We start from the raw sequence: 72,089 nt of genomic DNA, 5'->3' as shown, positions 1-72,089 counted from the left end.
GGTGCAGTAATATTGTAGGGTCAGTAGAGGAGCTGTAGGGGTGCAGTAATATTGTAGGGTCAGTAGAGGAGATGTAGGGGTGCAGTAATATTGTAGGGTCAGTAGAGGAGATGTAGGGGTGCAGTAATATTGTAGGATCAGTAGAGGAGCTGTAGGGGTATAGTAATATTGTAGGGTCAGTAGAGTAGCTGTAGGGGTGCAGTAATATTGTAGGGTCAGTAGAGGAGCTGTATGGGTGTAGTAATATTGTAGGGTCAGTAGAGGAGCTGTATGGGTGTAGTAATATTGTATGGTCAGTAGAGGAGATGTAGGGGTGCAGTAATATTGTGGGGTCAGTAGAGGAGCTGTAGGGGTGCAGTAATATTGTAGGGTCAGTAGAGGAGCTGTAGGGGTGCAGTAATATTGTAGGGTCAGTAGAGGAGCTGTAGGGGTGTAGTAATATTGTAGGGTCAGTAAAGGAGCTGTAGGGGTGCAGTAATATTGTAGGGTCAGTAGAGGAGCTGTAGGGGTGCAGTAATATTGTAGGGTCAGTAGAGGAGCTGTAGGGGTGCAGTAATATTGTAGGGTCAGTAGAAGAGCTGTAGGGGTGCAGTAATATTGTAGGGTCAGTAGAGGAGCTGTAGGGGTGCAGTAATATTGTAGGGTCAGTAGAGGAGATGTAGGGGTGCAGTAATATTGTAGGGTCAGTAGAGGAGATGTAGGGGTGCAGTAATATTGTAGGGTCAGTAGAGGAGCTGTAGGGGTGCAGTAATATTGTAGGGTCAGTAGAGGAGATGTAGGGGTGTAGTAATATTGTAGGGTCAGTAGAGGAGATGTAGGGGTGCAGTAATATTGTAGGGTCAGTAGAGGAGATGTAGGGGTGTAGTAATATTGTAGGGTCAGTAGAGGAGATGTAGGGGTGCAGTAATATTGTAGGGTCAGTAGAGGAGATGTAGGGGTGCAGTAATATTGTAGGGTCAGTAGAGGAGCTGTAGGGGTGCAGTAATATTGTAGGGTCAGTAGAGGAGCTGTAGGGGTGCAGTAATATTGTAGGGTCAGTAGAGGAGATGTAGGGGTGCAGTAATATTGTAGGGTCAGTAGAGGAGATGTAGGGGTGCAGTAATATTGTAGGGTCAGTGGAGGAGCTGTAGGGGTGTAGTAATATTGTAGGGTCAGTAGAGGAGCTGTAGGGGTGCAGTAATATTGTAGGGTCAGTAGAGGAGCTGTAGGGGTGCAGTAATATTGTAGGGTCAGTAGAGGAGCTGTAGGGGTGCAGTAATATTGTAGGGTCAGTAGAGGAGATGTAGGGGTGCAGTAATATTGTAGGGTCAGTAGAGGAGATGTAGGGGTGCAGTAATATTGTAGGGTCAGTAGAGGAGCTGTATGGGTGTAGTAATATTGTAGGGTCAGTAGAGGAGCTGTATGGGTGTAGTAATATTGTAGGATCAGTAGAGGAGATGTAGGGGTGCAGTAATATTGTGGGGTCAGTAGAGGAGCTGTAGGGGTGCAGTAATATTGTGGGGTCATTAGAGGAGCTTTAGGGGTGCAGTAATATTGTAGGGTCAGTAGAGGAGATGTAGGGGTGTAGTAATATTGTAGGGTCAGTAGAGGAGATGTAGGGGTGCAGTAATATTGTGGGGTCAGTAGAGGAGATGTAGGGGTGCAGTAATATTGTAGGGTCAGTAGAGGAGATGTAGGGGTGCAGTAATATTGTGGGGTCAGTAGAGGAGATGTAGGGGTGCAGTAATATTGTAGGGTCAGTAGAGGAGATGTAGGGGTGCAGTAATATTGTAGAGTCAGTAGAGGAGATGTAGGGGTGCAGTAATATTGTGGGGTCAGTAGAGGAGATGTAGGGGTGCAGTAATATTGTGGGGTCAGTAGAGGAGATGTAGGGGTGCAGTAATATTGTAGGGTCAGTAGAGGAGATGTAGGGGTGCAGTAATATTGTAGGGTCAGTAGAGGAGATGTAGGGGTGCAGTAATATTGTGGGGTCAGTAGAGGAGATGTAGGGGTGCAGTAATATTGTAGGGTCAGTAGAGGAGATGTAGGGGTGCAGTAATATTGTAGGGTCAGTAGAGGAGATGTAGGGGTGCAGTAATATTGTGGGGTCAGTAGAGGAGATGTAGGGGTGCAGTAATATTGTGAGGTCAGTAGAGGAGTTGTAGGGTGCAGTACTATGGGGGTTGATTGTAGGGTTGCAGTAATATTGAGGTTGAATGTAGCGGTAATCAGATATGTAGTGATGATAGGTATAGGGTCTATAGATGGCTAGTACGGGCGTAGTCTTGGTTATGGGGGTCAAAATAAGACTAGTACTGTTAACTTTATTGTAGAAATACATAAAGGCCCGGGAGGGGTGTAAGGGGTCTGCACTGTATTTGTTCAGAGGGTCTGGTCTGAGGAGTGACTGTGGTTTGCATAGAGGGGGGCTTTAGTGATGGGCTGGATCAGGGTGTACATGTATATATAGGTGTCTGGGACTCTGGTCGGTCTCTGTTCCTTGTACTACTCCTGCATCCAGTGCACAATGTTGCGTGTCGCCCTGATCCTGTGTTTTGTGGGTTGCAGTTTCCAAGGAGGTGAGTCCCCACATTACTGCTGCTTCTACATGTTTAGCCATTGGGTTCAGGCAGATTCTCCAATGCTGACATATTCCTGAGAGGATGCGGATTATTCTATGGGGCAATTAACTGATCGTAGTAAATCCCTAAACTGATTGTGTGGGGTTCTTGATCTGTCTTTTGCAGGGTCCTTGAGTTGACTTGTGCGGGGTTCCTGAGCTGACTTGTGCGGGGTTCCTGACCTGACTTGTGCGGGGTTCCTGAGCTGACTTGTGCGGGGTTCCTGAGCTGACTTGTGCGGGGTCCCTGAGCTGACTTTTGCAGGGTCTCTGAACTGCTTTGTGCAGGGTCTCTTAGCTGCCTTGTGCGGAGTCTCGGAGCTGACTTGTGCAGGGTCCCTGAGCCGACTTGTGTGGGGTCCCTGAACTGACTTGTGTGTGGTCTCTGAGCTGCCTTGTGCGGCGTCTCTGAGCTGCCATGTACGGGGTCTCTGAATCGACTTGTGTGATGTCTTTGAGCTAACTTGTGCAGGGTCTCTGAGCTTACTTGCACGGTGTACAAGCCGACTTGTGTGGGGTCTCTAAGCTGACTTGTGTGGGGTCTCTGAGCTGACTCGTGCGGGGTCTCTGAGCTGCCTTGTGCGGAGTCTCTGAGCTGCCTTGTGCAGGGTCCCTGAGCTGACTTGTGTAGGGTCTCTGAGCTGCCTTGTGTAGGGTCCCTGAGCTGACTTGTGTAGGGTCCCTGAGCTGACTTGTGCGGGGTCTCTGAGCTGACTTGTGTGGGGTCTCTGAGCTGACTCGTGCGGGGTCTCTGAGCTGCCTTGTGCGGGGTCTCTGAGCTGACTTATGTGGGGTCTCTGAGCTGACTTGTGTAGGGTCCCTGAGCCGACTTGTGCGGGGTCCCTGAGCTAACTTGTGCGATGTTTTTGAGCTAACTTGTGCGAGGGTCCTGTGCTGACTGCTAGCAAGTTACTTCACCTCATCACTGTACTCAATGATGAGACTAAGTGGCTTTGGGGGTTATTGGCTGTCACTGCAACACTATACAATGAGGAATAGCTATGTGGGGTGATAATCGTCCCCATTGTGGTACCCTTGCTACGGTGCCTCATCTTGATCAACTGCCCCACATGTCTGAGTACAAATAAAGACACTGAGTCTTGTTCTGATCCAGAGACCACGCAATAGTAAGAATGTATCAGGAAGGTGTCACATTGCACTTTACTGACAGCTCAGAACTGGGATTGAGGTGAGAAAAGGATCAGAAGAGACAGCAGGAGAGTAAGGTATCAAGACTGCTGGGAACTGTGATTCTATCAGACATCAAGTGAAAGAGAAAATGGAATACATGATAATACTATGTACATCTAGATGTATCAATTTATTTTTATTTATTAATTTTACTCATTTATATAGCGCCATTAACTCCACAGCACTTTACAGACATTATCGGCACTGTCCCCAGTGGGGCTCACAATCTAAATTCCCTATCAGTATGTCTTTGGAATGTGGGAGGAAACCCGAGTGCCCGGAGGAAACCCATGCAAACACGGGGAGAACATTGTTTAAGATTCCTGTACTTGTATGTATTATGCATACCCCTCCTCACATGTAAAGCGCCATGGAATAAATGGTGCTATAATAATAAATAATAATAATAAATAACATACAAACTACTTGCACCGGACTCCATCAAACCTATAACATCACTGCTCCTGTACTGATCCCTACACCGTACTGCATGTCTATAGCTAGGGCATACATAGAAATGATGGTGCCATTAGCTGAAGTCCTAATTTGCCTTTAACCCTTTAAAAAATGTTAATACTGTGAGAGGGATATGTATTGTTCCCCACAGCTTCTGACGCAGGATGACACAGTTCACTAATCAGCTTATAGTGCCACCTGCACAGTATGATGTCCCACCAGATCCCCCATACAGTACAAGTTCCTTGTACAACATGATGTCCCACCAGATCCCCACACACATTACGAGTCCCTTATACAACATGATGTCCCACCAGATCCCCCATACAGTACAAGCCCCTTATGCAACATGATGTCCCACCAGATCCCTCATACCACCAGAACCCTCATACAGTACAAGCCCCTTACACAACATGATCTCCCACCAGATCCACCCACACATTACGAGCCCCTTATACAACATGATGTCCCAACAGATCCCCCCATACAGTGTGAGCCCCTTATACAACATGATGTCCCACCAGATCCCCCATACAGTACAAGTTCCTTGTACAACATGATGTCCCACCAGATCCCCACACACATTACGAGTCCCTTATACAACATGATGTCCCACCAGATCCCCCATACAGTACAAGCCCCTTATGCAACATGATCGCCCACCAGATCCACCCACACATTGCGAGCCCCTTATACAACATGATGTCCCACCAGATCCCCCCATACAGTACGAGCCCCTTATACAACATGATGTCCCACCAGATCCCTCATACCACCAGAACCCTCATACAGTACAAGTCCCTTACACAACATGATCTCCCACCAGATCCACCCACACATTACGAGCCCCTTATACAACATGATGTCCCACCAGATCCCCCCATACAGTATGAGTCCCTTATACAACATGATATCCCACCAGATCCCCCCATACAGTATGAGCCCCTTATACAACATGATGTCCCATCAGATCCCCCCATACAGTATGAGTCCCTTATACAACATTATATCCCACCAGATCCCTCCACACAGTATGAGCTCCTTATACAACATAATGTCCCACCAGATCCCTCATACCACCAGAACACTCATACAGTACAAGCCCCTTATACAACATGATGTCCCACCAGATCCGCCCACACATTACGAGCCCCTTATACAACATGATGTCCCACCAGATCCCCCCATACATTACCAGCCTCTTATACAACATGATGTCCCACCAGATCCCCCACACACAGTACGAGCTCCTTATACAACATGATGTCCCACCAGATCCCCCACACACAGTATGAGCTCCTTATACAACATAATGTCCCACCAGATCCCTCATACCATCAGAACCCTCATACAGTACAAGTCCCTTATACAGCATGATGTCCCACCAGATCCGCTCACACATTACGAGCCCCTTATACAACATGATGTCCCACCAGATCCCCCCATACATTACCAGCCTCTAATACAACATGATGTCCCACCAGATCCCCCACACACAGTACGAGCTCCTTATCTCCTTATACAACATGATGTCCCACCAGATCCCTCCACACAGTATGAGCTCCTTATACAACATAATGTCCCACTAGATCCCTCATACCACCAGAACCCTCATACAGTACAAGCCCCTTATACAACATGATGTCCCACCAGATCCGCCCAAACATTACGAGCCCCTTATACAACATGATGTCCCACCAGATCCCCCCATACATTACCAGCCTCTTATACAACATGATGTCCCACCAGATCCCCCACACACAGTACGAGCTCCTTATACAACATGATGTCCCACCAGATCCCCCACACACAGTATGAGCTCCTTATACAACATAATGTCCCACCAGATCCCTCATACCACCAGAACCCTCATACAGTACAAGTCCCTTATACAGCATGATGTCCCACCAGATCCGCTCACACATTACGAGCCCCTTATACAACATGATGTCCCACCAGATCCCCCCATACATTACCAGCCTCTAATACAACATGATGTCCCACCAGATCCCCCACACACAGTACGAGCTCCTTATCTCCTTATACAACATGATGTCCCACCAGATCCCTCCACACAGTATGAGCTCCTTATACAACATAATGTCCCACTAGATCCCTCATACCACCAGAACCCTCATACAGTACAAGCCCCTTATACAACATAATGTCCCACCAGATCCCTCATACCACCAGAACCCTCATACAGTACAAGCCCCTTATACAACATGATCTCCCACCAGATCCGCCCACACATTACGAGCCCCTTATACAACATGATGTCCCACAAGATCCCCCAATACATTACCAGCCTCTTATACAACATGATGTCCCACCAGATCCCTCCACACAGTATGAGCTCCTTATACAACATAATGTCCCACCAGATCCCCTACACACAGTATGAGCTCCTTATACAACGTGATGTCCCACCACATCCCCCCTACACATTACGAGCTCCTTATACAACATGATGTCCCACCAGATCCCCTCATACAGTACGAGCTTCTAATACAACATAATGTCCCACCAGATCCCCCCATACATTACGAGCCCCTTATAAAACATGATGTCCCACCACCAGATTCCCCCATACAGTACAAGCCCCTTATACAACATGACGTCCCACCAGATCCCCCACACAGTATGAGCTCCTTATACAACATGATGTCCCACCAGATCCCCCCATACAGTACGAGCCCCTTATAAAAGATGATGTCCCACCAGATCCCCCCATACAGTACAAGCCCCTTATACAACATGATGTCTCACCAGATCCCCACACACAGAACAAGCTCCTTATACAACATGATGTCCCACCAGATCCCCTCTCCACATTACGAGCTCCTTATTCAACATGATGTCCCACCAGATCCCCCCACACAGTATGAGCTTCTTATACAACATGATGTTCCACTAGATCCCCCCACACAGTATGAGCTCCTTATATAACATGATGTCCCACCAGATCCCCCCCATACAGTACAAGCCCCTTATACAGCATGATGTCCCACCAGATCCCCACACACAGTACAAGCTCCTTATACAACATGATGTCCCACCAGATCCCCCACACACAGTACAAGCTCCTTATACAACATGATGTCCCACCAGATCCCCCCCACACAGTACAAGCTCCTTATACAACATGATGTCCCACCAGATCCCGCGCATGCGTTACGAGCCCCTTATACAACATGATGTCCCACCAGATCCCGCGCATGCGTTACGAGCTCCTTATACAACATGATGTCCCACCAGATCCCCCCCATACAGTACAAGCCCCTTATACAACATGATGTCCCACCAGATCCCTCCACACAGTATTAGCTCCTTATACAACATGATGTCCCACCAGATCCCTCTACACAGTATGAGCTCCTTATACAACATGAAGTCCCACCAGATTTTGCCCATGCGTTACGAGTCCCTCACACAGTTTGAGATCCCAATCATTCCCCGTATATACACTATTAGCCCCCTGCAGAAAATAAGGTTCCCCCACATACAATTCATGGCTCCTAATGCCCTCCCCACCTTACGATCACTCACCCTATGTACAGTATGACACCCCACAACCCCACACAGTGTCCCCACCGTGTACCTCCACTCGCCGGGTGATAGCACCATACTAGTACTCATCGATAAAAACATCAAAAAGAAAACTAGTCGCCTGTCTCCCCCTGCTCTGATCTGACTGCGCACAGAAGGCGCCATGTAGGGAGGTCATTGTGCCGGCTGTGCTGAGGCTGGGACGCACGGGGAGAATGATGGAGGAGAGAGCGGACGGCTCCCTGCTCCATGACTATTCCCCTGTCTGCAGGAGCAGACTCATGAGCCCCACAGCGAGGTCTGCCACTATCAGCGAAGCCACCTACAGTTAGGTCCATATATATTTGGACAGAGACAACATTTTTCTCATTTTGGTTCTAGACATTACAACAATAAATTTTAAACAAAACACTTCAGATGCAGTTGAAGTTCAGACTTTCAGCTTTCATTTGAGGGTGTCCACATTAACATTGGATGAAGGGTTTAGGAGTTTCAGCTCCTTAACATGTGCCACCCTGTTTTTAAAGGGACCAAAAGTAATTGGACAGATTAAATAATTGTAAATAAAATGTTCATTTCTAGTACTTGGTTGAAACCCTTTGTTGGCAATGACTGCCTGAAGTCTTGGACTCATGGCCACCACCAGACGCTGTGCTTCCTCCTTTTTGATGCTCTGCCAGGCCTTCACTGCGGTGGTTTTCAGTTGCTGTTTGTTTGTGGGCCTTTCTGTCTGAAGTTTAGTCTTTAACAAGTGAAATGCATGCTCCATTGGGTTGAGCTCAGGTGACTGACTTGGTCATTCCAGAATATTCCACTTCTTTGCTTTAATAAACTCCTGGGTTGCTTTGGCTTTATGTTTTGGGTCACTGTCCATCCGTAGTATGAAACGAGGACCAATCAGTTTGGCTGCATTTGGCTGGATCTGAGCACACAGTACGGCTCTGAATACCTCAGAATTCATTCGGCTGCTTCTGTCCTGTGTCCCATCATCAATAAACACTAGTGACCCAGTGCCACTGGCAGCCATGCATGCCCAAGCCATCACACTGCCTCCGCCGTGTCTTACAGATGATGTGGTATGCTTTGGATCATGAGCTGTACCACGCCTTCACCATACTTTTCTCTTTCCATCATTCTGGTAGAGGTTGATCTTGGTTTCATCTGTCCAAAGAATGTTCTTCCAGAACTGTGCTGGCTTTTTTAGATTTTTTTTAGCAAAGTCCAGTCTAGCCTTGTGATTCTTGATGCTTATGAGTGGCTTGCACCGTGCAGTGACCCCTCTGTATTTACTTTCATGCAGTCTTCTCTTTATGGTAGATTTGGATATTGATACGCCTGCCTCCTGGAGAGTGGCCACTTGGTTGGCTGTTGTGAAGGGGTTTCTCTTCACCATGGAGACTATTCTGCGATCATCCACCACTGTTGTCTTCCGTGGGCGCCCAGGTCTTTTTGCATTGATGAGTTCACCAGTGCTTTCCTTCTTTCTCAGGATGTACCAAACTGTAGATTTTGCCACTCCTAATGTTGTCGCAATTTCTCGGATGGGTTTTTTCTGTTTTTTTGCAGCTTAAGGATGGCTTGTTTCACCTGCATGGAGAGCTCCTTTGACCGCATGTTTCCTTCACAGCAAAACCTTCCAAATGCAAGCACCGAACCTCCGATCAACTCCAGGCCTTTCATCTGCTTAATTGAGAATGACATAACGAAGGGATTGCCCACACCTGTCCATGAAATAACCTTGGAGTCAACTGTCCAATTACTTTTGGTCCCTTTAAAAACAAGGTGGCACATGTTAAGGAGCTGAAACTCCTAAACCCTTTATCCAATGTTAATGTGGACACCCTCAAATGAAAGCTGAAAGTCTGAACTTCAACGGCATCTGAATTGTTTTGCTAAAATTCATTGTGGTAATGTCTAGAACCAAAATTAGAAAAATGTTGTCTCTGTCCAAATATATATGGACCTAACTGTATAACCTAGCTGCCGTGTATTGATCCCTACCGCCGTCCTGCAGCCGAAGGCACAAGCAGCAGCCTTATGAATGCAGCTCTGGGTGGGACTGGAGGGCCTGTGGGGTCCGGACATTTACCAGATATCCTTAACATTTGTACTTCCAGGGTTAAAACCGCAGGCAAGTGGAGCAGCGAGTCCAGTTTACCAGCCGGAGTATGTCCGAGGTGAGTGATCCCTGCTACATAACTGCCCTTCGGAGGCCCTGCAGTAGATTGGTGATCTAGAGATGGGACACAGCATGTGGGGTCCCCCACATACAGTGGATTGGTGATCCAGTGATGGGACACAGCATGTGGGGTCCCCCACATACAGTAGATTGGTAATCCAGCGATGGGACACAGCATGCGGGGTCCGACTCCCCACATACAGTAGATTGTTGATCCAGTGACGGGATACAGCATGCAGGGTCCCCATATACAGTAGATTGGTGATCCAGTGATGGGACACAACATGCGGGGTACCCACATACAGTAGATTGGTGATCCAGTGATGGGACACAACATGCGGGGTACCCACATACAGTAGATTGGTGATCCAGTGATGGGACACAACATGCGGGGTACCCACATACAGTAGATTGGTGATCCAGTGATGGGACACAGCATGCGGGGTCCCCCACTGTCAGGAAATATGATGCATTTTTATTTGGGGTAGCCACACGTACAGAGCTCTGCTACATCTCCTTGGTTTTGTGAATGACATACCCAGCCATGATCCCCCCTTGCAGCTTCCCCCCCTCACAGCTGCATGTGTGTGATTACAGTCCCCCTCTATCTCCCTCTTGCAGCTGTAATGTGAGACCAGCATGCTAGCAGCCCTCACTGTGTAGTTTTATGGTCCTAAACTGGTTGAAAGCAGCCTAAAGCACATGGCAAACCAAGTACAGTGTTCATTAAAGATCAAATATAATGGCACCAATTATTGATATAGGTGAAAAACTTACATTTCTGGCAGCTACATCGGTAGAACCACCACCCAGTGAGTTTTCTAAGCTCCAGCACCAGCAAAATCTGAAAAATGAATTTCTGTTTAACCGGGTCATACAGTCACCCCGTGTTTAGACTTAATAGAAAACTAATTCCAGAACAAGAGTAATGATAGTCCGGCCGTCTACGAGGTTTCCAGCCAGAGATCTGGAATTAATAAGGTTTTGGTAACTTCTGGACAAGCAGAGTACATTCCATAGCTCCGCCCACTCAGTGAGGTCATGAAAGGCGGGTATAGGGTTATGAAGCGCAGTTAGAAAGGTGTCTTTTGCCGGGGATCCAGCTATGAGAGGCTGTGCATTGTGACCTGAGGAATTGGGATGGTTCCCCTCCCCCACCAACCATCTCCACATGGCGTACCATTGACTGAAACATGTAAGTCCTCATCTTTAATCCTTCTTTATTTTGTAATCGCTTGTACATACTGTAGATTGTCTCATTTGTAATACCTTTTTATATTTTTGTAAACACTGCCTATTTCATTTTGGAGTAAAAGCTATAATATTTACTAGTTTGGTTTTCCTTGCTCTATCAACTTATTGCCACGTCCTCCAAACTAAATAACCACTGCTGATTAGGTTGGCTCCTGACCCGATATTAATCATAAGAAATAGGAGATGCTGGCAGCAAAGTGTTCTGGGCTTTTGTGGAGACTCACTCTGGCAGTGACAGATGGAGTTTTATAAGTGTATTTCCCGCCTGAGACTGGGAATATACATATCGCCCCCACTGCAGCATGTCCAATAGCCAGTACACAGCAAGGCGGCCCTTCTTGCGACTACAAATCCTCGGTGTAGTTCCCTGACTGACCTTAGGGTAAGGGGGTGTCAGAGTGCTGCAAGTTCCCAACTGGATTTGGATAGTGGGATTTAATAAATCCCCTGACAAACTTGGAGCTCCCAAACACCCCCAGTTCACGACACCCACATACAGTAGATTGGTGAACCAGTGATGGGACACAACATGCGGCTTTCCCCTAATACAGTAAATTGGTAAATCCCCTATCTCACACCCATGTATCCCCAGACTGACACCCATAAATCCCCCATCTCACACCCATGTATCCCCCAGAATGACACCCATAAATCCCACATATCACACCCATGTATCCCACAGACTGACACCCATAAATTCCCCATCTCACACCCATGTATCCCCCATCTCACACCCATGTATCCCCCCAGATTGACACCCATAAATACCCCATCTCACACGCAGGTGTGGCGCCCCTGAGGCTCAGTCGCCACAGAGGTACTGCACCTTCTCCTAAGGTGTGGTGCCCCACCATCCAGGTAAGTTGGAGGCTCCTGACCACGCTCCAACACTCACACCTCACACAATAGAGTAGTTCAGCAAAACCACATTGCGGCTCCTTGCTTAGAGAGAAGCAGAGCACCTTTGGTGGTTCCCTGCTTGGAACACTAAACATGCTGGGAGGTGGGTGGAGTTGAGAATACATAAAAGAGTGGGATGGTTTAGGATGACAAGTCAGTCAGGAGGTCAGTGAGACGGAGAGTCTGAGGGAGGAAGCCACTCGGAGAGGAGTGGGGATCCCTGGAAGAGGGATGGAGGAAGGATTGCTGCAGCGGCTCAGTGATCTGAGCCAGATGGCACAGGAAAGGAAAGAACTAGAAAGACATAGAACCGAAGCCTGAGCTTCCATTGGAGAGAAAGACTAGTACAGAACGTAGGAGTAAAAGGGAACACAGAGGACGTGGGTTAGAGGAAGAACCCTGCCTAGAAGTTCTAAGAGCAAGGCCGGGGCCCGGTCTCCAAGGTTGTATGGACACTAATGGTTCTGCAGCAGACATTGGTGGAGTAGTGGGCTGTAAATGCACTACTCCCATCTAAGACTTGGGGCACAACAGCAACACGGATAGAGAGCCGGGACTTAGGAGTAGAGAATCCCAGAAGCAGGCTACAACTGTCTGCCATACGAGTAGAGTTCTTGGGAACATCTGTCAGGAGGAACTCCAGTGTAACTCAGTACTAGGAGATCTTCACACTTAAAGGCGCTATAGAGGAGACGTTCAGAAAAGGCACATAAGTTGGCGGGGTGTTGGAAGGGAGCATTCCATCTTGCCTGGAGGTTGACTGAGTCCCTGACCCGGAGGACACGGCACAGAAGCGGGCACTACAGACTGTGAGTAAAGCTTTGGAACTACATGCCCTGGTGTCCTCCATTCCTTCCTGCGTCCATCCGCCTGGTACTGCTGCATCCCCTGCACCAAACACTACACCATCTAAGTGTCTCTTCACCTATCCTGCCCTGGGACAACAGCCCTGCCTGTGGAGGGCTATAACATAATTGCTGCACCACACCAACAGTCCCAGCGGATCTGCATGCAGCGTCGGCTTAAGGCCGGTTTCACATTAGCGCATTTTCAGCGCGCGCACGGCCGGGGGTAGCTCCGCCCCCGATCCGGCTCTCTGCCCGGCGTGCCCGCCCCTTCCTTGTAGCGCCGCCTCCTAGCGGACAGCGGCGCCTGCGATCGGCGCACCCTATCTTTAGCATAGGGTGCGTCGATCGTGCGCAGGCCGTGCGCTAGTTGCGCTTTGACCTGCGCTGCGCACTTTTGACGGTGCGCCGTGCGCGCCAAAATCCGAAAAGTTTGATTTTGGCGCGCACGGCGCACCGTCAAAAGTGCGCAGCGCAGGTCAAAGCGCAACTAGCGCACGGCCTGCGCACGATCGGCGCACCCTATGCTAAAGATAGGGTGCGCCGATCGCAGGCGCCGCTGTCCGCTAGGAGGCGGCGCTACAAGGAAGGGGCGGGCACGCCGGGCAGAGAGCCGGATCGGGGGCGGAGCTACCCCCGGCCGTGCGCGCGCTGAAAATGCGCTAATGTGAAACCGGCCTTACACGTCCCTTGCCGAGCACCACAGGTGGCGTCACGAACTACTCATCTAACTACATTCCACCATTCACATCTTCCTATTACTTGGGCGCCCAGGGCCACAGTCCGGGTCACCGCTGCTGTGACACATCTCGCTAACACCGGCCCGGTACCAAGTACCCCACAGCCCTGGGAGGGCGACCCACATGTATCCCCCCAAACTGACGCCCATAAATCCCCCATCTCACACCCATGTATCCCCCAGACTGACACCCATAAATCCCACATATCACACCCATGTATCAAACAGACACCCATAAATCCCCCGTCTCACACCCATGTATCCCCCATCTCACACCCATGTATCCCCCCAGACTGACACCAACAAATCCCCCATCTCACACCCATGTATCCCTCAGACTGACACCCATAAATCCCCCATCTCACACCCATGTATCCCCCCAGACTGACACCCATAAATCCCCCATCTCACACTCATGTATCCCCCCCAGACTGACACCCATAAATCCCCATCACACAATCCATGAATCCCCAAGACTGACACTCATAAATCCCCCATCTCACACCCATGTATCCCTCCAGACTGACACCAACAAATCCCCTATCTCACACCCATGTATCCCACCAGACTGACACCTATAAATCCCCCATCACACAATCCATGAATCCCCCAGACTGACACCAAAAAATCCCCCATCTCACACCCATGTATCCCCCAGACTGACACCCATAAATCCCCCATCTCACTCCCATGTATCCCACCAGACTGACACCCATAAATCTCCCATCTCACACCCATGTATCCCCCCAGACTGACACCAACAAATTCCACATCTCACACCCATGTATCCCCCAGACTGACACCCATAAATCCCCCATCTCACACCCATGCATCCCCCCAGACTGACACTCATAAATCCCCCATCTCACACCCATGTATCCCCCCAGACTGACACTCATAAATCCCCCAACTCACACCCATGTATCCCCCCAGACTGACACTCATAAATCCCCCATCTCACACCCATGTATCCCCCTAGACTGACACTCATAAATCCCCCATCTCACACCCATGTATCCCTCCAGACTGACACTCATAAATCCCCATCTCACACCCATAAATTCCCCATCTCAAACCCATGTATTCCCCCAGACTGACATTCATAAATCCCCCATCTCACACCCATGTATCCCCCCAAACTGATACCCATAAATCCCCATCTCACACCCATAAATTCCCCATCTCACACCCATGTATCCCCCCAGACTGACATTCATAAATCCCCCATCTCGCACCCATGTATCCCTCCAGACTGACACCCATAAATCCCCATCTCACACCCATAAATTCCCCATCTCACACCCATGTATCCCCCCAGATTGACATTCATAAATCCCCCATCTCACACCCATGTATCCCCCCAATCTGACACCCATAAATCCCAATCTCACACGCATGTATCCCCCAGACTGACACCCATAAATCTCCCATCTCACACCCATGTATCCCCACAGACTGACACCAACAAATCCCCCATCTCACACCCATGTATCCCCCCAGACTGACACCAACAAATCCCCCATCTCACAACCATGTATCCCCCCAGAATGACACCCATAAATCCCCCATCTCACACCCATGTATCCCCCCCAGACTGATGCCCATAAATCCCCATCTCACACCCATGTATCCCCCCAGACTGACACCAACAAATCCCCCATCTCACAACCATGTATCCCCCAGACTGACACCCATAAATCCCCCCATCTCACACCCATGTATCCCCCCAGACTGACACCAACAAATCCCCCATCTCACACCCATGTATCCCCCCAGACTGACACTCATAAAACTCCATATCACACCCATGTATCCCCCCAGACTGACACTCATAAATCCCCCATCTCACACCCATGTATCCCCCCAGACTGACACTCATAAATCCCCCATCTCGCACCCATGTATCCCTCCAGACTGACATTCATAAATCCCCCATCTCGCACCCATGTATCCCTCCAGACTGACACCCATAAATCCCCATCTCACACCCATAAATTCCCCATCTCACACCCATGTATCCCCCCAGATTGACATTCATAAATCCCCCATCTCACACCCATGTATCCCCCCAATCTGACACCCATAAATCCCAATCTCACACGCATGTATCCCCCAGACTGACACCCATAAATCTCCCATCTCACACCCATGTATCCCCACAGACTGACACCAACAAATCCCCCATCTCACACCCATGTATCCCCCCAGACTGACACCAACAAATCCCCCATCTCACAACCATGTATCCCCCCAGAATGACACCCATAAATCCCCCATCTCACACCCATGTATCCCCCCCAGACTGATGCCCATAAATCCCCATCTCACACCCATGTATCCCCCCAGACTGACACCAACAAATCCCCCATCTCACAACCATGTATCCCCCAGACTGACACCCATAAATCCCCCCATCTCACACCCATGTATCCCCCCAGACTGACACCAACAAATCCCCCATCTCACACCCATGTATCCCCCCAGACTGACACTCATAAAACTCCATATCACACCCATGTATCCCCCCAGACTGACACTCATAAATCCCCCATCTCACACCCATGTATCCCCCCAGACTGACACTCATAAATCCCCCATCTCACACCCATGTATCCCCCCAGACTGACACTCATAAATCCCCCATCTCACACCCATGTATCCCCCCAGACTGACACCCATAAATCCCCATCTCACACCCATGTATCCCACAGACTGACACCCATAAATCCCCCATCTCACACCCATGTATCCCCCCAGACTGACATTCATAAATCCCCCATCTCACACCCATAAATCCCCATCTCACACCCATAAATCCCTCATCTCACACCCATGTATCCCACAGACTGACACCAACAAATCCCCCATCTCACAACCATGTATACCCCAGACTGACACCCATAAATCCCCCATCTCACACCCATGTATCCCCCAGACTGACACTCCTAAATCCCCCATCTCACACCCATGTATCCCCCCAGACTGACACTCATAAATCCCCCATCTCACACCCATGTATCCCCCCAGACTGACACTCATAAATCCCCCATCTCACACCCATGTATCCCCCAGACTGACACCCATAAATCCCCCATGTGTCCCTCCAGACTGACACCCATAAATCCCCCATCTCACACCCATGTATCCCCCCAGACTGACACTCATAAATCCCCCATCTCACACCCATGTATCCCCCAGACTGACACCCATAAATCCCCATCTCACACCCATGTATCCCTCCAGACTGACACCCATAAATCCCCCATGTATCCCTCCAGACTGACACCCATAAATACCCCATCTCACACCCATGTATCCCTCCAGACTGACACCCATAAATCTCCCATCTCACACCCATGTATCCCCCCAGACTGACACCAACAAATTCCCCATCTCACACCCATGTATCCCCCAGACTGTCACCCATAAATCCCACATATCACACCCATGTATCAAACAGACACCCATAAATCCCCCATCTAACACCCATGTATCCCCCATCTCACACTCATGTATCCCCCCAGACTGACACCAACAAATCCCCCATCTCACACCGATGTATCCCCCCAGACTGACACCAACAAATCCCCCATCTCACACCCATGTATCCCCAGACTGACACCCATAAATCCCCCATCTCACACCCTGTATCCCCCCAGACTGACACCCATAAATCCCCCATCTCACACCCATGTATCCCCCAGACTGATGCCCATAAATCCCCCCATCTCACACCCATGTATCCCTCAGACTGACACCCATAAATCCCCCATCTCACACCCATGTATCCCCCCAGACTGACACCCATAAATCCCCCATCTCACACTCATGTATCCCCCCCAGACTGACACCCATAATTCCCCATCACACAATCCATGAATCCCCCAGACTGACACCAAAAAATCCCCCATCTCACACCCCTGTATCCCCCAGACTGACACCCATAAATCCCCCATCTCACACCCATGTATCCCACCAGACTGACACCCATAAATCTCCCATCTCACACCCATGTATCCCCCCAGACTGACACCAACAAATTCCCCATCTCACACCCATGTATCCCCCAGACTGACACCCATAAATCCCCCATCTCACACCCATGTATCCCCCCAGACTGACACTCATAAATCCCCCAACTCACACCCATGTATCCCCCCAGACTGACACTCATAAATCCCCCATCTCACACCCATGTATCCCCCTAGACTGACACTCATAAATCCCCCATCTCACACCCATGTATCCCACCAGACTGACACTCATAAATCCCCATCTCACACCCATAAATTCCCCATCTCAAACCCATGTATCCCCCCAGACTGACATTCATAAATCCCCCATCTCACACCCATGTATCCCCCCAAACTGACACCCATAAATCCCCATCTCACACCCATAAATTCCCCATCTCACACCCATGTATCCCCCCAGACTGACATTCATAAATCCCCCATCTCGCACCCATGTATCCCTCCAGACTGACACCCATAAATCCCCATCTCACACCCATAAATTCCCCATCTCACACCCATGTATCCCCCCAGATTGACATTCATAAATCCCCCATCTCACACCCATGTATCCCCCCAAACTGACACCCATAAATCCCAATCTCACACGCATGTATCCCCCAGACTGACACCCATAAATCTCCCATCTCACACCCATGTATCCCCACAGACTGACACCAACAAATCCCCCATCTCACACCCATGTATCCCCCCAGACTGACACCAACAAATCCCCCATCTCACAACCATGTATCCCCCCAGAATGACACCCATAAATCCCCCATCTCACACCCATGTATCCCCCCCAGACTGACACTCATAAATCCCCCATCTCACACCCATGTATCCCCCTAGACTGACACTCATAAATCCCCCATCTCACACCCATGTATCCCTCCAGACTGACACTCATAAATCCCCATCTCACACCCATAAATTCCCCATCTCAAACCCATGTATCCCCCCAGACTGACATTCATAAATCCCCCATCTCACACCCATGTATCCCCCCAAACTGACACCCATAAATCCCCATCTCACACCCATAAATTCCCCATCTCACACCCATGTATCCCCCCAGACTGACATTCATAAATCCCCCATCTCGCACCCATGTATCCCTCCAGACTGACACCCATAAATCCCCATCTCACACCCATAAATTCCCCATCTCACACCCATGTATCCCCCCAGATTGACATTCATAAATCCCCCATCTCACACCCATGTATCCCCCCAAACTGACACCCATAAATCCCAATCTCACACGCATGTATCCCCCAGACTGACACCCATAAATCTCCCATCTCACACCCATGTATCCCCACAGACTGACACCAACAAATCCCCCATCTCACACCCATGTATCCCCCCAGACTGACACCAACAAATCCCCCATCTCACAACCATGTATCCCCCCAGAATGACACCCATAAATCCCCCATCTCACACCCATGTATCCCCCCCAGACTGATGCCCATAAATCCCCATCTCACACCCATGTATCCCCCCAGACTGACACCAACAAATCCCCCATCTCACAACCATGTATCCCCCAGACTGACACCCATAAATCCCCCCATCTCACACCCATGTATCCCCCCAGACTGACACCAACAAATCCCCCATCTCACACCCATGTATCCCCCCAGACTGACACTCATAAATCCCCATCTCACACCCATGTATCCCCCCAGACTGACACTCATAAATCCCCCATCTCACACCCATGTATCCCCCCAGACTGACACTCATAAATCCCCCATCTCACACCCATGTATCCCCCCAGACTGACACCCATAAATCCCCATCTCACACCCATGTATCCCACAGACTGACACCCATAAATCCCCCATCTCACACCCATGTATCCCCCCAGACTGACACTCATAAATCCCCCCTCCTCACACCCATGTATCCCCCCAGACTGACATTCATAAATCCCCCATCTCACATCCATAAATCCCCCATCTCACACCCATAAATCCCCATCTCACACCCATAAATCCCTCATCTCACACCCATGTATCCCACAGACTGACACCAACAAATCCCCCATCTCACAACCATGTATACCCCAGACTGACACCCATAAATCCCCCATCTCACACCCATGTATCCCCCAGACTGACACTCCTAAATCCCCCATCTCACACCCATGTATCCCCCCAGACTGACACTCATAAATCCCCCATCTCACACCCATGTATCCCCCCAGACTGACACTCATAAATCCCCCATCTCACACCCATGTATCCCCCAGACTGACACCCATAAATCCCCCATGTGTCCCTCCAGACTGACACCCATAAATCCCCCATCTCACACCCATGTATCCCCCCAGACTGACACTCATAAATCCCCCATCTCACACCCATGTATCCCCCAGACTGACACCCATAAATCCCCATCTCACACCCATGTATCCCCCAGACTGACACCCATAAATCCCCCATGTATCCCTCCAGACTGACACCCATAAATACCCCATCTCACACCCATGTATCCCTCCAGACTGACACCCATAAATCTCCCATCTCACACCCATGTATCCCCCCAGACTGACACCAACAAATTCCCCATCTCACATCCATGTATCCCACAGACTGAGACCCAAAAATCCCCCATCTCACACCCATGTATCCCCCCAGACTGACACTCATAAATCCCCCCTCCTCACACCCATGTATCCCCCCAGACTGACATTCATAAATCCCCCATCTCACACCCATAAATCCCCATCTCACACCCATAAATCCCTCATCTCACACCCATGTATCCCACAGACTGACACCAACAAATCCCCCATCTCACAACCATGTATACCCCAGACTGACACCCATAAATCCCCCATCTCACACCCATGTATCCCCCAGACTGACACTCCTAAATCCCCCATCTCACACCCATGTATCCCCCCAGACTGACACTCATAAATCCCCCATCTCACACCCATGTATCCCCCCAGACTGACACCCATAAATCCCCCATCTCACACCCATGTATCCCCAAGACTGACACCCATAAATCCCCCATGTATCCCTCCAGACTGACACCCATAAATCCCCCATCTCACACCCATGTATCCCCCCAGACTGACACTCATAAATCCCCCATCTCACACCCATGTATCCCCCAGACTGACACCCATAAATCCCCATCTCACACCCATGTATCCCCCAGACTGACACCCAGAAATCCCCCATGTATCCCTCCAGACTGACACCCATAAATCTCCCATCTCACACCCATGTATCCCCCCCAGACTGACACCAACAAATTCCCCATCTCACACCCATGTATCCCCCAGACTGACACCCATAAATCCCCCATCTCACACCCATGTATCCCCCCAGACTGACACCAACAAATATCCCATCTCACACCCATGTATCCCCCCAAACTGACACCCATAAATCCCCCATCTCACACCCATGTATCACCCGAGACTGACACTCATAAATCCCCCATCTCACACCCATGTATCCCCCCAGACTGACACCCATAAATCCCCCATCTCACACCCATGTATCCCCCAGACTGACACCCATAAATCCCTCATCTCACAATCATGTATCCCCCAGACTGACACCCATAAATCCCCCATCTCACACACATGTATCCCCCAGACTGACACCCATAAATCCCCCATCTCACACCCATGTATCCCTCCAGACTGACACCCATATATCCCCCCAAACTGACACCCATAAATCCCCCATCTCACACACATGTATCCCCCAGACTGACACCCATAAATCCCCCATCTCACACCCATGTATCCCTCCAGACTGACACCCATATATCCCCCCAAACTGACACCCATAAATCCACCATCTCACAACCATGTATCCCCCAGACTGACACCCATAAATCCCCCATCTCACACCCATGTATCCCCCAGACTGACACCCATAAATCCCTCATCTCACACCCATGTATCCCTCCAGACTGACACCCATAAATCCCCCATCTCACACCCATGTATCCCTCCAGACTGACACCCATAAATCCCCCATCTCACACCCATGTATCCCCCCAGACTGACACCCATAAATCCCCCATCTCACACCCATGTATCCCCCCAGACTGACACTCATAAATCCCCCATCTCACACCCATGTATCCCTCCAGACTGACACCCATAAATCCCCCATCTCACACCCATGTACCCCCCCAGACTGACACCCATAAATCCCTCATCTCACACCCATGTATCCCACCAGACTGACACCCATAAATCCCCCATCTCACACCCATGTACCCCCCCAGACTGACACCCATAAATCCCCCATCTCACACCCATGTATCCCCCCTAGACTGACACCCATAAATCTCTCATCTCACACCCATGTATCCCTCCAGACTGACACCCATAAATCCCCCATCTCACACCCATGTATCCCTCCAGACTGACACCCATAAATCCCCCATCTCACACCCATGTATCCCCCCCAGACTGTCACCCATAAATCCCTCATCTCACACCCATGTATCCCTCCAGACTGACACCCATAAATCCCCCATCTCACACCCATGTATCCCTCCAGACTGACACCCATAAATCCCCCATCTCACACCCATGTATCCCCCCCAGACTGTCACCAATAAATCCCCCATCTCACACCCATGTATCCCCCCTAGACTGACACCCATAAATCTCTCATCTCACACCCATGTATCCCTCCAGACTGACACCCATAAATCCCCCATCTCACACCCATGTATCCCTCCAGACTGACACCCATAAATCCCCCATCTCACACCCATGTATCCCTCCAGACTGACACCCATAAATCCCCCATCTCACACCCATGTATCCCCCCCAGACTGTCACCCATAAATCCCTCATCTCACACCCATGTATCCCTCCAGACTGACACCCATAAATCCCCCATCTCACACCCATGTATCCCTCCAGACTGACACCCATAAATCCCCCATCTCACACCCATGTATCCCCCCCAGACTGTCACCAATAAATCCCCCATCTCACACCCATGTATCCCCCCTAGACTGACACCCATAAATCTCTCATCTCACACCCATGTATCCCTCCAGACTGACACCCATAAATCCCCCATCTCACACCCATGTATCCCTCCAGACTGACACCCATAAATCCCCCATCTCACACCCATGTATCCCCCCCAGACTGACACCCATAAATCCCTCATCTCACACCCATGTATCCCCCCAGACTGACACCCATAAATCCCCCATCTCACACCCATGTATCCCTCCAGACTGACACCCATAAATCCCCCATCTCACACCCATGTATCCCTCCAGACTGACACCCATAAATCCCCCATCTCACACCCATGTATCCCCCCCAGACTGACACCCATAAATCCCTCATCTCACACCCATGTATCCCTCCAGACTGACACCCATAAATCCCCCACATCACACCCATGTATCCCTCCAGACTGACACCCATAAATCCCTCATCTCACACCCATGTTTCCCTCCAGACTGACACCCATAAATCCCCAATCTCACACCCATGTATCCCTCCAGACTGACACCCATAAATCCCCCATCTCACACCCATGTATCCCCCCCAGACTGACACCCATAAATCCCTCATCTCACACCCATGTATCCCTCCAGACTGACACCCATAAATCCCCCACATCACACCCATGTATCCCTCCAGACTGACACCCATAAATCCCCCATCTCACACCCATGTATCCCTCCAGACTGACACCCATAAATCCCCCATCTCACACCCATGTATCCCTCCGGACTGGCACCCGTAAATCCCCCATCTCACACCCACACCCATCTCACACGTATATTCTATAGAGTCATTACACACAGACATGGCCGGACTGGGACTAAAATTCAGCCCTGGCATTTGAAGTTACACAGGCCCACTAGTCTCATTGTGACTATATAATATCTTTGTACACTTGTAGTTTACAAGAAGTGAGAGATTAACATAACATGTAGTCACAGCTGTGCCCAGTATTTCAGCTCAGGCCTATTTATTGCTTTCAGTTCCTCCCAAAGCTCTGTCCCCTTTTGTACGCACGGTGACAGCATTCCTGGTAGAACTGCTATCCATTGGGCAACCAGACCCCCTGGTCACAGCCGCCCCTATCATACCTCCCAACTTTTGAAGTAGGGAAAGAGGGAGAAAGACAGCGGCGCGTGCAAATTTTAGGCCACGCCCCGGCCACATCCATTTCGCAACTAGTCACACCCATGTCCATGCCCAACCCCACCCATTTAGCACTGCTGATCACACTGACTGGTACTGAGGACACAGTGGCTGGCATTATGGGCACACTGACTGGCACTAAGGAGGAGAGAATACAGAGAGAGAGAGAGAAAAAAGAAAACAGAGAGAAAGAAAGGAGAGCGAGAGAGAAAGAAAGAACAGAGAGAGAAAGAAAGAACAGAGAGAGAAAGAAAATGAGGGAAAGACAGAACAGAGAAAGAAAGAAAAGAGAGAAAGAAATAAAGAAATAAAGAAAGATTCTGTAAAGATACTATAGCAGCCCGGCTCTGGGTGCAGGACATATCATGATCTGCTCACATGGCCGACATCCCCTATTCCAAGGCAATCCCGCTGTCCGCGCTGTCGGAGGAGGACATGGTGACGGAACTGAAGCATTCCTGGTTCCGTCACAATCTCCTCATGAAATTATCTCATTTCCGGTCAGCTTCCAGCACATCACTTCCGGTGGAACGTCATGTGTGAGTTTTAAAATGCTCCTCGGGGCTCCGCCGTGTACTCCTGTGTCCGTGGGAAAAGCCCGCTTTGTATGCTTCGTACACACTTGGCTCCGCTCCGTACATCCCGTACACATATGGCTCCGCTCCGTACACCTCATACACACGGCTCCGTTGTGTACATGCGGCTCCGTTCTGTACACCTCAAACACAAGGCTCCGCTCCGTACACCTCGTACACACGCGGCTCCGCCTCCGTACACCTCGTACACACACGGTTCCGCTCCGTACACCTCGTACACGCGGCTCTGCTCAGTACACCTCGTACACACGCGGCTCCGCTCCGTACACCTCGTACACGCGGCTCTGCTCTGTACACCTCGTACACACGTGGCTCCTCTCCGTACACCTCGTACACACACGGCTCCTCTCTGTACACCTCGTACACACACGGCTCCTCTCCGTACACCTCGTACACGTGGCTCTGCTCCGTACACCTCGTACACGCGGCTCTGCTCCGTACACCTCGTACACACACGGCTCCTCTCCGTACACCTCGTACACACACGGCTCCTCTCCGTACACCTCGTACACACGCGGCTCTGCTCCGTACACCTCGTACACACACGGCTCCGCTCCGTACACCTCGTACACACACGGCTCTGCTCTGTACACCCCGTACACACACGGCTCCTCTCCGTACACCTTGTACACGCGTCTCTGCTCCGTACACCTCGTACACACGTGGCTCCGCTCTGTACACCTCGTACACACACGGCTCCTCTCCGTACACCTCATACACACGCGGCTCCGCTCCGTACACCTCGTACACACACGGCTTCTCTCCGTACACCTCGTACACGTGGCTCTGCTCCGTACACCTCGTACACACATGGTTCCGCTCCGTACACCTCGTACACGCGGCTCTGCTCCGTACACCTCGTACACGCGGCTCTGCTCCGTACACCTCGTACACACGGCTCTGCTCCGTACACCTCGTACACACGGCTCTGCTCCGTACACCTCGTACACACGGCTCCTCTCCGTACACCTCGTACACACACGGCTCCTCTCCGTACACCTTGTACACGCGTCTCTGCTCCGTACACCTCGTACACACGTGGCTCCGCTCTGTACACCTCATACACACGCGGCTCCTCTCCGTACACCTCGTACACACACGGCTCTGCTCCGTACACGCGGCTCTGCTCCGTACACCTCGTACACACACGGCTCCTCTCTGTACACCTCGCACACACGCGGCTCCGCTCCGTACACCTCGTACACACACGGCTCCGCTCCGTACACCTCGTACACACACGGCTCCTCTCTGTACACCTCGCACACACACGGCTCCTCTCTGTACACCTCGCACACACACGGCTCCTCTCTGTACACCTCATACACACGGCTCCGCTCCGTACACCTCGCACACACACGGCTCCTCTCTGTACACCTCGTACACACGCGGCTCCGCTCCGTACACCTCGTACACACACGGCTCCTCTCTGTACACCTCGTACACACACGGCTCTGCTCCGTACACGCGGCTCTGCTCCGTACACCTCGTACACACACGGCTCTGCTCCGTACACGCGGCTCTGCTCCGTACACCTCGTACACACACGGCTCTGCTCCGTACACCTCGCACACACGCGACTCCGCTCCGTACACCTCGTACACACACGGCTCCGCTCCGTACACCTCGTACACACACGGCTCCTCTCTGTACACCTCGTACACGCGGCTCTGCTCCGTACACCCCGTACACACACGGCTCCTCTACGTACACCTTGTACACGCGTCTCTGCTCCGTACACCTCTTACACACGTGGCTCCGCTCCGTACACCTCGTACACACACGGCTCTGCTCCGTACACGCGGCTCTGCTCCGTACACCTCGTACACACACGGCTCTGCTCCGTACACCTCGTACACACACGGCTCTGCTCCGTACACGCGGCTCTGCTCCGTACACCTCGTACACACACGGCTCTGCTCCGTACACCTCGCACACACGCGACTCCGCTCCGTACACCTCGTACACACACGGCTCCGCTCCGTACACCTCGTACACACACGGCTCCTCTCTGTACACCTCGTACACGCGTCTCTGCTCCGTACACCTCTTACACACGTGGCTCCGCTCTGTACACCTCGTACACGCGTCTCTGCTCCGTACACCTCTTACACACGCGGCTCTGCTCCGTACACCCCGTACACACACGGCTCCTCTCTGTACACCTCGTACACGCGTCTCTGCTCCGTACACCTCTTACACACGCGGCTCTGCTCCGTACACCCCGTACACACACGGCTCCTCTACGTACACCTTGTACACGCGTCTCTGCTCCGTACACCTCTTACACACGTGGCTCCGCTCTGTACACCTCGTACACACACGGCTCTGCTCCGTACACCTCGTACACACGCGGCTCTGCTCCGTACACCTCGTACACACGCGGCTCTGCTCCGTACACCTCGTACACACACGGCTCCTCTCTGTACACCTCGTACACACACGGCTCTGCTCCGTACACCTCGTACACACGCGGCTCTGCTCCGTACACCTCGTACACACGCGGCTCTGCTCCGTACACCTCGTACACACGCGGCTCCTCTCTGTACACCTCGTACACACACGGCTCTGCTCCGTACACCTCGTACACACACGGCTCCGCTCCGTACACCTCGTACACACACGGCTCCTCTCTGTACACCTCGTACACACAAGGCTCCGCTCCGTACACCTCGTACACACACGGCTCCTCTCTGTACACCTCGTACACACACGGCTCTGCTCCGTACACGCGGCTCTGCTCCGTACACCTCGTACACACACGGCTCCGCTCCGTACACCTCATACACACGCGGCTCCGCTCCGTACACCTCGTACACACGCGGCTCCTCTCTGTACACCTCGTACACACACGGCTCTGCTCCGTACACCTCGTACACACACGGCTCTGCTCCGTACACCTCGCACACACGCGACTCCGCTCCGTACACCTCGTACACACACGGCTCCGCTCCGTACACCTCGTACACACACGGCTCTGCTCCGTACACGCGGCTCTGCTCCGTACACCTCGTACACACACGGCTCCGCTCCGTACACCTCGCACACACACGGCTCCTCTCTGTACACCTCGTACACACACGGCTCTGCTCCGTACACCTCGTACACACGCGGCTCCTCTCTGTACACCTCGTACACACACGGCTCTGCTCCGTACACCTCGTACACACACGGCTCTGCTCCGTACACCTCGCACACACGCGACTCCGCTCCGTACACCTCGTACACACACGGCTCCGCTCCGTACACCTCGTACACACACGGCTCTGCTCCGTACACGCGGCTCTGCTCCGTACACCTCGTACACACACGGCTCCGCTCCGTACACCTCGCACACACACGGCTCCTCTCTGTACACCTCGTACACACACGGCTCCGCTCCGTACACCTCGCACACACGCGACTCCGCTCCGTACACCTCGTACACACACGGCTCCGCTCCGTACACCTCGTACACACACGGCTCCGCTCCGTACACCTCGTACACACACGGCTCTGCTCCGTACACGCGGCTCTGCTCCGTACACCTCGTACACACACGGCTCCGCTCCGTACACCTCGCACACACACGGCTCCTCTCCGTACACCTCGTACACACACGGCTCTGCTCCGTACACCTCGCACACACGCGACTCCGCTCCGTACACCTCGTACACACACGGCTCCGCTCCGTACACCTCGTACACACACGGCTCTGCTCCGTACACGCGGCTCTGCTCCGTACACCTCGTACACACACGGCTCCGCTCCGTACACCTCGCACACACGCGGCTCCTCTCTGTACACCTCGTACACACACGGCTCTGCTCCGTACACCTCGTACACACACGGCTCTGCTCCGTACACCTCGCACACACGCGACTCCGCTCCGTACACCTCGTACACACGGCTCCTCTCCGTACACCTCGTACACACACGGCTCCGCTCCGTACACCTCGTACACACACGGCTCCGCTCCGTACACCTCGTACACACGGCTCCTCTCCGTACACCTCGTACACACACGGCTCCGCTCCGTACACCTCGCACACACGCGACTCCGCTCCGTACACCTCGTACACACACGGCTCCGCTCCGTACACCTCGTACACACACGGCTCTGCTCCGTACACGCGGCTCTGCTCCGTACACCTCGTACACACACGGCTCCGCTCCGTACACCTCGTACACACGGCTCCTCTCTGTACACCTCGTACACGCGGCTCCGCTCCATACACCTCGTACACACACGGCTCCGCTCCGTACACCTCGCACACACGCGACTCCGCTCCGTACACCTCGTACACACACGGCTCCGCTCCGTACACCTCGTACACACACGGCTCTGCTCCGTACACGCGGCTCTGCTCCGTACACCTCGTACACACACGGCTCCGCTCCGTACACCTCGTACACACGGCTCCTCTCTGTACACCTCGTACACGCGGCTCCGCTCCATACACCTCGTACACACACGGCTCTGCTACATCTATCCTGTAAACCCCTCCTCCTGACCCCACACATATCAGGCAGATTGCGGCCCCCCTGCCAGCCTCAGCTCAGGCAGAGATCAGATGCCCCCCCATACCCCCCCCCGGACCTCTTCTTTATATCTAAACTTACTCAACTCACCCCCGCCAACTTATTGGACCTGGTCCTGTCCTGAAGCCTGCTGCCTGAACCAGCACGTGGGGGTAGGAGGAGGAGTCGCACTGTCACAGGCACAGCGCGGCAGCAGCCGGCCCGCTCCTCAGCTCCTGGATTCCAGCCTGCCTGGACCGCCGCCCGCCGATGATAGGACAACGCACGACACAGTGAGCAGCCACTGACGGCACAGCCGCACAGCGCGCTCTCTCCGGCTCCGCCCTCAAAGAACGAGCTGCAACGTGCAGCTTCACGTCGCTGCGCGTTCCTAACCCCTAGGGTGCCAGCCAGACGTGCCCGGGCACCCCAAAATCTGCAGTGTGCGTGCCACGCACCTTCGAAACCGCCGCCGTGACCGCAAATTTAAAGGGCCGGCGGCAGTTAAAAGAGGCCTGTGGCCGGCGCCGCATTAGCCAGCGGCCCACAACGGCCTAATAACTAGCGGCCCAGCGGGAAAATGCCCGGTTGGGCAGATTACCAATCCGGGCCTGCACACAGAGTGATCTATGTCACGGGTTTATTTCTGGCAATGTTGATGATTATGGCTTACAGCCAATGAGAACCCGAAAGTCATTCTCTCAGTAAATTAGAATACTTTATAACATGTGAAATAAACACGTGAAATAGATCACTCTGCAATGACTCTATAGAATATATACTGTATAATTCACTTGATGATATTCTAATTTTGTGAGAAGCACTTGTACATGCCATGACTCACATATAAATGTACTCAAAACAAACATACATGTCCACAAAACACATATAAAATATACATGGACCACAAAATACAATCACTACATGTGCTCCTCAATACACTCAGATAACCAGCCCTGACCACTGACCCACTGTGCTCTCTGGCAGACACTGACTTTCACTTTCTCTCTTAAGGAGCTGGGTCACAACAACTAGGACCACTGGGATCAAAAGCTGGAGGTAGGTATAGACCATTGTTCTCCCGGGCTCCCAATGTGTCTATAGTCAATGCCTCCAGGGTCTACTGACCATCACCTTGTAACGTCTGTTCCACAGTTACCGCCCGACCCTCGCACACACATCATCCTCAGCTCTTTTCTTCGCGGGTTCTTCGCATTGCGAGGTAGTTGCATCCTGCCGACTACGCCGAGTGTAAGGGTCGGCCAGGACTATAGCCGTGGCCAGAGACACTAAAGCATCCATGTCCAGGCCTTCCCTCACAGAAAAATTCAATCCACTGTTCGGCGTACCTGCATCTCCAGGTTCGGGTCCCCCTGGGCACTTCCCAAGCGGCGATGTCCCTCTCCGAGGCGACTCCCAATAATTGAGACACAGTCTATGGTGACTTGAACGGTTTCTTTACTTACAACTTCACACAATATATCCACAGTTGGCGCATCATAGATTACACATCCATCTTTACTTGCTTCCTCAGCTTTCCCTACTTTGATGACTCTTCTATACGGCACACGCCCGGACCGGACCGTCTTAGACTGCTTCCCAGCTTCTTCCTTGCCTAACCTCGCCATGATGACAATTCCTTCTGCCTGTTTCGCCCCAGACTTGAAATCATCCACCACCTGGTTTAGTTGCCTATGGAAAAGCATCTGGCCAGTCTGTACCGCTGTCTGTTAAGTACAGCATCCTTCTGTTCCTTACTCCGTTTGACTCCCGCCCTAAGAGCGTCCGCCCAGGCTATGGGAAGCCACATCTTCTCTCTACTGTTTTGGCCCACTGTATTGATGTCCAGTGGCCGTGGATAACTTGCACTGCCACTGCATAACGTTGCGTGGCTGCCGAGCCGTCCAGGGCCTATAGCCCATGTGGACACTTTGGGCACTAACTTCCTTCTCATCTAACCTTAACTCCCGCCAGCCCATCCTACACTTGACCCTATCCTACCAAGAGCTCTATATACTAGACTGCCCCCCTCTAGTGTCCAAAGGGAGCACTACGCTTTCCCTATTCTGTAAATGGCAAACCTTGCAATACACTAAATACCGTATTATCACAACTATGTTAAAAACAACAATGACAATAGAACATAAATACAAACAATGGTAATACCCAGAAAGGAGTAGCAGTTCCATTCCATATGTATGGTAATACATGTGAACATGTAGCAGTACCATTTAGCAATGAGTAATAAATACAACGTTGAACATCTTGCTTAACCCTTTTCCACCCCCCCTCTGACTCAGCCTCTAATGCACTTTCCTATGGCGAATTCCATCTCTCTCACACCCCTCGCCCCAGCAACAAATGTGGTGGAGGAGTTGGCTTGCTCCTGTCCGATACCTGCTCCTTTACCCCAATTCCGCTACCACCCTCTGCTTCTCTCCCCTCGTTTGAGGTGCACCCCGTCCGCATCTATTCCCCCTCCAACCTCCAGCTGGCTGTCATCTATCACCCCTCAGAACTAACCATCTCCACCTTCCTCGACCACTTCACCACCTGGCTGCTTCATTTCCTTTCTGCTGACATCCCCACTATCATCATGGGTGACTTCAACACTCCCATTGACACTGCCACCTCAGCTGCCTCTAAAGTTTTATCACTGACTGCCTCCTTTGGCCTCACTCAATGGTCCTCCGCGGCCACTCACTAAGATAGCCATACGCTGGACCTTATCTTCACCCGTCTCTGTTCCCTCACTAATCTCACTAATCTCACCCCTCCCCCTGTCTGACCACAACCTACTGACATTCTCTTCCCTCTCCTCTCCAAGTGCGCAACCCACACTTCACAAACTCACTCACCCTCGCAGAAATCTGAAACACCTCAATTTACACTCACTCTCTGAGTCCCTTCTCCCTCCCAGACCAGACATTCAGTGTCTACCTCTCCCACACCACTTCCTCACCTTTCCCCTTGTCTGTCGGTGTTCCTCAAGGCTCAGTTCTAGGACCCCTACTCTTCTCCATCTACACCTTCGGCCTGGGACAGCTCATAAAATCCCAGTATCATCTCTACGCCGATGACATGCAAATCTACCTATCTGGACCTGACCTCACCTCCTTGCTGAACAAAATTCCACAATGCCTGTCCACTATTTCATCTTTCTTTTCTGCTCGCTTTCTAAAACTGAACATGGACAAGACAGAATTCATCATCTTTCCCCCATCCCACTCTACTCCTCCACCAGACCTGTCCATCAATGTCAATGGCTGCTCACTTTCCCCAGTCCCGCATCCTCGGTGCCTCAGGGTCATCCTCCACTCTGCCCTTTCTTTCAAGCCACATATCTAAAGGTACTGTCACACTTAGCGATGCACCAGCGATCCCGACAACGATATGGATTGCTGGTGCATCTCTAAGTGGTTGCTAGTGAGCTGCCGCATAGGCAGATCTCACCAGCGACATCGCTGGGGTCGGGGGTCGCTACTTACCTGTCAGAAGCGGCGATCCTGACGTCCTCCCGCCCGCGTCCACGCGTCGCTTGTCGGCGCCACAGGAAGCCCAGCAGGAAGCTGACAACGAGAAATGATCCAGGACATTCTCGTGCGACCGGCGATAATCAGCGGGGGAGCCGGTCGGATGTAAGTATCACATGTAGCGATATCGCTAGCAATATCGCTGCTATGTTACAAAATCGGTGACTTTACAGCGATATTGTTAGCGATATCACTATGTGTAACGGGGGCTTTAGCCCTTGCTTCCTCCTGCTGACTCCAACTCAAAAATATTTCCCGGATCTGTACATTTCTTGACCAAGAAACTGCAAAAAATGCTCAAGCATGCCTTCATCATCTCCCGCCTCGACTATTGCAACTTCCTACTCTCTGGCCTCCCCTATAACTCTTGCACCACTCCAATCTATCTTAAACTCTGCTGCCAACAAATCCACCTGTCTCCCCGTTGTTCTCCAGCCTCTCCTCTCTGCCAGGCCCTTCATTGGCTTCCTAATGTCCAGAGGCTCCAGTTCAAAACCCTAACCATGACATACAAAGCCATCAACAACCTGTCTCCTCCATACATCTGTGACATGGTCTCCCGGTACTTACCTACACGCAACCTTCGATCCTCTCAAGACATTCTTCTCTACTCCCCTCTTATCGCTTCTTCCCACAACTGTAAACAAGACTTCTCCCGTGCTTCCCTCATACCCTGGAACTCTACCCCAACACATCAGACTCTCACCTACCATGGAAACCTTCAAAAAGAACCTGAAGACCGACCTCTTCCGACAAGCCTACAGCCTGCAGTGATCCTCAGTCTACTGAACCACCGCATGACCAGCTCTACCCTCTCCTAGTGTATCCTCACCCATCCCCTGTAGACTGTGAGCCCTCGCGGGCAGGGTCCCCTCTCCTTATGTACTTGTGTGCGCCTTGTATTGCTCATGTTTATTGTACTTGTCTATATGTATGGCCCTTTTTCACATGTAAAGCGCCATGGAATAAACGGCGTTATAATAATGAATAATAATAATACTGTGTGAGTTAGTGTAAATCATGGGCCCTTGTCTTAGTTTTTAATCATTTCTCTGTATATGAATGTCCCCAGGGAAATACTCTCAGTACCCCTCTCAGGGCTTCCAACAGAGCTCTGCAGGTAAGTCTACGCTGAATTACAGAGGTTTCGCTGTTACGATGTCACAATCACTGATTTTGGCTTCTATCAGGTCTTCTAAACGGATATGGAGGTTTGGGACAGAAGTCTGGAAGGTTGGGTGAGTGTAGCAGTCTACATGTATTGTGGTCTGGATCGGATCCCTATCTATTTCTCCTCATGTGCCTTCAATTCTACTCTTTTGTCTCCTGTCATTTTCACTCCTGTCTTGTGTCCCTTCCCCTCACATGTCTTGTGTCCATTCCCCTCACATGTCTCGTGTCCATTCCCCTCACACGTCTCGTGTCCATTCCCCTCACACGTCTCGTGTCCATTCCCCTCACACGTCTCGTGTCCATTCCACTCACACGTCTCGTGTCCATTCCCCTCACACGTCTCGTGTCCATTCTCCTCACATGTCTCGTGTCCATTCCCCTCACACGTCTCGTGTCCATTCCCCTCACACGTCTCGTGTCCATTCTCCTCACACGTCTCGTGTCCATTTCCCTCACACGTCTCGTGTCCATTCTCCTCACACGTCTCGTGTCCATTCCCCTCACACGTCTCGTGTCCATTCTCCTCACACGTCTCGTGTCCATTCCCCTCACATGTCTCGTGTCCATTCCACTCACACGTCTCGTGTCCATTCCACTCACACGTCTCGTGTCCATTCCACTCACACGTCTCGTGTCCATTCTCCTCACACGTCTCGTGTCCATTCTCCTCACACGTCTCGTGTCCATTCTCCTCACACGTCTCGTGTCCATTCTCGTACATCTTTTGTCTTTCTCCTCACACGTCTCGTGTCCATTCTCCTCACACGTCTCGTGTCCATTCTCCTCACACGTCTCGTGTCCATTCTCGTCCATCTTTTGTCCTTCTCACACGTCTCGTGTCCATTCTCCTCACACGTCTCGTGTCCATTCCCCTAACATGTCTCGTGTCCATTCTCCTCACACGTCTCGTGTCCATTCTCCTCACACGTCTCGTGTCCATTCTCCTCACACGTCTCGTGTCCATTGTCCTCACACGTCTCGTGTCCATTCTCCTCACACGTCTGGTGTCCATTCCCCTCACACGTCTCGTGTCCATTCTCCTCACACGTCTCGTGTCCATTCTCCTCACACGTCTCGTGTCCATTCCCATCACACGTCTCTTGTCCATTCTACTCACAAGTCTCGTTTCCATTCTCCTCACACGTCTCGTGTCCATTCTCGTACATCTTTTGTCTTTCTCCTCACACATCTCGTGTCCATTCTCCTCACACGTCTCGTGTCCATTCTCCTCACACGTCTCGTGTCCATTCTCGTCTATCTTTTGTCCTTCTCACACGTCTAGTGTCCATTCTCCTCACACGTCTCGTGTCCATTCTCCTCACACGTCTCGTGTCCATTCCCCTAACACGTCTCATGTCCATTCTCCTCACATGTCTTGTGTCCATTCTCCTCACACGTCTCGTGTCCATTCTCCTCACACGTCTCGTGTCCATTCTCCTCACACGTCTTGTGTCCATTCCCCTCACACGTCTCGTGTCCATTCTCCTCACACGTCTCGTGTCCATTCTCCTCACACGTCTCGTGTCCATTCTCGTCCATCTTTTGTCCTTCTCACACGTCTCGTGTCCATTCCCCTCACACGTCTCGTGTCCATTCTCCTCACACGTCTCGTGTCCATTCTCCTCACACGTCTCGTGTCCATTCTCCTCACACGTCTCGTGTCCATTCTCCTCACACGTCTCGTGTCCATTCTCCTCACACGTCTCGTGTCCATTCCCCTCACACGTCTCGTGTCCATTTTCCTCACACGTCTCGTGTCCATTCTCCTCACATGTCTCGTGTCCATTCCCCTCACACGTCTCGTGTCCATTCCCCTCACACGTCTCGTGTCCATTCCCCTCACACGTCTCGTGTCCATTCCCCTCACACGTCTCGTGTCCATTCTCCTCACACGTCTCGTGTCCATTCCCCTCACACGTCTCGTGTCCATTCTCCTCACACGTCTTGTGTCCATTCTCCTCACATGTCTCGTGTCCATTCTCCTCACACGTCTCGTGTCCATTCTCGTACATCTTTTGTCCTTCTCCTCATACTACTTCTGTCCTTTCCTCTCATGTCCATATATATATATTTATATTTATTTTCACATCTTGTTTCCTTTTTCTCTCACATCTGTTCTTTTTCTTTCATTCTTTTATCCTTCTTTTCCTACTTCTTCTGTCCTTATTTTGTGGTATATCTGCCTTCCCTCATGTTCGGGTTTTACATCTCTGATTCTTTGGCTTGCCTCCAGGTTTAGGACAGTTTCCTTCAAAGCAAAAGCCAGGTAGGACTTGCTCTCAGTGCTTGAACATTCATCAGGGACCTTGCTGGTTCTGTCCTCCATGAACGATTACTTCTTCACAATCTTCCATAGGGTTAAATCAATGCAGTCAGGTTCAGGGGGTAGACAGATTAATGGGATTGTAAAGTTATTCTCAAAATGGGACCATTTGTAGAAGCTAGCACCCGCACTCCGTGATAAGAAGACCCAGCACCTTGAAAACCCTTGCCTCCCTATTCTTGTAGGTTTGAAGTCATGTCCTTTCTCTGGATTTCTGCTTTGTCCAGTAAATATTCATACAACCCAGAACTGGACCTCAACGTCAGGAGTGACATTATGATATGTGGCATTCTGGGCGGGTAAAGCCGGGCGGCTGATTATTGTGTATGGCCATGCCAAAAATCCCAAATGTTAAAAAGTCGGGACCTCAGAAGTACCAGCGCAGAGATGCCAAATACTGACATATGTTCCTACTGTGGGTTCCCCCAAGAATCCCAGAGAGGCTGGGCTTGGGGTACTTGGAGCAATATGAGGCTAATGCTCCGTCATTCCTGTAATATCCACACGTTATGACGAATTCAATGTATTAAACTTTAGATATGTTTTATTCTTCGTCCTCCAGCACACAGCATAAGGCCTGTTTCACACTTGCTTTTTTTTGCAGCGCGTTTTTCCTGCAAAAAAACGCATTGAAAAACGCATACAAAAGCATACAACTGCTGCGTTTTTTTCAAGCATTTTTATGAGCATGCATGAAAAAAACGCAGCGTTTTTAAGCGTTTGTATGCGTTTTTAGTGCGTTTTTACCGCGTTTGCGTTTTTTTCCAACATTAGGTGGCCACTCACACTAACCCAAACCATGACTTTACTAACCCTAACCCTGACCCTAACCCTTAACCAAACCATACTTAACCTTAACCCTGACCCTAACCCTGACCCTAACCCTTAACCAAACCATACTTAACCTTAACCCTGACCCTAACCCTTAACCAAACCATACTTAACCCTAACCCTGACCCTAACCCTTAACCAAACCATACTTAACCCTAACCCTGACCCTAAACCAAACCATACTTAACCTTAACCCTAACCCTTAACCAAACCATACTTAACCCTAACCCTGACCCTAACCCTTAACCAAACCATACTTAACCCTAACCCTGACCCTAACCCTAAACCCCCTTAACTAACCCTAACTTTACCCAAACCCCTAAATTCCATTGTCTAAACTAATGGTAAAAAAAAACCGCATGTGCAAAAAAACGCATACATAAGCATGCCAATGCGCACATATGCTCACCATAGACTTATAATGGGTGTCTTGCTGTAAAAAAACGCATTGCGCGCGCATGCGTTTTTTTGAGGCAAATCGGACGCACAAAAAATGCAACAAGTTGCATTTTGTGCGCCCGAGCGCATACCGCAAAAAAACGCATGCGCGGTAAAACGCGTACAAACGCATGTGTATGCGCACATAAGCGCATCCCATGCAAAGTATAGGAAAAAAAACCGCATGCGCTATTTAGCACTAAATTACCGCGAAAAAAAACGCAAATGTGAAACCAGCCTAACACTTGCATTCCCATGCTACCAGAAGTGAAACTGAAACTTCCCTTCTCATCCCTCTTGTCTCCACCCTCCAAGTCCCATAAGTCTGGCTTGCTTAAAGAGACAGATCTAATTATTATACATTACATCATCCCCTTTTTTTTTTTTTTATAAATAATCTATATTACTGATAAATGCAACAACATGAAAACGTCCAAAGAAATCATATGTCCGTTTTGTCTTATTTGTTCAATTCTAAAACCAGAGAAACAAACAACAAAAAAAAACAAACAAAACTGTAGTTACACTTCTTCAATAAGCCTCGATGGAGCTCTTCTCTCTCGTGTAGGATAACGTCTGGGCTCATTGAGAGGGTTCATTATTGATGGACCAGCTACCTCTTGTTGGTCCTCTCCACCATCGGATACCAAATCTTCCACCAAAGAGAGTTCATTGTCATCATTCTGCGGTATGACTTTAAAATATGAAGAATTTCGCGTTATGGAGTGTCCATCTCGTTCAGCTGTGATCATGCTGCCTTTCCTTTTGGTAACATAATATTTTGCAGGACCATATACAGGTGAGGTCTTGTTGGTTGGTCTTTGACGTACCACCACGACATCCCCTCTTTTGATGGCACTTGACTGTGTCCTTCGCCTTCTGTCTGCATAACGTTTCATGGCTTGTTTGTTGGAGAAATCTGTGGATCTCACTGAGGAGTCACTCGGTCGGGGATGGCTGGTCACATCAGGGAGACGTATACGCAGGGTTCTGCTGAACATTAAATGAGCTGGAGCAGCATTAGTAGTGGAGTGTGGCGTATTGCGGTAATTACGCATGAATTTGTATAATGACTGTTTCAGTGGGATGTGCTCTAGACTCGCTGCCTTGATACGTTTCCCCAGAGTGCGCATAAAACGTTCCACAATTCCATTGGCTTGCGGCCAGCAAGGTGTGATTTTCCTGTGATTGAATCCCAAGTATTCAGAAAATTGTGTAAACACATGTCCATTGAATGGAGGTCCATTGTCTGTTTTGACCACTCTTGGAATACCATATGCCGAGAAAATGTCGTCCAGCTCTGGTATGACATTATTAGCAGATGTTGAAGAGATAAATGAAATGACAGGGTATCGAGAATATTCATCAATTGTTACGAGAATGTATTGGCCATTTGGCAATGGTCCATATATATCGACTGCCACTTCCTCCCAGACAGCAGTGGGTAACGGAGACATTTGTAAGGGCTCTAAGGTTGATGATGGAGTGATTAATTGACAAGTAGAACAGCGTCTAATCTTTTCTTCCACCAAGTGATCCATATTTGGGAACCACACTTTTTCTCTGAGTAACTTCTTTGTGCCAACAATTCCTAAATGACCTTCATGTGCTATCTGTATGACTAAGTTACGCAAAGTCTTAGGTACGACTAGTTTGGTACCTCGAAGAATGAGGTGTTCTTCAGTGACTGATAATTCCTCACGTACGTTTGAGAATAGTTTTAACTCTTTCAGATCAATCTCAGAATCATGAAATTTTTCCTTTTGAATTTCATGCCACCTTCGATTTTGGATGATTTGTATTAGGGCACAGAGTGTCTTGTCTTTTGTTGTTTCATTTATAAATTGATCAAGAGAAAGTGCTTTTGGCACGGCATGATCTGTAACAAAACGTAGGTATTCTTCAATGGAGGAATGCACAGGTATATCATCATTAGTAGGATGTCTTGAAAGATAATCAGCCGGATTGCTGTATTTTCCAGGTTTGTGAACAATTTTATAGTTGTAGTCCTGTAGACGTAGGCCCCATCGTTCAATTCGTGCAGGCATTTTAGCTCTGGGATTTCCAAAAATTGTAAGAAGCGCTTGATGATCTGTGACAATGGTGAAGGGAGCTCCATAGAGAAATAAGTGAAAGTGTTCACATCCCCAGACAACTGCCAAGCTTTCTTTTTCAGGTTGAGAATATTTTCTTTCAGTGTTTGTTAAGCTCTTACTTGCATAAGAAATGATGTGAGGATTTTGATTGTTATCCTTGTACTGCGCTAGAATAGCACCCAGTCCCACGGGACTGACGTCCACAATCAGTTCAGTTCGAAGAGCTGGATCAAAATAAGCCATAGTGGTTGTCGAGCAGAGTTCATTTTTAATTGTTTCAAAAGAGGCCTGACAGCCTTGAGACCATTGAAAAATACAACTTTGTTTTGTAAGTTCCCGTAGTGGATTGCTGATTGTTGAAAAATTCGGAATATATCTAGCACAGTAACTTGCCATTCCAAGGAAAGAACGCACTTCACTGGCATCCTGTGGAATTGAGGCTGTTCTGATAGCTTCCACTTTCTTGGGGTCTGGTTGTACTCCTTTTGCCGAGAAGATGTGACCATAGAATTCTAATGAACCCTTGTCAAACTCGCACTTCTCTTTGTTTAAAGTGAGTCCAGCAGAAAGCAGACATTCGAAGATAGCATATAGAGCACGATTATGCTCAGCTTGAGTTTTACCAAAAACCAATATGTCATCACTGTAATTAAAGGCATTTGGGATGTGTTGAATGACACTCCTTATTGCATCCTGAAAAATTTCTGCTGCTGAGCAGACTCCAAAAGTCAATCTTTTGTATCTTCTGAGGCCCACATGGGTGGAAAATGTGGTCAAGTATCGGGACTCTGGACTCAGTTCTAATTGATGATATCCCTTATTGAGGTCGAGCTTTGAGAAGACGGTGGCTCCATTTAATAAATGAATGATGTCATCAATCGTAGGTGAGATATGTCTTTCCCTCTGGATAGCGGTGTTGGGCAGGCGCATGTCAACACACAGTCTCACTTGATCAGGAGTCTTTGGTTTTGGAACTACCACAAGTGGAGAGACCCATGGAGTGGGACCAGTAACAGTTTCAATAACGTCCTCATCCATGAGCAATTGGAGTTCTTTTTCTACCTTCTGTCTCAGGTGAAATGGAATACGCCTGTGAGGCTGGGCTACTGGACGAACATTGTCATCCACATGAAGGTGTACTTGAGAGTCCTTTAGTTTTCCCAAACCACTAAATAGGGAGGGAAAGCTGTTCACCATAGTTTGTACATCCATATCCGCAGGGTCAGTTATGGTATGAATAACCTGGATGAGCCCTAGCTCCAAGGCAGTGTGATAGCTGAGAAGACAGCCTCCCGATCCTTGTAATGTGTGGAAAGTGGTTTTCTGCCTGTTTTCTTTATATCTAATTTCAGCATCAAATTGTCCCATTATAGCTAGAGGTGTTTTAGATCCATAAGGAAAGATTTTAGTCTGCACTTGTTGTAAGACTGGCCTTGTTTTCAATTGTTCATATGTAGTGCCATCTATGATATCCACTGAAGCTCCTGTATCTATTGTAAAGGTAATGTCAGTGTTGCAGATTGAGAGTGTAACACAGGGAGACTGTACTGAACCAGTGACAGAGGTAGTGAACACATAGTTCTCAGTCGCAGACATTTCTTCGGTGTCCTGATTTATCACTTTTACATCTGCAGATTTTGTCATAGGCAGCGGAGGCTTGTAGTGCGCTGATTTGCAAACAGCTGCAAAATGATTCCCTTTTCCACATTTACTGCAGGTTTGTCCCATAGCTGGACATTTGTTCTGGTGGTGAGGGAAATCCTGTCCACATCTATAACATTTCTTCTGTTTCTGGGCTTGTTTGTCTGGTAAATTTTTCTGTTTGAGATTATGCACATGTAATTTATCCCCATTCTCCATTACGGTAGCCTGATGATCTGCTATTTCTATAGCACGGGCCATTTTGAGCAAATCATGTAGAGAGATATCCTGCTGCAGAGCCTTACGCCTTAGGTTATTAGACGAGCAGGTGACAATGATTTGAGTTAGGATTTCATCATCTACATCTGTAAAGGCACATCCATGTGCTAACTCTTTCAGCCGTGTGACATAAGTGTCTATGGACTCTTCTGGAAGCTGCTTGGCAATCCTGAATTTATATCTTTCATATCTGATGTTCTGTTTGGGGTTGAAGTAGCCAGTGAGAGCTTTAGTGCAGTTGCTGTATGTGTCTGTTTCTGCTGCAGGTAACGTACTGTGTATGTCATAGACTCCTGTGCCTGCACAATGCAGGAGCAAAGCTCTCTTTCTTTTCTCCTCCTTTATGTCCATGGCTTCTAGGAAATTCTCAAATCTGTTTAGCCATTTTCTCCAGTTATGGGAGAGATTAATGACATCCGTCATATCAAATTGTGGGAATGTGTGCAAGTAGTCAGCCATGATAGAGTCTCTCAGTGGTGCTGGCGTGTGAAGCGGTAAAATAGAGTCCGTACTCACAGCAGTAGGTGATTATATCCCATCCTCGTCGCCAGTTGTAATATCCACACGTTATGACGAATTCAATGTATTAAACTTTAGATATGTTTTATTCTTCGTCCTCCAGCACACAGCATAACAGTTGCATTCCCATGCTACACAGAAGTGAAACTGAAACTTCCCTTCTCATCCCTCTTGTCTCCACCCTCCAAGTCCCATAAGTCTGGCTTGCTTAAAGAGACAGATCTAATTATTATACATTACATCATCCCCTTTTTTTTTTTTTATAAATAATCTATATTACTGATAAATGCAACAACATGAAAACGTCCAAAGAAATCATATGTCCGTTTTGTCTTATTTGTTCAATTCTAAAACCAGAGAAACAAACAACAAAAAAAAACAAACAAAACTGTAGTTACACTTCTTCAATAAGCCTCGATGGAGCTCTTCTCTCTCGTGTAGGATAACGTCTGGGCTCATTGAGAGGGTTCATTATTGATGGACCAGCTACCTCTTGTTGGTCCTCTCCACCATCGGATACCAAATCTTCCACCAAAGAGAGTTCATTGTCATCATTCTGCGGTATGACTTTAAAATATGAAGAATTTCGCGTTATGGAGTGTCCATCTCGTTCAGCTGTGATCAGGCTGCCTTTCCTTTTGGTAACATAATATTTTGCAGGACCATATACAGGTGAGGTCTTGTTGTTTGGTCTTTGACGTACCACCACGACATCCCCTCTCTCGATGGCACTTGACTGTGTCCTTCGCCTTCTGTCTGCATAACGTTTCATGGCTTGTTTGTTGGAGAAATCTGTGGATCTCACTGAGGAGTCACTCGGTCGGGGATGGCTGGTCACATCAGGGAGACGTATACGCAGGGTTCTGCTGAACATTAAATGAGCTGGAGCAGCATTAGTAGTGGAGTGTGGCGTATTGCGGTAATTACGCATGAATTTGTATAATGACTGTTTCAGTGGGATGTGCTCCAGACTCGCTGCCTTGATACGTTTCCCCAGAGTCCGCATAAAACGTTCCACAATTCCATTGGCTTGCGGCCAGCAAGGTGTGATTTTCCTGTGATTGAATCCCAAGTATTCAGAAAATTGTGTAAACACATGTCCATTGAATGGAGGTCCATTGTCTGTTTTGACCACTTTTGGAATACCATATGCCGAGAAAATGTCGTCCAGCTCTGGTATGACATTATTAGCAGATGTTGAAGAGATAAATGAAATGACAGGGTATCGAGAATATTCATCAATTGTTACGAGAATGTATTGGCCATTTGGCAATGGTCCATATATATCGACTGCCACTTCCTCCCAGACAGCAGTGGGTAACGGAGACATTTGTAATGGCTCTAAGGTTGATGATGGAGTGATTAATTGACAAGTAGAACAGCGTCTAATCTTTTCTTCCACCAAGTGATCCATATTTGGGAACCACACTTTTTCTCTGAGTAACTTCTTTGTGCCAACAATTCCTAAATGACCTTCATGTGCTATCTGTATGACTAAGTTACGCAAAGTCTTAGGTACGACTAGTTTGGTACCTCGAAGAATGAGGTGTTCTTCAGTGACTGATAATTCCTCACGTACGTTTGAGAATAGCTTTAACTCTTTCAGATCAATCTCAGAATCAGGAAATTTTTCCTTTTGAATTTCATGCCACCTTCGATTTTGGATGATTTGTATTAGGGCACAGAGTGTCTTGTCTTTTGTTGTTTCATTTATAAATTGATCAAGAGAAAGTGCTTTTGGCACGGCATGATCTGTAACAAAACGTAGGTATTCTTCAATGGAGGAATGCACAGGTATATCATCATTAGTAGGATGTCTTGAAAGATAATCAGCCGGATTGCTGTATTTTCCAGGTTTGTGAACAATTTTATAGTTGTAGTCCTGTAGACGTAGGCCCCATCGTTCAATTCGTGCAGGCATTTTAGCTCTGGGATTTCCAAAAATTGTAAGAAGTGCTTGATGATCTGTGACAATGGTGAAGGGAGCTCCATAGAGAAATAAGTGAAAGTGTTCACATCCCCAGACAACTGCCAAGCTTTCTTTTTCAGGTTGAGAATATTTTCTTTCAGTGTTTGTTAAGCTCTTACTTGCATAAGAAATGATGTGAGGATTTTGATTGTTATCCTTGTACTGCGCTAGAATAGCACCCAGTCCCACGGGACTGGCGTCCACAATCAGTTCAGTTCGAAGAGCTGGATCAAAATAAGCCATAGTGGTTGTCGAGCAGAGTTCATTTTTAATTGTTTCAAAAGAGGCCTGACAGTCTTGAGACCATTGAAAGACACAACTTTGTTTTGTAAGTTCCCGTAGTGGATTGCTGATTGTTGAAAAATTCGGAATATATCTAGCACAGTAACTTGCCATTCCAAGGAAAGAACGCACTTCACTGGCATCCTGTGGAATTGAGGCTGTTCTGATAGCTTCCACTTTCTTGGGGTCTGGTTGTACTCCTTTTGCCGAGAAGATGTGACCATAGAATTCTAATGAACCCTTGTCAAACTCGCACTTCTCTTTGTTTAAAGTGAGTCCAGCAGAAAGCAGACATTCGAAGATAGCATATAGAGCACGATTATGCTCAGCTTGAGTTTTACCAAAAACCAATATGCCATCACTGTAATTAAAGGCATTTGGGATGTGTTGAATGACACTCCTTATTGCATCCTGAAAAATTTCTGCTGCTGAGCAGACTCCAAAAGTCAATCTTTTGTATCTTCTGAGGCCCACATGGGTGGAAAATGTGGTCAAGTATCGGGACTCTGGACTCAGTTCTAATTGATGATATCCCTTATTGAGGTCGAGCTTTGAGAAGACGGTGGCTCCATTTAATAAATGAATGATGTCATCAATCGTAGGTGAGATATGTCTTTCCCTCTGGATAGCGGTGTTGGGCAGGCGCATGTCAACACACAGTCTCACTTGATCAGGAGTCTTTGGTTTTGGAACTACCACAAGTGGAGAGACCCATGGAGTGGGACCAGTAACAGTTTCAATAACGTCCTCATCCATGAGCAATTGGAGTTCTTTTTCTACCTTCTGTCTCAGGTGAAATGGAATACGCCTGTGAGGCTGGGCTACTGGACGAACATTGTCATCCACATGAAGGTGTACTTGAGAGTCCTTTAGTTTTCCCAAACCACTAAATAGGGAGGGAAAGCTGTTCACCATAGTTTGTACATCCATATCCGCAGGGTCAGTTATGGTATGAATAACCTGGATGAGCCCTAGCTCCAAGGCAGTGTGATAGCTGAGAAGACAGCCTCCCGATCCTTGTAATGTGTGGAAAGTGGTTTTCTGCCTGTTTTCTTTATATCTAATTTCAGCATCAAATTGTCCCATTATAGCTAGAGGTGTTTTAGATCCATAAGGAAAGATTTTAGTCTGCACTTGTTGTAAGACTGGCCTTGTTTTCAATTGTTCATATGTAGTGCCATCTATGATATCCACTGAAGCTCCTGTATCTATTGTAAAGGTAATGTCAGTGTTGCAGATTGAGAGTGTAACACAGGGAGACTGTACTGAACCAGTGACAGAGGTAGTGAACACATAGTTCTCAGTCGCAGACATTTCTTCGGTGTCCTGATTTATCACTTTTACATCTGCAGATTTTGTCATAGGCAGCGGAGGCTTGTAGTGCGCTGATTTGCAAACAGCTGCAAAATGATTCCCTTTTCCACATTTACTGCAGGTTTGTCCCATAGCTGGACATTTGTTCTGGTGGTGAGGGAAATCCTGTCCACATCTATAACATTTCTTCTGTTTCTGGGCTTGTTTGTCTGGTAAATTTTTCTGTTTGAGATTATGCACATGTAATTTATCCCCATTCTCCATTACGGTAGCCTGATGATCTGCTATTTCTATAGCACGGGCCATTTTGAGCAAATCATGTAGAGAGATATCCTGCTGCAGAGCCTTACGCCTTAGGTTATTAGACGAGCAGGTGACAATGATTTGAGTTAGGATTTCATCATCTACATCTGTAAAGGCACATCCATGTGCTAACTCTTTCAGCCGTGTGACATAAGTGTCTATGGACTCTTCTGGAAGCTGCTTGGCAATCCTGAATTTATATCTTTCATATCTGATGTTCTGTTTGGGGTTGAAGTAGCCAGTGAGAGCTTTAGTGCAGTTGCTGTATGTGTCTGTTTCTGCTGCAGGTAACGTACTGTGTATGTCATAGACTCCTGTGCCTGCACAATGCAGGAGCAAAGCTCTCTTTCTTTTCTCCTCCTTTATGTCCATGGCTTCTAGGAAATTCTCAAATCTGTTTAGCCATTTTCTCCAGTTATGGGAGAGATTAATGACATCCGTCATATCAAATTGTGGGAATGTGTGCAAGTAGTCAGCCATGATAGAGTCTCTCAGTGGTGCTGGCGTGTGAAGCGGTAAAATAGAGTCCGTACTCACAGCAGTAGGTGATTATATCCCATCCTCGTCGCCAGTTGTAATATCCACACGTTATGACGAATTCAATGTATTAAACTTTAGATATGTTTTATTCTTCGTCCTCCAGCACACAGCATAACAGTTGCATTCCCATGCTACACAGAAGTGAAACTGAAACTTCCCTTCTCATCCCTCTTGTCTCCACCCTCCAAGTCCCATAAGTCTGGCTTGCTTAAAGAGACAGATCTAATTATTATACATTACATCATCCCCTTTTTTTTTTTTTATAAATAATCTATATTACTGATAAATGCAACAACATGAAAACGTCCAAAGAAATCATATGTCCGTTTTGTCTTATTTGTTCAATTCTAAAACCAGAGAAACAAACAACAAAAAAAAACAAACAAAACTGTAGTTACACTTCTTCAATAAGCCTCGATGGAGCTCTTCTCTCTCGTGTAGGATAACGTCTGGGCTCATTGAGAGGGTTCATTATTGATGGACCAGCTACCTCTTGTTGGTCCTCTCCACCATCGGATACCAAATCTTCCACCAAAGAGAGTTCATTGTCATCATTCTGCGGTATGACTTTAAAATATGAAGAATTTCGCGTTATGGAGTGTCCATCTCGTTCAGCTGTGATCAGGCTGCCTTTCCTTTTGGTAACATAATATTTTGCAGGACCATATACAGGTGAGGTCTTGTTGTTTGGTCTTTGACGTACCACCACGACATCCCCTCTCTCGATGGCACTTGACTGTGTCCTTCGCCTTCTGTCTGCATAACGTTTCATGGCTTGTTTGTTGGAGAAATCTGTGGATCTCACTGAGGAGTCACTCGGTCGGGGATGGCTGGTCACATCAGGGAGACGTATACGCAGGGTTCTGCTGAACATTAAATGAGCTGGAGCAGCATTAGTAGTGGAGTGTGGCGTATTGCGGTAATTACGCATGAATTTGTATGGGATGTGCTCCAGACTCGCTGCCTTGATACGTTTCCCCAGAGTCCGCATAAAACGTTCCACAATTCCATTGGCTTGCGGCCAGCAAGGTGTGATTTTCCTGTGATTGAATCCCAAGTATTCAGAAAATTGTGTAAACACATGTCCATTGAATGGAGGTCCATTGTCTGTTTTGACCACTTTTGGAATACCATATGCCGAGAAAATGTCGTCCAGCTCTGGTATGACATTATTAGCAGATGTTGAAGAGATAAATGAAATGACAGGGTATCGAGAATATTCATCAATTGTTACGAGAATGTATTGGCCATTTGGCAATGGTCCATATATATCGACTGCCACTTCCTCCCAGACAGCAGTGGGTAACGGAGACATTTGTAATGGCTCTAAGGTTGATGATGGAGTGATTAATTGACAAGTAGAACAGCGTCTAATCTTTTCTTCCACCAAGTGATCCATATTTGGGAACCACACTTTTTCTCTGAGTAACTTCTTTGTGCCAACAATTCCTAAATGACCTTCATGTGCTATCTGTATGACTAAGTTACGCAAAGTCTTAGGTACGACTAGTTTGGTACCTCGAAGAATGAGGTGTTCTTCAGTGACTGATAATTCCTCACGTACGTTTGAGAATAGCTTTAACTCTTTCAGATCAATCTCAGAATCAGGAAATTTTTCCTTTTGAATTTCATGCCACCTTCGATTTTGGATGATTTGTATTAGGGCACAGAGTGTCTTGTCTTTTGTTGTTTCATTTATAAATTGATCAAGAGAAAGTGCTTTTGGCACGGCATGATCTGTAACAAAACGTAGGTATTCTTCAATGGAGGAATGCACAGGTATATCATCATTAGTAGGATGTCTTGAAAGATAATCAGCCGGATTGCTGTATTTTCCAGGTTTGTGAACAATTTTATAGTTGTAGTCCTGTAGACGTAGGCCCCATCGTTCAATTCGTGCAGGCATTTTAGCTCTGGGATTTCCAAAAATTGTAAGAAGTGCTTGATGATCTGTGACAATGGTGAAGGGAGCTCCATAGAGAAATAAGTGAAAGTGTTCACATCCCCAGACAACTGCCAAGCTTTCTTTTTCAGGTTGAGAATATTTTCTTTCAGTGTTTGTTAAGCTCTTACTTGCATAAGAAATGATGTGAGGATTTTGATTGTTATCCTTGTACTGCGCTAGAATAGCACCCAGTCCCACGGGACTGGCGTCCACAATCAGTTCAGTTCGAAGAGCTGGATCAAAATAAGCCATAGTGGTTGTCGAGCAGAGTTCATTTTTAATTGTTTCAAAAGAGGCCTGACAGTCTTGAGACCATTGAAAGACACAACTTTGTTTTGTAAGTTCCCGTAGTGGATTGCTGATTGTTGAAAAATTCGGAATATATCTAGCACAGTAACTTGCCATTCCAAGGAAAGAACGCACTTCACTGGCATCCTGTGGAATTGAGGCTGTTCTGATAGCTTCCACTTTCTTGGGGTCTGGTTGTACTCCTTTTGCCGAGAAGATGTGACCATAGAATTCTAATGAACCCTTGTCAAACTCGCACTTCTCTTTGTTTAAAGTGAGTCCAGCAGAAAGCAGACATTCGAAGATAGCATATAGAGCACGATTATGCTCAGCTTGAGTTTTACCAAAAACCAATATGCCATCACTGTAATTAAAGGCATTTGGGATGTGTTGAATGACACTCCTTATTGCATCCTGAAAAATTTCTGCTGCTGAGCAGACTCCAAAAGTCAATCTTTTGTATCTTCTGAGGCCCACATGGGTGGAAAATGTGGTCAAGTATCGGGACTCTGGACTCAGTTCTAATTGATGATATCCCTTATTGAGGTCGAGCTTTGAGAAGACGGTGGCTCCATTTAATAAATGAATGATGTCATCAATCGTAGGTGAGATATGTCTTTCCCTCTGGATAGCGGTGTTGGGCAGGCGCATGTCAACACACAGTCTCACTTGATCAGGAGTCTTTGGTTTTGGAACTACCACAAGTGGAGAGACCCATGGAGTGGGACCAGTAACAGTTTCAATAACGTCCTCATCCATGAGCAATTGGAGTTCTTTTTCTACCTTCTGTCTCAGGTGAAATGGAATACGCCTGTGAGGCTGGGCTACTGGACGAACATTGTCATCCACATGAAGGTGTACTTGAGAGTCCTTTAGTTTTCCCAAACCACTAAATAGGGAGGGAAAGCTGTTCACCATAGTTTGTACATCCATATCCGCAGGGTCAGTTATGGTATGAATAATCTGGATGAGCCCTAGCTCCAAGGCAGTGTGATAGCTGAGAAGACAGCCTCCCGATCCTTGTAATGTGTGGAAAGTGGTTTTCTGCCTGTTTTCTTTATATCTAATTTCAGCATCAAATTGTCCCATTATAGCTAGAGGTGTTTTAGATCCATAAGGAAAGATTTTAGTCTGCACTTGTTGTAAGACTGGCCTTGTTTTCAATTGTTCATATGTAGTGCCATCTATGATATCCACTGAAGCTCCTGTATCTATTGTAAAGGTAATGTCAGTGTTGCAGATTGAGAGTGTAACACAGGGAGACTGTACTGAACCAGTGACAGAGGTAGTGAACACATAGTTCTCAGTCGCAGACATTTCTTCGGTGTCCTGATTTATCACTTTTACATCTGCAGATTTTGTCATAGGCAGCGGAGGCTTGTAGTGCGCTGATTTGCAAACAGCTGCAAAATGATTCCCTTTTCCACATTTACTGCAGGTTTGTCCCATAGCTGGACATTTGTTCTGGTGGTGAGGGAAATCCTGTCCACATCTATAACATTTCTTCTGTTTCTGGGCTTGTTTGTCTGGTAAATTTTTCTGTTTGAGATTATGCACATGTAATTTATCCCCATTCTCCATTACGGTAGCCTGATGTTCTGCTATTTCTATAGCACGGGCCATTTTGAGCAAATCATGTAGAGAGATATCCTGCTGCAGAGCCTTATGCCTTAGGTTATTAGACGAGCAGGTGACAATGATTTGAGTTAGGATTTCATCATCTACATCTGTAAAGGCACATCCATGTGCTAACTCTTTCAGCCGTGTGACATAAGTGTCTATGGACTCTTCTGGAAGCTGCTTGGCAATCCTGAATTTATATCTTTCATATCTGATGTTCTGTTTGGGGTTGAAGTAGCCGGTGAGAGCTTTAGTGCAGTTGTTGTATGTGTCTGTTTCTGCTGCAGGTAACGTACTGTGTATGTCATAGACTCCTGTGCCTGCACAATGCAGGAGCAAAGCTCTCTTTCTTTTCTCCTCCTTTATGTCCATGGCTTCTAGGAAATTCTCAAATCTGTTTAGCCATTTTCTCCAGTTATGGGAGAGATTAATGACATCCGTCATATCAAATTGTGGGAATGTGTGCAAGTAGTCAGCCATGATAGAGTCTCTCAGTGGTGCTGGCGTGTGAAGCGGTAAAATAGAGTCCGTACTCACAGCAGTAGGTGATTATATCCCATCCTCGTCGCCAGTTGTAATATCCACACGTTATGACGAATTCAATGTATTAAACTTTAGATATGTTTTATTCTTCGTCCTCCAGCACACAGCATAACAGTTGCATTCCCATGCTACACAGAAGTGAAACTGAAACTTCCCTTCTCATCCCTCTTGTCTCCACCCTCCAAGTCCCATAAGTCTGGCTTGCTTAAAGAGACAGATCTAATTATTATACATTACAATTCCCTTCACGATGATAATTGTTTTTCAGGTTATGGAAATTATCCGGGTAATGTTCTGGCACAAGGTAAGAAGGAATTGCTCCGTACCTCTCCTGAGGCTTGCAGGGTTTATAGCAGTTTATGAAGGGTACCCCTCAAATGTCTAGTGAGGGGTCCTCTAAGATCGGGTGGTGCCTGTGATGTGGAATCAGTGTCTACATGTATTTATCTATAGTGTTCTATTGCAGGAATAGGAGCAAAACCATCAAAAGCAGGTATCTGTATGGCACCCCAAACTATTAATCCATGCCTCCACCACTGCAAATCCGGCCCTACTACCATGATAGCCCAAAGTATGATTCCGCTCCCAAAGCCAAACATCACCCACTAATAGTCCCACTACCCCCCCTGCACCCCCAGCAAACAATGCTGTGTGCTACTAATCTGCTCCTACCCCACTCTGCACCCACCCATAATGGCCTGTGCTAATAATCTGCCCCTTCCCCCCAGCCCCCCCATAATGGCCTGTGCTAATAATCTGTCCCTCCTCCTCTCTATGCCCCCCCCATAATGGCCAAGGATAATCTTTTCCTTCCCCACTCTGCACCCCCCAACATTTGCCCACTCTAATAATCTGCTTATGCACTTCTCTGCACCCACCCATAATGGCCTGTACTAATAATCTGCCCCTTCCCCACCCAGCCCCCCCATAATGGCCTGTACTAAAAATCTGCCCCTTCTCCACCCAGCCCCCCATATTGGCCTGTGCTAATAATCTGCCCCTTCCCCACCCAGCCCCCCCATAATGGCCTGTGCTAATAATCTTCCCCTTCCCCACCCAGCCCCCCATAATGGCCCATGCTAATAATCTGTCCCTTTCCCCCCGTGCCCCTGCCATAATGGCCCATGCTAAAAATCTGTCCCTCCTCTCTCTCTATGCCCCCCCATAATGGCCTGTGCTAATAATCTGCCCCTTCCCCACCCAGCCCCCCCATAATGTCCTGTGCTAATAATCTGACCCTTCCCCACCCAGCCCCCCCATAATGGCCCATGCTAATAATTTGCCCCTTCCCCCCCATGCCCCTGCCAAAATGGCCCATGCTAATAATCTGTCCCTCCTCCTCTCTATGGCCCCCCATAATGGCTCATGATAATCTTCTCCTTCCCCACTCTGCACCCCCCAACAATTGCCCACTCTAATAATCTGCCTATCCACTTCTCTGCACCCACCCATAATGGCCTGTGCTAATTATCTGCCCCTTCCCCACCCAGCCCCCCCATAATGGCCCGTGCTAATAATCTGCCCCTCCCCCCAGCCCCCCCATAATGGCCTGTGCTAATAATCTGCCCCTTCCCCACCCAGCCCCCCCATAATGTCCTGTGCTAATAATCTGCCCCTTCCCCACCCAACCCCCCCATAATGGCCTGTGCTAATAATCTGCCCCTTCCCCACCCAGCCCCCCCATAATGGCCTGTGCTAATTATCTGCCCCTTCCCCACCCAGCCCCCCCATAATGGCCTGTGCTAATAATCTGCCCCTTCCCCACCCAGTCCCCCCATAATGGCCTGTGCTAATTATCTGCCCCTTTACCACCCAGTCCCCCCATAATGGCCTGTGCTAATAATCTGCCCCTTCCCCACCCAGCCCCCCCATAATGGCCTGTGCTAATAATCTGCCCCTTCCCCACTCTGCCCCTACTAATTATGCACCTCATGAATCCATCCTTCTCGTGTTCCCTCGTCCACTAACAATCCACACCTCCCACATGATCTTGCACTTTGTGCATCCCATATACTTCTCACCGGCCCCTCCATATTAGTATGTGGTCCTCCCATATTACCATTACCCCGCCTCTTTTGTCCATATCACTGTCATTGCTCCGCCCCCATGACTTCTCTTGTCTCCCTCAGGTTATGGAGCGGGAGGATATCCAAACGTTGGAGGTAAGACATCTCTGTCCCCGATTATCTACTCTAGATGTTTTGGGTGGATTGTAGTTCCCCCAACACTACACTGAGCCCCAATACCACAGGGCTACGGTCAGAGGAGGCTGCTGTGGGTTATGGGGGCTATCAGCCAGCAGCCCATCCCCGCAATATATAGGGGTCCATATGAGGCTGCGGGAGCACTGCTCCCCTGTAATACTGTGCTGAAGCGCCAGACGGTGCTAATGCCTATCAGCTGCAGATGGGAGGATTGGTAAGGTGCAGCAGACACCAGAGGACAATAGAGTGCCAGCTGTCATCAGTGGGATCCCCATCTTCTACCGGCCACTGCCGGCCCCGGTGGGATCCCCATCTTCTACCGGCCACTGCCGGCCCCGGTGGGATCCCCATCTTCTACCGGCCACTGCCTGCCCCGGTGGGATCCCCATCTTCTACCGGCCACTGCCGGCCCCGGTGGGATCCCCATCTTCTACCGGCCACTGCCTGCCCCGGTGGGATCCCCATCTTCTACCGGCCCCGTCTCACATCATTCCGTCTCTCTGCAGGATACAGGAATGGAGCAGCCGGGTACCCAAGTAACATCGCCCAGCAAGGTATGAGCTGTATACACCTGAGGGTTGCAGTATGAGGCACCAGAGAGCCCCGAAATCTACCAAGTGCCCAGATACAGGGGTACACTAGTCACACGCAGGCAGGGGTCACAAGTTTTGGATAACTCTGTAATTCTTGCTTTTAGGTTACGGAGGGAAACCCCCCAAGTCAGGTAGGAAGCCTCCATTATTATGGTAATATTTTTCTTACACATGATATCAGGGGCCACAGTGATGATGGGGCCCTTATAGATATAAAGTGCCCCAGGGACTCATGCAGCATTTTCGGTCCGTGTCATATTTCCTCCTGAACGTTCATCATTCTTCTTTTATTCTTAAGGATTTGGAGCCGGAAACTATCCCCAGCTTGGGGCCCAGACAGGTAACGAATGCCCCTTCCCTTTTGGACCACCACCTGAAAGCCCCCTGTCCACATTTCAACACTCTCGGTCTTATGTCTCTAGGCTACGGAACCGGGAACTACCCACAGTACGGCGAGCAAGCAGGTCAGCCCCAAACATTTTGTAGTCTCTCTGCTCCTTCCTTCCAGTTTGTGGTCTCTCTGCTCCTTCCTTTCTTCCAGTTTCAGGTCTTTCTGCTCCTTCCTTCCAATTTGTGATCTTTCTGCGCCTTTCAAGTTTCGGGTCTTTCTACTCCATCCTTCCAGTTTGTAGTCTCTCTGCTCCTTCAATCCTTCCAGCTTTGGGTCTTTCTGCTCCTTCCTTCCAGTTTATGGTCTTTCTGCTCCTTCCTTCCAGTTTATGGGCTCTCTGCTCCTTCCTTACTGTCACGACTAATGACCGCGGCCGAGCCGGCGCCTCCACGTCGACCGACCATGCCGACGTGGGGCGAGCATCCCAGGTGGGGACGGAATGTGGACCCACTGGATCACAGGGGGGACCCGGGCCTACCCGGACTAGGGAAGAGTAGCGACCGGGGTCTGTGGCAGCTGAGCATGTGGACGAGGAGGCAGAATGACACCACACAACTTCAGGTATAGACATAAAGTTTACTCAAAGTCAAAACAAAGTACATAAACAGAACATAATGCCAGGCTCCCGACTCCGCACATCAGGGAAGGGTACACGTCTCAGGATAACAGACGAAGGCAGGAGGACATCACGGGTTGATGCAGTCCAGGGTTGTCTGGCACGGGCATACTAGGGCGGCCTCTTCCTCAGGCCTCAGGCATATCACAGGCTCACCAGGAGAACATCAGACACCGACCTCAAAAAGACTTCAGACGATGGCAAGGGTCATTGCGGGTTGATGCAGTCCAGGATCATCTGGCACGGGCATATCAGGATGGCCTCCCTCAGGCATAGCACTGGCTCAGCAGGAGAACATCAGACACATACCCAGGTCAGATGTCAGACGATGGCAGGAGTCATCACGGGTTGATGCAGTCCAGGGTCATCTGGCACGGGCATACTAGGACGGCCTCTCTCTCAGGCCTCAGGTGTAGCACTGGCTCAGAGGGAGAACATCAAACACTGATCCCAGAAGGACGTCATCACTGGGTGGACCTCAGGGAATTGATGGAACAGTGGGACACAGGCAGGGCATCAGGAACACAGGCTGGACATCAGGAACACGGGCTGGACACCAGGACATCAGGCAGGACATCAGGACACCAGGACACCAGACCGGACATCAGGAACATGGACTGGACATCAGGACACAGGCAGGGCATCAGGACTCAGATCTCAGATAGAGCATCAGCACACTGGCATCGGACTCCGGACGTCAGGCAACGATCGACAGACTCCGGACATCAGGCTGCGGACATCAGCTCCGGACATCAGCTCCGGACATCAGGCCGCAGTCATCAAGCTCCGGACCACTGGCAGCGATCGGCAGGCTCCGGACATTGGGCAGGGAAGCATAGGATCCGGACATCTGGCAGAGGACATCAGGCACAGCACATCTGGAAGAGGTCGTCAGACACCGGACATCAGGCCATGGTCACCAGGCTCCAGACGAGAGGCCACGGTCATCAGGCTCCAGTCATCTGGCAGCGACCTAGAAAGGAACCCTAGCGGTCTGGTGCAAATCCTGCCGGGTTGCACTGGAACCGGCAGGGAATTGCACCGAATCCCCAACTGAGCACAGAGTGGCACAAACTCAGCGGACACACCGGACTCCTACTTCCAAGATGAACCCAGGTTAAATCACAGCAAGTCAGGTAGCAAAGAGTCACTGGGCACAGGGTTCAGGACAAGGAAGGATCTCAGGAACATCACACAGAGGACCCAGTTCAGACAGGGTCAGGTAAAGGAGCAGGGCCAGGATCCAGGGAACAAGACACAACATAGACGGGCCTGGATATGCAGCCTCCAGGAAGGGCGATCTGTGTATTACTGCCCCCAGAGCAGGCGGAGAAACAAGACACAATTCAGACAGGGTCGGGTGCAGGAACAAATCCAGGATCCGGGAAACAAGACACAGCAGGAAACAGGTGCAAGGCAAGACTCCACACATAAACACAGAGACCAGGATATTCTGCCTCCTGGGAGGGCGGACAGGGACAAGGGCCAGGATATTCTGCCTCCTGGGAGGGCGGACAGGTACGAGGGCCAGGATATTCTGCCTTCTGGGTGGGCGGACAGGGACGAGGGCCAGGATATTCTGCCTCCTGGGAGGGCGGACAGGTACGAGGGCCAGGATATTCTGCCTCCTGGGAGGGCGGACAGGGACGAGGGCCAGGATATTCTGCCTCCTGGGACGGCGGACAGGGACAAGGGCCAGGATATTCTGCCTCCTGGGAGGGCGGACAGGGACGAGGGCCAGGATATTCTGCCTCCTGGGAGGGCGGACAGGGACGAGGGCCAGGATATTCTGCCTCCTGGGAGGGCGGACAGGTACGAGGGCCAGGATATTCTGCCTCCTGGGAGGGCGGACAGGAACGAGGGCCAGGATATTCTGCCTCCTGGGAGGGCGGACAGGTACGAGGGCCAGGATATTCTGCCTCCTGGGAGGGCGGACAGGGACGAGGGCCAGGATATTCTGCCTCCTGGGAGGGCGGACAGGGACGAGGGCCAGGATATTCTGCCTCCTGGCAGGCGGCAAGTCACACGGGGACAAAGAACAACTGCTCCCCCAGAACTGATCACAATCAGAGCAGGAGCTGAACACACATACTCACATGGCTAGGTTCAGGCACTCAGTGCGAAGCTCTGGCAACACCCCACAGGGCAGGGAACTTTTATATATCAGCTGCCTCACAGCGATAGGCTGGAGCAGCAATTGTAGCACACACCCATTCCTCATAAAAGCAGGGGATGTTGTGAGTTCATTTTCCCCTTCACTACTGAGGCCCGATGAACTCCCTCTTCTGGTAAAGAAAGGTAGTGAGCCTGATTATCAAACACCTGAGCCTAATGATGATGACCCTCTCTCTTACCACTTACTCTGTTTTGGTGGTTTGTGAGACAATGTATTGTAGCGTGGGCACAGCCATTATTTCATCCTTTATGTTGGTGATGATTTGTCTGCTGCTTTTTTACATTTATGCTTATTTTTCTCTATCTTCAGGATATGGAGCTGGGAACTACCCTCAGTTTGGAGCCCAAGCTGGTATCTTCAGAGTCCTTTATTCTCTCCTCATTGTATGATTGTATTGCTTCGCTGTGTCTCTTCCTGACTGTTCCTCTGTTCCTCTCTGTAGGTTACAACAATGGTGCTGGCCTGTACCCCAGTAACCTACAGCAGCAAGGTACCGGTGTTATTCTTTCCTCTGGTGGCACCAGACACGGGGCCATCAACAGTCCTCAGGCCCAGGAGAATTTAGAATAAGGGGATCATTAAGTTAAGGATCAGACTGGATCAAAAATATGGAATTGAAAATTAGGGGATCAGGAATAATTTGTAATAAACTGATTGATTCTTGATCAGTTATAATCCCAGCATTTCTCAGAGTGATCGGGAATTGAGAGATAAGGATAAGAATCAGAAAATATGTCACAACCCTGCCGGCATCACTGCATGGCCTCCCATCCCCCACCAGCCTTACTCACTAATCCAGGCCATGCTGTGAGTTCTGTCTGCTGCCGGCTCCATGCTGTATGCCTCTTGCCTCCTGCCTGCTCTCTACATACTTCCTGGCTGTGTGCATAGAATCAGTCTGCACCTACCTATGGTGTCTCCAGCCAATTACCAAGAGGCCTCTGGTATTTAAGGCAGCTCCACCCTGTGGAAGCAGCCTGAGCAGCACTCTATCTCAGTCAGTGTCTTGCTGCTGAGGTGCCAGGTCCTGTTCTGTTTCTGCCTTCTCTGGGGGCTGCATACTCAGATCTGTTTCCGTGCGCTTGTGTCTTATGTTTCCACCTTCCTGAGGGCTGCATACTCAGACCTGTGTCCTTGTCCTGTATTTATCTCTGTGTCCGCCCTTGTGTGTACTGTGTTCTATTCCTGCATCTTATCCTGTTCCTGTACCTGACCTTGTCTGTACTCAGTCCTAACCTCTGTTAGTCTTTTTGTCTGTGGCTCCTTTCCCTGCTGTGTCTATCCTTGTGTCCTTTCTGTCTGCCTGCTATGGTTCCTTGCTTTGCGCTTGCTCCGCATACCTGTTTCCGTCCTGCTCCGCATACCTGCGTTTCCATCCTGCTCCGCATACCTGCGGCTTTGCCTTTGCTCCGCACCCTTGTGGCTCTACCTTTGCTTCTCGCTCCTTGCGGTTCAGCTCGCTGCACTGCAACCAGCGACTCTGTTCTGCTCTACGCTCCGCAACCTTGCGATTCTGCTCCGATGTCGTTCCACTTCTTGTGGCTCTTTATCTGTCCCTGCTCCTCCAATCTGAACAGGTCCCTACCTGTTCCCACACACTACTCTTACCTGTTCCCATATATCTCTCATTCCATTTTGTGTCTCGGTCCTTCCTGAACCAGCCCCAGCTTCTCCAGTCTGAACAGGCCCCTACCTGTTCCCTGGTCCCATTCATACCTGCCCATGTTCCTGTGCCTCCCCAGTCAGTTTCTGCCCACCTGTCTGCCAGTGTCTCAGCTGTGTTCGCCTGTCAGTGTCTCAGCCGTGCCCAACTGCCAGTGTCTCAGTTGTGCCCGCCTGCCAGTGTCTCAGCTGTGCCGGCCCGCCTGCCAGTGTCTCAGCCGTGCCCGCCTGCCAGTGTCTCAGCCGTGTGTGCCAAGAGTACCAGCCGTGCCCGCTATAGTATCTTTCGTGCCCGTCTGTACTTGTCCGATCTTCACTTAGTGTTCTGTCCCCATTGGGATCAGCAGCCACAGCCAGACACCACCCTGGAGTGGCACCTGGCAGCTACCTGCCGCACAAGCCTGACCTCACCATCAGAGGCTCCAGTGAAGACCGAGGTAGCTGCTTATTCATGCCCCTTCCAGGGTAGTCTGGTTGGTGGCACAGTGGGGCCACAACCACCCGGCTCGCGCCAACCTGTCAGGGCGTGAGCGTTACAAAATATGAAATGATCGAGAACACAGGGGCTCACAAATGACCGGGATCAATAACAATCATGAAAAGGTAGATTGGGAAACAGGAGATTAGAAATAATCAGGAATGAGTGAGATCAAGAGATCAGGACTGGGACAGGCAGGGGTGGGCTCATGTTCATTAAGATGATGTAAATGGAGGACGCAGCAGATGAAGGAGCCATTATAGGGAAAGGAGCACTAAACTGGAACTTCTCTTTATTTCAGGTTATGGGACAAAACCGTCCAAAGCAGGTGAGCTGTGCATCCTCCATCGACCTGAGCCAAGAAGACCCTATATCTCCGCTCCTCCTGGGTCTCCACAGCAAACGGCGCATACAGTCTTACTATAAGGAATGCAGTTCTTTCTGTCTACAAATTACACAAACATATTTCATACTGAGATTACAATAATCAATATTTTGCTCCAGATGTAGCCAGATTATTCTGTGCCTCACGTCTTCTCATTTCCATAGGTTATGGAGCTGGAAATTATCTGAATGCTGCTCAAGGAGGTAGATGTCTGATCAGATCCTCATCCTTCATGTTCCCTCTGTTGTAGCCTACTCCTGAGCACCTCTGCTGATCCTTCTCCTTCATCCTCCTTCCTCTTCCTGCTGCTGGTTATCGTTCTTAATCATCCTTCTCTTCTAGCTGTTTGTCCTTCTCCGTCACCCTCATCATTTTCCTCCTTGTCCATCTCCATCCTCCTCCTCCTCCTCCTTGTCTTTCTCCATCTTTCTCCTCCTTCTTATCCATCTCCCTCCACTTCCTCCTCATCCACTTCCTTGTCCTCCTCCTAATCCTTCTCCTCTTCCTTGTCCTTCACCATCATCTTCCTTTTGCTCCTTGTCCTTCTCCATCATCCTCCTTCCTACTCTTCCTCCTTGTTAGTCTCCATCCTCCTCCTCCATCTGGTCCCTAACAATCATATTCATTCTTACTCTTCCTCCTTGTCTGTCTCCCTCCTCCCTCCTCTCCTCTTCCTGATCCTTGTCCTTCTCCGTCACCCTCATCATTTTCCTCCTTGTCCATCTCCATCCTCCTCCTTGTCTTTCTCCATCTTTCTCCTCCTTCTTATCCATCTCCCTCCACTTCCTCCTCATCCACTTCCTTGTCCTCCTCCTTGACCATTCTCTTCCTCCTCCTTAACCATTCTCTTCCTCCTGTTCCTTGCCTTTCTCCATCATCCTCCTTCCTACTCTTCCTCCTTGTTTGTCTCCATCCTCCCTCCTCTCCTCTTCCTGCTCCTTGTCCTTCTTCATCACCCTCATCCTTTTCCTCCTTGTCTTTCTCCATCATTCTCTGCCTCCTCGTCCTTCTCCATCATCCTCCCATCTACTCTTCCTCATTGTCTGTGTCCATCCTCTTCTCCTCTTCCTGGTCCTTGTCCTTCTCGGTCATCCACATCCTCTTGATCATCCTTACCTGTCTCCATCCTCCTCCTCTTCCTGCTCCTTGTCTCTCCATCCTCCTCCTACTTCTTGTCTTTCTCCATCTTTCGCCTCCTCCTTATCTATCCTCCTCCTCCTTGTCCTTCTCCATCCTCATCTTCCTCTTTGTCCTCCTTCTTCCTTTTCTGTTTCACCCTTCACATTTCTTCATAATTCAGTTTTCTTCTTTCAGGCTACAGAAATGGATACGGCGCACATCCCAGCAATCTCCAGCAGCAAGGTACGTGTCGGCTTCTACTACGGGGCTGATGAACATGAACCCTGAGTACAGGACGCTCGTACCTGGGATCCCACGTTTTATCATATACAGTGTAATGCACACAATGTCCACAAGAGGGTGGTCATCTACTGTACACAAACCCATGACATGACAAGAGGGAGACCTGCATAGGGTGAGGGTTAGTGACCCCAAACTCTGTGATTGTTTTATAGGAAAATCACCGAAGGCCGGTACGTAAAACCTTTTGTAAGGACTCGATTGAGGAAAAGGATGGCAGAGCTCAGAAGGATGAGGAACCTTAAGGGTCTTTGGCGTCTGATGGTCTGATGTCTGTGGAGGGTGTACGGAGGAATGACGGTGTCATGTATGGGGAACGTGTCAGGAGGGGATGGTCTGATATATGTTGAGGAACCTGGTTGGATATTTTGGGGTCTGTGGCGCTCTAGTCCCCCTTAATAATTATCTGCATTGTGTTGCAGGTTACGGGAACGCTGCTGGTCTACAAGGTGGGCACGAGGTCTTGGCTGCCTGTGGCTCTGGGTCGTACGTGGGGTCATTAGTGGTCATTACACAATGTTCATTCATATTTTCTATATATCAGGTGGAATCGGGAAACCTTCTAAAGCAGGTATGCTCCATCTCACCTGTGCCACGGCCGCCGCACAAAGGGGAACCTCCAGAAATTGACAGCAGCAGGGTCAAGGGACCCATGACACCCATGGCAGTGTGTGTATACTGTCCCCGGTAATGGTGAAGCCCCACTGCCCTTTATACTAATTGTGCCCCCTCTCTCCACAGGTGCCGGGTTCCCCAACAGCTTCTTTCCTCAAGGTATGATTGTGTAATTAGCCGAGCCCCTTATAAGACGTATCCAGGGGCTGGTACCTGACCCGCAACTTTTGTATCTTACAGGTCTGGGAACCAAACCAGCAAAAACAGGTATGATATCCAAAAAGGATAATTACTACTGCAGTCCATCGTCTGTATCATTCTCAATAGCCTGATCACCACCATGCACCATCGCCCCCACCATCCTCCCTGCCACGGTAAATGGCCCCCACCATCCTCCCTGCCACGGTACGTCGCCCCCACTGTCTTCCCTGCCACCTACATTGCTCCCACCATCCTCCATGCCACCTACATCGCCCCCACCATCCTCCATTCCACGCTACATCGCCCCCACCATCCTCCCTGCCACCTAGATCGCCCCCACCATCCTCTCTGCCACCTCCATTCCATGCTACATTGCCCCCATCATCTCATGTCACTCTCTTCATGTTTTCCAGGTCTCTACCAGCAACCCTATCCTAATGGTAAGTTACAAATTTTTGGGGCGATCATCGCCCTCTTTATTGCCATCAATCATATGTTACCCAAATTCCCACTCACCAGTGAAGCCTGTCTGTCATTTCAGGTCTGTCCAATTATCAAGGTAATGGGAAAGGTGAGTGCCAGCCCAAAGGCCACGTCATGGAGCGAGCTGGTAACAGATCAGTCAGCGTGGAATGGCTGATAACAGAGAGCAGAGGAGTGTGGGGGATAGAGAGGTGTGAAGGAGGAAGACAGAGTGGTGTAGGGGACAGAGGGGTGTGGGGGACAGAGGAGTGTGGGGGACAGAGGAGTGTGCAGGAGGAAGACAGAGGGGTTTAGCTAAACTCTCTCCCCATGTGAACACTATAGTACGCTGTCTTTACACTTCCCTCTACAGGAATAAAGTCTCCACTAAGCGCCTATCAGGGTCCAGTGGGGGAAAGCTCTAAGCTCGGTGAGTCACCTTCCCATGGTCCGCTCTACTTCCTTTCATCTTCTCTCATCACTTTTGCAAAATGTTATCTCCCCCCACCTTATCTCTTTCTTCAACAGTTTCCTCAGTGTGTCTCCTCTTCCTCAGTGTGTCTCCTCTTCCTCAGTGTCTCCCTCTTCCTCAGTGTGTCTCCTCTTCCTCAGTGTGTCTCCTCTTCCTCAGTGTGTCTCCTCTTCCGCAATGTGTCTCCTCTTCCTCAGTGTCTCCCTCTTCCTCAGTGTGTCTCCTCTTCCTCAATGTGTCTGCTCTTCCTCAATGTGTCTGCTCTTCCTCAATGTGTCTGCTCTTCCTCAGTGTGTCTCCTCTTCCTCAGTGTGTCTCCTCTTCCTCAGTGTCTCCCTCTTCCTCAGTGTGTCTCCTCTTCCTCAGTGTGTCTCCTCTTCCTCAATATGTCTGCTCTTCCTCAGTGTCTCCCTCTTCCTCAGTGTGTCCTCTTCCTCAGTGTGTCTCCTCTTCCTCAATATGTCTGCTCTTCCTCAATGTGTCTGCTCTTCCTCAATGTGTCTGCTCTTCCTCAGTGTGTCTCCTCTTCCTAAATGTGTCTCCTCTTCCTCAGTGTGTCTCCTCTTCCTCAGTGTCTCCCTCTTCCTCAGTGTGTCTCCTCTTCCTCAGTGTGTCTCCTCTTCCTCAGTGTCTCCCTCTTCCTCAGTGTGTCTCCTCTTCCTCAATGTGTCTGCTCTTCCTCAATGTGTCTCCTCTTCCTCAGTGTGTCTCCTCTTCCTCAGTGTGTCTCCTCTTCCTCAGTGTGTCTCCTCTTCCTCAATGTGTCTCCTCTTCCTCAATGTGTCTCCTCTTCCTCAATGTGTCTCCTCGTCTTCAGTGTGTCTCCTCTTCCTCAGTGTGTCTCCTCTTCCTCAATGTGTCTGCTCTTCCGCAGTGTGTCTCCTCTTCCTCAATGTGTCTCCTCTTCCTCAATGTGTCTCCTCTTCCTCAATGTCTCTGCTTTTCCTCAGTGTGTCTCCTCGTCCTCAGTGTGTCTCTTCGTCCTCAGTGTGTCTCCTCGTCCTCAGTGTGTCTCCTCTTCCTCAGTGTGTCTCCCCTTCCTCAGTGTGTCTCCTCTTCCTCAGTGTGTCTGCGCTTCCTCAGTGTGTCTGCGCTTCCTCAGTGTGTCTCCTCTTCCTCAATGTGTCTCCTCTTCCTCAATGTGTCTCCTCTTCCTCAATGTGTCTCCTCTTCATATCCTCCTCATGTTTAGAGTTGAGCGAATTTGTTTGGATTCGGTTTCGAATACAATCGGCATTGAATATTGTTTTTGCAATTTTTGTCGAACACAGCCAAACGTCATTAGTCAGTGGGAGTAGAAGTTACCGAACATGTTCGGAACTGATCATAAGACATACATTCGGCACGAATAGTGTTTGAATATGGCCCGAATATGGAAAAATCAGCCAAAATTGCTCATCTCTACTCTTGTTATATCCTCCTCATGTCTCCACCTTCTCCCGTGTCTCCTCTTTCACCCTTGACAAAGATCATGTAAGATTGAAACACCACACAAGCCAGAATAAAAAAACAGAAAGAATTTTTCACCAACTTTTGAGGCGCTGTCTTCATTTTTTATTTGGATGTCCTCTTTCACCGCTGTCTCCTCCTTCTCCCGCGTCCTTCCCTTCTTCTGTGTCTCCTTTCATCCCCTTCCTATATGTGTGTGGGACGCCCTCGCACACCCAGGGCAGCGGGGTACTCGGTACCGGGCCGGTGTCAAGGTGGGAATGTGTCACAGCAGCGGTGACCCGGTCCGTGGCCCTGGGCACCCAATATCAATGGCGGTGATGTTAATGGTGTTAGAGTTTATATGAATAGTTCGTGATGCCACCCGTGGTATTTGGCAAGTATGGTGTTAGGCCAACGCTGCATTCAGATCTGCTGGGACTGATGGTGTGGTGCAGCAGAGATGGTATAGCTCCCCACAGGTGGAGCTGTAGTCCCAGGGCAGTGTAGGTGCAATGGATGAGGAGAGGCGCAGAATGGTATGGAGGCTGGTACCCAGGTGTAGTGGTGCGGGAATAACTGGAGGACACCAGAGTATGTGGTTCCAAAGCTTTACTCACTGTTTGCAGTTCACACAACTGCCTGCCTCCATACTGTGTTCTCCAGGTCAAGGCTCCAGCCAACCTCCAGGCAGGATAGGATTCTCCTTTCACACTCCGCCAATATGTACCTTTCTGAACGACTCCTCCAATGCGCCTTTAGGTGCGAAGCACTCCAGTACTTAGTTACCCTGGAATGCCTCTCTCTAGGTGTTCCTAGTCTCTACTTGTATGACAGACAGCTGTAGCCTGCTTCGAGGACTCCTCACTGCGTCCCGGCTCTCTATTCAGTTGCTGTTGTGTCCCAAGTCTATGATGGGAGCAAGGCGTTAGCGGCTCACTACTCCTCCGGTGTCTGTTGCCGGACATAAAGATCCAATCAACCTCAGGGACCGGATCCCGGCCTTTGTGCTCTCTGGACTGGAAGGGTTCTCTCTCTTTCTGAACCTGCTTCCCACCGTCCTTCTATTCTCCTTCGTTCCGATCTGTTCTATCTCTCTTATGGAATCTGTAGTCTCCCGTCTACGTCTCTTTCTCCTTCTCTTCCTTCCCTAGGGAGCTCATTCCACTAAGACCAGTCCTCAGCCTTTCCTGACTGACTGCCTTCCTCCGCCTTGAGCTCCTCTCAGGCTGACCTGCTGTCAGCCTGCTCTCTCTCTGGGACTCACCCCAGACTGACCAGAAATCCTACACCTTCCCTCTCTTTTATATCTAACTCCACCCGCCTCCCAGCACCTCTCATGTTACGGAGCCAGGGACCACAAAAGGCACCCTATGACCTTTCCAGCATAAAGCATGGATGGGTCCCTGCTGAACTATCCTGTTTGTGGGGTGCAGGTGTTGGAATGCGGATAGGAGTTCCCAGCCTACCTGGATGGTGGGGCACTACACCTTAGGAGAAGGTGCAGTACCTCTGTGGCGACTGAAGCCTCAGGGGCGCCACATGTGCAATTATCGTCCTGTGTCTCCTTCCCTTCCTCTTTGTCTCCTGCTCTTACTCTCTGTCTCCGTCTCTTCCCCAGTGTTTTTTGTTTCCTTCCTCCTATCCTATATGGGTCCTTCTATTCTTCTGTGTCTCCTTCTTTGAGTCTCCCTCTCCTCCTTTCCGCTGTGTCTAATTCCCTTCATGTATATGTCCTTTCCTTCCTCTGTGTCTCATAGAATCATATCATAGAATGGTAGAGTTGGAAGGGACCTCCTGGGCCATCTGGTCCAACCCCCTGCTCAAAGCAGGATTCGCTAAATCATCCCAGTCAGATGTCTGTCCAGCCTCTGTTTGAAGACTTCCATTGAAGGAGAACTCACCACTTCTCATGGCAGTCTGTTCCACTCATTGATCACTCTAACCTTCAAAAAGTCTTTTCTAATATCTAATCTGTGTCTCCTCCCATTCAGTTTCATCCCATTGCTTCTCTTGTTTCCTTCCTTCTCTCCTTCCTCTGTCTCCTTCCCTTTCTCTGTTTCCCTTCCTGTGTCTCTTTCCCGTCTTCCGCTGTGCGCCCTGCCTCTTTTCCCCTCTCGCACTTACCCTCCTAGTCTGAATAACATGGTGGCATCTTCCTTTCTCCCTTGCAGGCAGTTTTGGGAAGCTTCCCTACAGAACCCAACCTTTGGCTGCAGATTCTCTCGGTTATGATGCCAAGTCTGGTGAGGAGCGGTCGCTGCTTGTAGACTTTGTGTCATGGACGGTCTGCGTGTAATTCTCATGTGTTGCCTGTGTTTCCTCCAGCAGGTGTGAAGTCTCCCTATGGCTCTCAGGCAGCGTATCCAGATCCAGCCAGCAGCAAATATGGTGAGAAGTCCATAAGGGCAAGATCCTCTGCAGGGAACGGAAGGGGCTACGGGAAAGGGACACAAGGACATAGTTCACACATATGAGCTGCACAGATGGGGAGAATATTAACTCTGTTATAGAGACTTATTGCACCAGGTTAGGGTGTGATGCAGGAGCAAAAAAAGGCAAATGCAATTCTAGGATGTATTAACAGAAGCATACAGTCTAGATCACGTGAAGTCATTATTTCCCTCTACTCCTCTTTGGTCAGACCTCATCTGGAATATTGTGTCAAGTTTTGGGCACCACATTTTAAAAAAGACATCAACAAACTGGAGCAAGTTCAGAAAAGAGCGACCAGAATGGTGACCGGTCTGCAAACCCTGTCTTATGAGGAAAGGTTGCAGGATTTGGGAATGTTTAGTTTGCAGAAGAGAAGACTGAGAGGAGACTTAATAGCTGTCTACACATATCTAAAGGGCTGTCACATTGTAGAAGGATCAACTTTATTCTCATTTGCACAAGGAAAGACTAGAAGCAATGGGATGAAACGGAATGGGAGGAGACACAGATTAGATATTAGGTGGGTGACAGTGAGGGTGATCAATGAGTGGAACAGGCTGCCACGAGAGGTGGTGAGTTCTCCTTCAATGGAAGTCTTCAAACAGAGGCTGGACAGACATCTGTCTGGGATGATTTCGTGAATCCTGCTTTGAGCAGGGGGTTGGACCAGATGGCCCAGGAGGTCCCTACAAACTCTGATATTCTATGATTCAGGTTTTAGTATCTGCTGAGCCTGGGTTTCTGGATGTTTAGGTGGCCATACACTAATCTCAACCAAATGGCCAATTTTAGCAAGACCCTTCAGATGTTTAGCCCAGGTCTACTACATGTCAGTTTAAAAGACAATTGTATATACAGGAAAAGGATGGCAGTGTGGTGAAGAACAGTGGAGCGTAGTAGGAGGCAAAGCAGCATAATGGAAGACAGTGGAGCGTAGTGGGAGACAGAGGAGCATGATGGAAGACATTGGAGCGTGGTGGGAGACAGTGGAGCATGATGGAAGACATTGGAGCGTGGTGAGAGACAGTGGAGCATGATGGAAGACATTGGAGCGTGGTGGGAGACAGTGAAGCATGATGGAAGACATTGGAGCGTGGTGGGAGACAGTGGAGCATGATGGAAGACATTGGAGCGTGGTGGGAGACAGAGGAGCACAGAGACACAGTGGAGCGTTGTGGGGGACAGTGGAGCGTAGTGGGAGACAGAGGAGCACAGACACAGTGGAGCATTGTGGGGGACAGTGGAGCATGATGGAAGACAGTGGAGCGTGGTGGGGGACAGTGGAGCATGGTGGGGGACAGTGGAGCATGATGGAAGACATTGGAGCGTGGTGGGAGACAGTGGAGCATGATGGAAGACATTGGAGCGTGGTGGGAGACAGTGGAGCATGATGGAAGACATTGGAGCGTGGTGCGAGACAGAGGAGCACATAGACACAGTGGAGCGTTGTGGGGGACAGTGGAGCGTAGTGGGAGACAGAGGAGCACAGACACAGTGGAGCATTGTGGGGGACAGTGGAGCATGATGGAAGACAGTGGAGCGTGGTGGGGGACAGTGGAGCATGGTGGGGGACAGTGGAGCACAGAGACACAGTGGAGCGTTGTGGTGGAGGACAGTGGAGCGTGGTGGAGGATACATAAGAGTGATGGGGGACAGAGGAATATACAGGAGTACACAAGAGTGTGATGGGAGAAAGAGGAACATGGTGGAGGACAGAGGAGTGTGTTTGGGAGACAGACTAGTGTGATGGGAGACAGGAGCATGGTGGAAGAGGACAGAGGAGAGTGGTGGAGGACATTGGAGCTTGGTTGGAGAGAGAAGAATGAACTGGAGGACAAATGTCCATGGCGGGAAGAACAGAAGAGCGTGGTGGAAGAGACATAGTAGTCTGAAGGAGGGGACAGTGTATTCTGGAAGAGGAGGGAGGATAGAGAGGTCTGGAGAAATGTCTGGAGGACAGAGTGGTCTAAAGGAGGGGATGGATGACAGAGCAGTCTGGTGGAGGGGACATAGGAATCTGGAGGAGAGGACAGTGAAGCCTTAAAGAGGAGGACAAAACTGAAGGAGGGGACAGAACTGGTCTTCAGGACAAAAAAAGTTTGTAGAAGGAGTAGGACAGAAAGGTCTGGAATAGGGGGTCAGAGGAGTTTGGTGGGGGACACCTGGGTCTGGCAATTGCTTGCTTTTAGGTCTCCTCAGAAAGTTGACCAGAGCATTCATGGTTGTTATTTTTTATTTATTTATTTTAATCATTTATATAGCGCCATTAATTCCACAGCGCTTTACAGACATGTGGAGAAGGAATATTGGTTGAATGAGCTTTCTGCTATTTATCTGCAGACCATTGACAGATGCATCTAATCTGATATCTGAGGTCATTCACCGAAGGCGCCAATGATCTGCAGATCATGTGTCTTTATCGCTGAGATCAGGCTTTGTCTCTGACCACATAGCACCTTCTCTTGCAGCTGGAGCCGGACAGATACCATATTCCTCTCAGCCAGTGTCACCAAATGTCATAGAAGGTAATGTCAGTAACCAAAGTCAGGGTGATGCAGTTGCTGCTCATCTCTATTGTAGCCATCTCCTTTCTCCTCTGTCCTCAAATATTGACCTCTGACTTCACCCCCTGACCTCACATTCCTCCTTACACTAATATTCTCCTTATGTGTCCACAGAGGAAGTGACCCCTTCATCTCCAGTAGAAGGTAGGTGTTGGTTATTATCCCCACCCTGTACCCCACCAATCACACCCATCATGCACCTCATCAATCCTATCTACTCTGTACCCCACCAATCACACCCATCATGCACCTCATCAATGCTATCTACTCTGTACCCCACCAATCACACCCATCATGCACCTCATCAATCCTATCTACTCTGTACCCCACCAATCACACCCACCATGCACCTCATCAATCCTATCTACTCTGTACCCCAATCACACCCATCATGCACCTCATCAATCCTATCTACTCTGTACCCCACCAATCACACCCATCATGCACCTCATCAATCCTATCTACTCTGTACCCCACCAATCACACCCATCATGCACCTCATCAATCCTATCTACTCTGTACCCCACCAATCAGACCCACCATGCACCTCATCAATCCTATCTACTCTGTACCCCACCAATCACACCCACCATGCACCTCATCAATCCTATCTACTCTGTACCCTACCAATCACACCCATCATGCACCTCATCAATCCTATCTACTCTGTACCCCACCAATCACACCCATCATGCACCTCATCAATCCTATCTACTCTGTACCCCACCAGTCACACCCACCATGCACCTCATCAATCCTATCTACTCTGTACCCCACCAGTCACACCCATCATGCACCTCATAAATCCTATCTACTCTGTACCCCACCAATCACACCCATCATGCACCTCATCAATCCTATCTACTCTGTACCCCACCAGTCACACCCACCATGCACCTCATCAATCCTATCTACTCTGTACCCCACCAATCACACCCATCATGCACCTCATCAATCCTATCTACTCTGTACCCCACCAATCACACCCATCATGCACCTCATCAATCCTATCTACTCTGTACCCCACCAATCACACCCATCATGCACCTCATCAATCCTATCTACTCTGTACCCCAATCACACCCATCATGCACCTCATCAATCCTATCTACTCTGTACCCCACCAATCACACCCATCATGCACCTCATCAATCCTATCTACTCTGTACCCCACCAATCAGACCCACCATGCACCTCATCAATCCTATCTACTCTGTACCCCAATCACACCCACCATGCACCTCATCAATCCTATCTACTCTGTACCCCACCAATCACACCCATCATGCACCTCATCAATCCTATCTACTCTGTACCCCACCAGTCACACCCATCATGCACCTCATCAATCCTATCTACTCTGTACCCCACCAATCACACCCATCATGCACCTCATCAATCCTATCTACTCTGTACCCCACCAGTCACACCCACCATGCACCTCATCAATCCTATCTACTCTGTACCCCACCAGTCACACTCATCATGCACCTCAATCCTATCTACTCTGTACCCCACCAATCACACCCATCATGCACCTCATCAATCCTATCTACTCTGTACCCCACCTGTCACACCCACCATGCACCTCATCAATCCTATCTACTCTGTACCCCACCAATCACACCCATCATGCACCTCATCAATCCTATCTACTCTGTACCCCACCAATCACACCCATCATGCACCTCATCAATCCTATCTACTCTGTACCCCACCAATCACACCCATCATGCACCTCATCAATCCTATCTACTCTGTACCCCACCAGTCACACCCATCATGCACCTCATCAATCCTATCTACTCTGTACCCCACCAGTCACACCCACCATGCACCTCATCAATCCCATCTACTCTGTACCCCACCAATCACACCCACCATGCACCTCATCAATCCTATCTACTCTGTACCCCACCAATCACACCCATCATGCACCTCATCAATCCTATCTACTCTGTACCCCACCAATCACACCCATCATGCACCTCATAAATCCTATCTACTCTGTACCCCACCAGTCACACCCACCATGCACCTCATCAATCCTATCTACTCTGCACCCCACCAATCACACCCACCATGCACCTCATCAATCCTATCTACCTTGTTCCCCACCAATCACACCCATCATGCACCTCATCAATCCTATCTACTCTGTACCACACCAATCACACCCACCATGCACCTCATCAATTCTATCTACTCTGTACCCCACCAATCACACCCATCATGCACCTCATCAATCCTATCTACTCTGTACCCCACCAATCACACCCATCATGCACCTCATCAATCCTATCTACTCTGTACCCCACCAATCACACCCATCATTCACCTCATCAATCCTATCAACTCTGTACGCCACCAATCACACCCATCATGCACCTCATCAATCCTATCTACTCTATACCCCACGAATCACACCCATCATGCACCTCATCAATCCTATCTACTCTGTACCCCACTTCACTGCCATTTCTCTTTTGCCTCGGTAGGTGGATACCAGCAACTCGGAGGGGGTCAGGGCTCATGGACATATGGTACGTCATATGTGAGGTATGGATGTATGGTGGACAAGGTGGTGATATCTGCCCCTCACAAAGGGTCGGACCACCCATTTTGCCATTGTGGCAACTGCCAGATGGGCTGGAACCGGTAATGGCCGCACAGTACTCAACGGGTCCCTGCTGTAAGCCAATATTTAGATCACAGAATTCAACTCCTCATCCCTTCTCTAATGTCACCTGGCTTGTGAAGGAGATGGTGATGCTGAGATAGTCAGTCATTACCTGCACTCATCATCATCACTAGCTGCACACAACCAGTCATCATCATCGCTATCTGCACACGACCAGTCATCATCATCATCAGCTGCACACGACTAGTCATCATCATCAGCTGCACACAATCAGTCATCATCATCATCAGCTGCACACAACCAGTCATCATCATCGCCAGCTGCACACGGCCAGTCGTCATCATCGCTATCTGCACACGACCAGTCGTCATCATCATCAGCTGCACACCACCAGTCATCATCATCAGCTGCACACAACCAGTCATCATCATCATCAGCCGCACACGACCAGTCATCATCATCATCAGCCGCACACAACCAGTCATCATCATCAGCTGCACACAACCAGTCATCATCATCGCAATCTGCACACGACCAGTCGTCATCATCGCAATCTGCACACGACCATTCATCATCATCCCTAGCTGCACACAACCATTCATCATCATCCCTAGCTGCACACAACCAGTCATCATCATCGCTATCTGCACACAACCAGTCATCATCATCGCTATCTGCACACGACCAGTCATCATCATCACTAGCTGCACACGACCAGT

The 72,089-nt window shown here is 49.4% G+C and overlaps 2 long non-coding RNA genes across 2 annotated transcripts; both read left to right on the top strand.

The window, feature by feature from the left end:
* Positions 1-61,777: 61,777 nt before the first annotated feature.
* Positions 61,778-62,260, top strand: LOC141073172 (uncharacterized). The gene is made up of 3 exons (XR_012226955.1): positions 61,778-61,807; positions 61,909-61,938; positions 62,203-62,260. It is a non-coding gene; the product is annotated as an uncharacterized lncRNA (long non-coding RNA).
* Positions 62,261-65,908: 3,648 nt separating this feature from the next.
* Positions 65,909-71,271, top strand: LOC141073171 (uncharacterized). Its single transcript, XR_012226954.1, has 5 exons — positions 65,909-65,975; positions 66,061-66,120; positions 68,634-68,690; positions 68,844-68,873; positions 71,228-71,271. It is a non-coding gene; the product is annotated as an uncharacterized lncRNA (long non-coding RNA).
* The last annotated feature ends 818 nt before the right edge of the window (positions 71,272-72,089 follow it).

This window comes from Dendrobates tinctorius, unplaced genomic scaffold, assembly GCF_039654945.1.
Source record: "Dendrobates tinctorius isolate UK_male_01 unplaced genomic scaffold, ASM3965494v1 ptg000297l, whole genome shotgun sequence".
NCBI classification, from domain to species: Eukaryota; Metazoa; Chordata; class Amphibia; order Anura; family Dendrobatidae; genus Dendrobates; species Dendrobates tinctorius.
The sequence above is the reverse complement of the archived record's forward strand: the minus strand, read 5'-3'. Positions and strand labels throughout refer to the sequence as shown.